Source organism: Ammodytes marinus (assembly GCF_949987685.1).
Source record: "Ammodytes marinus genome assembly, chromosome: 19".
Lineage (NCBI taxonomy): Eukaryota > Metazoa > Chordata > Actinopteri > Uranoscopiformes > Ammodytidae > Ammodytes > Ammodytes marinus.
This window is the reverse complement of record NC_137223.1, coordinates 12,887,335-12,938,463: the sequence shown is the minus strand read 5'-3', so window position 1 is coordinate 12,938,463 and position 51,129 is coordinate 12,887,335. Positions and strand designations below refer to the sequence as shown.

General features: G+C 41.6%; 5 protein-coding genes across 7 annotated transcripts in view; all 5 read right to left on the bottom strand.

Moving 5' to 3' along the window:
• Nucleotides 1-684: 684 nt before the first annotated feature.
• LOC307266282 (tubulin alpha-1B chain-like) lies at nucleotides 685-2,484 on the bottom strand (the record flags this gene model as incomplete). Its single annotated transcript, XM_080048259.1, has 3 exons — nucleotides 2,262-2,484; nucleotides 2,024-2,172; nucleotides 685-1,665 (listed from the first exon to the last, which is right to left on the bottom strand). The coding sequence occupies exons 1-3, from the start codon at nucleotides 2,380-2,382 to the stop codon at nucleotides 685-687; spliced, it is 1,251 nt and encodes a 416-aa protein (XP_079904385.1). The 5' UTR covers nucleotides 2,383-2,484.
• A 3,191-nt stretch (nucleotides 2,485-5,675) lies between these two features.
• LOC307266281 (tubulin alpha-1B chain-like) lies at nucleotides 5,676-7,629 on the bottom strand (the record flags this gene model as incomplete). Its single annotated transcript, XM_080048258.1, has 3 exons — nucleotides 7,407-7,629; nucleotides 7,169-7,317; nucleotides 5,676-6,656 (listed from the first exon to the last, which is right to left on the bottom strand). The coding sequence occupies exons 1-3, from the start codon at nucleotides 7,525-7,527 to the stop codon at nucleotides 5,676-5,678; spliced, it is 1,251 nt and encodes a 416-aa protein (XP_079904384.1). The 5' UTR covers nucleotides 7,528-7,629.
• Nucleotides 7,630-9,362: 1,733 nt separating this feature from the next.
• Nucleotides 9,363-34,074, bottom strand: ppp1r13bb (protein phosphatase 1, regulatory subunit 13Bb). The gene is made up of 18 exons (XM_080047836.1): nucleotides 33,736-34,074; nucleotides 33,319-33,472; nucleotides 27,184-27,331; nucleotides 24,708-24,827; nucleotides 23,967-24,037; nucleotides 21,234-21,335; nucleotides 19,786-19,960; nucleotides 19,280-19,479; nucleotides 19,034-19,198; nucleotides 18,536-18,728; nucleotides 15,339-15,472; nucleotides 14,423-14,882; nucleotides 13,027-13,829; nucleotides 12,797-12,934; nucleotides 12,568-12,701; nucleotides 12,279-12,445; nucleotides 11,919-12,118; nucleotides 9,363-11,427 (listed from the first exon to the last, which is right to left on the bottom strand). Exons 2-18 carry the CDS (start codon nucleotides 33,325-33,327, stop codon nucleotides 11,386-11,388), a joined length of 3,261 nt encoding a protein of 1,086 aa, XP_079903962.1. The 5' UTR covers nucleotides 33,328-33,472; nucleotides 33,736-34,074; the 3' UTR covers nucleotides 9,363-11,385.
• A 1,740-nt stretch (nucleotides 34,075-35,814) lies between these two features.
• On the bottom strand, nucleotides 35,815-42,369 carry LOC307266280 (aprataxin-like protein). Its single transcript, XM_080048257.1, has 10 exons — nucleotides 42,090-42,369; nucleotides 40,963-41,080; nucleotides 40,443-40,512; nucleotides 39,837-39,978; nucleotides 39,473-39,573; nucleotides 38,221-38,401; nucleotides 38,025-38,142; nucleotides 37,093-37,162; nucleotides 36,840-36,966; nucleotides 35,815-36,302 (listed from the first exon to the last, which is right to left on the bottom strand). Exons 1-10 carry the CDS (start codon nucleotides 42,234-42,236, stop codon nucleotides 36,255-36,257), a joined length of 1,122 nt encoding a protein of 373 aa, XP_079904383.1. The 5' UTR covers nucleotides 42,237-42,369; the 3' UTR covers nucleotides 35,815-36,254.
• A 1,519-nt stretch (nucleotides 42,370-43,888) lies between these two features.
• Nucleotides 43,889-51,129, bottom strand: part of ncoa7b (nuclear receptor coactivator 7b) — a 17,166-nt gene continuing 9,925 nt past the window's right edge. For all 3 annotated transcript variants that reach the window (XM_080047605.1, XM_080047604.1, XM_080047606.1), the window contains exons 5-17: nucleotides 50,764-50,871; nucleotides 50,547-50,651; nucleotides 49,804-49,929; nucleotides 49,465-49,649; nucleotides 48,632-48,786; nucleotides 47,527-48,102; nucleotides 47,171-47,342; nucleotides 46,865-47,012; nucleotides 45,902-46,027; nucleotides 45,628-45,780; nucleotides 45,197-45,292; nucleotides 45,039-45,112; nucleotides 43,889-44,624 (exon numbers count right to left, since the gene is read on the bottom strand). In XM_080047605.1, the coding sequence (XP_079903731.1) occupies nucleotides 44,489-44,624; nucleotides 45,039-45,112; nucleotides 45,197-45,292; nucleotides 45,628-45,780; nucleotides 45,902-46,027; nucleotides 46,865-47,012; nucleotides 47,171-47,342; nucleotides 47,527-48,102; nucleotides 48,632-48,786; nucleotides 49,465-49,649; nucleotides 49,804-49,929; nucleotides 50,547-50,651; nucleotides 50,764-50,871 (2,160 nt within the window). In that variant the 3' untranslated portion in view covers nucleotides 43,889-44,488. The remainder of the gene's footprint in view (nucleotides 44,625-45,038; nucleotides 45,113-45,196; nucleotides 45,293-45,627; nucleotides 45,781-45,901; nucleotides 46,028-46,864; nucleotides 47,013-47,170; nucleotides 47,343-47,526; nucleotides 48,103-48,631; nucleotides 48,787-49,464; nucleotides 49,650-49,803; nucleotides 49,930-50,546; nucleotides 50,652-50,763; nucleotides 50,872-51,129) is intronic.

Genomic DNA, 51,129 nt, shown 5'->3' with positions numbered 1-51,129 from the left:
TATGACCAAATGTGCTTGAATCCACCCTTGAAATGTGAAATATGTTCTGCTTTTGTGTGAAATAAAAATATACTAGAAACACATGTTTTCTAACTTTACTATTATAGATCTTTGTATACAGCTAGGTCAATTTAAAGCCAATATCATGTTTTTACATAAAAGATTTATGAAGCATTTATTATTCTCATCTGTTGGCATTAAATCATCATGGATTATTTCCATATCGAAAATTCAGGTTAATGAAGTTATGGGATGAACCATTGCATGATTAATTTATACATTTACTGCTTAGTTTTCTAAAAATGTCAACCACAGCATAATCATTACCGTATAGTAAGTGTGAGTCTGATTTTCATTCACCACCAAAAATTAAAGTAAGAAAAATGGGGAAACAGGTTAATCAAATAAACAGATGCAAAGCTTCATATGCCACAAGAACTTTATTGAGAACATCACCAGGGTTTTGAGTCAGAGCATGTTTGATAGAAATATGTGCATTGTTGGAATACATTCAAGAAGAAATTCATATATATTCAGTTTTACTATTGCTTACTATATTGCTCAAATGACCTTCCCAATGTTTTTTTTTTTTTTTTAACAGCTGCCATATCCTCTCTGGCCCTTACTGTAACAGGAACTTAAACACAAAATTATATTTCAGGAACTTTATTGTGAATGTAACTTCTAATTCTCCTCCCCTTCCTCCTCCCCCTCTCCCTCAACAGACTCAGCTCCAACCTCCTCATAATCCTTCTCCAGAGCTGCCATGTCCTCTCTGGCCTCAGAGAACTCTCCCTCCTCCATACCCTCGCCTACATACCAGTGAACAAAGGCACGCTTAGCGTACATCAGATCAAACTTGTGGTCAAGTCGAGCCCAGGCCTCTGCAATGGCAGTGGTGTTGCTCAGCATACACACAGCCCTCTGGACCTTGGCCAGGTCTCCACCAGGGACTACAGTGGGCGGCTGGTAGTTGATGCCCACCTTGAAACCAGTGGGACACCAGTCCACAAATTGAATAGTGCGCTTGGTCTTAATGGTTGCTATGGCAGCGTTTACATCTTTAGGCACCACATCACCACGGTACAAGAGGCAACAAGCCATGTACTTGCCGTGGCGAGGGTCACATTTTACCATCTGATTGGACGGCTCAAAGCAGGCGTTGGTTATTTCTGCCACTGTTAATTGCTCGTGGTAAGCCTTCTCAGCAGAGATCACAGGGGCATAGGTGGCAAGAGGGAAGTGGATACGGGGATATGGCACCAAATTGGTCTGGAACTCTGTAAGATCAACGTTAAGGGCACCGTCAAAACGAAGAGAAGCAGTAATGGAGGACACAATCTGACTCATCAGCCTGTTCAGGTTGGTGTAAGTAGGACGCTCGATATCCAGGTTCCTGCGACAGATATCGTAGATGGCTTCATTGTCCACCATGAAGGCACAGTCAGAGTGCTCTAGCGTGGTGTGGGTGGTCAGGATAGAGTTGTACGGCTCTACCACAGCAGTGGACACCTGGGGAGCTGGGTAGATAGCAAATTCCAGCTTGGACTTCTTGCCGTAGTCGACCGACAGACGCTCCAACAGCAAGGAGGTGAAACCAGATCCAGTACCACCTCCAAAGCTGTGGAAAACCAGGAAGCCTTGAAGACCTGTGCACTGGTCAGCCTGAGGACAGAGGAACAGACGTTGGCCAAATATAGATAATGCAGTAGTGTAGTTAATTTGGAAACCCATGATATTTATTTAGGACAGGAATCAACTGATTTATCAATCATACCAATAGTAAGTAACTTGTGAGTTTTTCAAAGAAATACATAAATAAATACAAATAAACACACACAAATAATATAATTTAAGGCCCTCTGGTGGCGCAAAGGTAAACTGCATAATGTGAGTCATAAAATTAATAAAAACATGTGTGGTGTTGACACTTTGCTGATGTCAATTCTTTATATTAAAAATTATATTATTTGATATTATTTAACCACAGACCAGAATGAAATCCTGCTCTGAAGGGACTCACCAGTTTTCGGATCCTGTCCAGCACCAGGTCAATGATCTCTTTGCCGATGGTGTAGTGTCCACGGGCGTAGTTGTTGGCAGCATCCTCCTTACCAGTGATCAGCTGCTCAGGGTGGAACAGCTGCCTGTAAGTCCCAGTTCGCACCTCATCTGAAGAAATTGGTTCAATCACAATGACTCCATGGGTCTGACAAACCAACATCAAGCAGCAACTAGTCTTTAATTCATGAGGAGCTTACCAATGACAGTGGGCTCCAGGTCGACAAAAACAGCTCTGGGGACATGCTTTCCAGCTCCAGTCTCACTGAAGAAGGTGTTGAAGGAATCATCTCCTCCTCCAATGGTCTTGTCACTGGGCATCTGACCATCAGGCTGGATCCCGTGCTCCAGGCAGTAAAGCTCCCAGCAGGCATTTCCAATCTGGACACCGGCCTGGCCCACGTGCACTGAGATACATTCACGCTGGAGGATAACAAAGGCAATATAATTTTAAAATTTAATTTAGCAGGTTCATATACAGGTTATCTGATACTGAACACATCTGAAGAGCTAAGACTAGATTGAATGGCTAGGAAAAAAATAGACAAGCCACCTAATATGAATCTTATTTTTTTTTTAAATCTTAATTTAGTCAGACAATATGACAGACATCAATACAGTACGTGGGATGCCGGAAATATTTTAACCTGAAGGGTGTATATTAAGCAAATATGTAATCATTATGTTTAAGGAACAGTATGTCAGGATCAGGAGGAATGTTTTCAAAAATGTCTGATAACTACATAAAAAAAAAAAAAAAAAATCGTAAGACCATTTATGAATTAATCATAATTGTATGGTTATTACAGCATTACAAATACTGAACTAATGTGTCCATTACATACAAATATTAGTTAAAAAACTGTATACAACAAGGCTAATTAAATGTGTATACAGAGGTTGTACAACATTTCCACCGAAGTAATTTAAATAGCAACATGACTTATAATTTTTGGCTCGAGAACCGTTGACAGTTTTAGAATTCTGCTTCGTCCGCCATATTGTCTAACTGTTTAGCCCGCTTCTCCAACAGGCAAAATAAAACGGCGGCAGAATAAAACGTCGACTGAATTTAATAATTACCTTTCCATTGATCAGAATCACATACAATCAAATTATGCTACACAATAACGAAACATTCCTTCAAAAAATAAACGTGTTTATCCGACTGTTATCTCCTCCACACCAGACTTTGTTTCTTGTACAAGCTAACCTAGCTTGATTTTTAGCTATAACATTTAAGATAAAAAAATCTTAAATTAGGCTAATATCACTTATATATTTATTTTTTCACTCGGTTAAATACATTAAACGACTCAGAATATCATATACTCACCATGTTTCTTGAAGTGTTGAGGTATAAAAACTAAGGCTACAACGGTTATGAGAATAGCCAGTTTTCTCTGGATTGTTATCGTCTCTAGGCGATAGCGGAGGTTTTATACTTTATAATGCTCACGCGGGAAAATATCTGCCGAATCCCATTGGCCCAAAGTCACATGAACTATTTTCCTATTGGTCACCACCTTTTTCAAATGGAGTGTTTACTTTTAAACTTTTTTCAGTTTAGGAACCGCGACCTTTTTGATAATAAACCTGTTTATTTGTCGCATACCAAATGCACAAAAATGTATAAACACAGTTACAAAAACAAAGCCTTTCTTATTGTATTTAAAAATACACTTCATTGAGGCAATTTACCCAACTGATTGATAAACTTAATTATTATTTTTCCTCTTTGATTTGATAAGCTTTTAACCCTCCTGTTTTGTTCGTCTCATTTTACGATCCTAGTCATTTACCCCACTAAATCTGATTACAAATCCACAATAATCCATGAATTATCACCATATGTTGTGTTAGATACTTTTACCAATTTCAGTTCATGTGATCAATACACGTTTTGGATTTATGTTCGCCATGGTATTTAGGCCTCATTGATCTGAGCTCTTATAAGATTTTGAATTAAAAAGAAATCATAATATTTTGATTTTTTTTATTACTATAACACATTTTCAGATTAAACATATTTTGATATTGATAACACTCAAAATAAAAAAAAACTCTAACAAGGATATTTGTTTTAAAAACCATTTGACATTTTAAAATAGCCTAGTAGTGGCTCAAAATAACACCAGTTGTTGTCCCAGTAAAGAAAGGATAGGGCTAAGGCCCAAAACTACACATGGAAATTGTTAAACCATATTAAAAATGTAATTATGAACACATAAATAACAATTTTGCATTTTCCCCAGTGTCATGATCAATGATATGAATGATCAAGAGCCTTAAGATCTATCAGATGGATTTATAGAGTAGCCTATGTACGAATTTATTGTATTATTGAATATATTTGTAATGAAAATTCAAAATATTATTGAAACAAGGCTAATATTTGTGAGAATTGCCAACAGATGTGGTTCCCATGGGGTTTGCCAATTTGATGCACTAATTGTAGTTCCACCCATTAATTTCTAATGGTCGGTCAAAACACCAAGGGTGTAGTAACACAGTAAAATTAACCCACCAAAGTTGAATGAATAATTATCAAAATAAATATTGTGTTCGTAGGCTCTATGGGAACAGTCATGGAACCTCATGATAATCCGATTAAATCATATACATATTTCAGAGAGAACACTTTAAAATGGACCTAATTTGACCGGACCACAACAGGACGGTTAAGAGTTTAAATTGTTTCTTGTGTTGCTGCATTTTCGTAGCAGTTTTGCAAGTCAAGTTAACTTTATTACGACCCCTGCATCTTCAAATTGAGACAATAAAAGAGAAACCGGTTAGAAAGGTAGGCAGGGGTCAGAAAGGGTATTGTATCAACCTGAGTTATTTTTTCAGACAACTGCATTCATTTCTTACCTTGTCACTTTGGAAACGTGTCTTGTTATCAGAATCCACTTGGCAATAAAACTAGATTAACAATGTCCACAAGTTCACCAGTTAAGTAGAAAAATATACCAACAGTCCATGCAGCAGAGATGATTTAACAGTAGGTTAAAATACAATATGTATAGAAAGTCTTCTTCTTCTGACTAAACCTGTATACAAAATCAGATAGCTGCAAGCCTATGATTGAGCACAATGTGACAACTATTAGGTTTATATGATACCACAGGGCCTAATCTGTTAAAAAAAAACGTGGTGAGGGAAGCTATAGCTAAAATATACTGACTATAGTTTGTAAACTACTAACTGCACGCTTTACGATTATATTTAAACATTTGTAAAATATAAATACTGTTATACACTGTATAATATATTTTTTTCCACTTAACATCTAATGCAGTGTTTATTGTCATGCAGGTATTGTGACAAATTATCTTGATTTTCATACTCAGTAAAAAAAACGAAAAACAAATTAACGATGAATAACAAACCCAACTTCAAGTCACATAAACTTTATTGTTTGAAAAGTAAAACTGTGAGTTTAAGGATTTTTACTGTGCACATAGGTTTGATATACAAACATCAGCTCTAGAATATTCAAACTCACATTTTCAGAAAGGTTATCAAACTGTTGTTTTATCAGTAGACAAACATGGGAATAGCTTTACGAACAAACAGAATCCATCTATTTCCCACTTGGCTTTATTCCTTTTCTAATTCTCCTCCCCTTCCTCCTCCCCCTCTCCCTCAACAGACTCAGCTCCAACCTCCTCATAATCCTTCTCCAGAGCTGCCATGTCCTCTCTGGCCTCAGAGAACTCTCCCTCCTCCATACCCTCGCCTACATACCAGTGTACAAAGGCACGCTTAGCGTACATCAGATCAAACTTGTGGTCAAGTCGAGCCCAGGCCTCTGCAATAGCAGTAGTGTTGCTCAGCATACACACAGCCCTCTGGACCTTGGCCAGGTCTCCACCAGGGACTACAGTGGGCGGCTGGTAGTTGATGCCCACCTTGAAACCAGTGGGACACCAGTCCACAAATTGAATAGTGCGCTTGGTCTTAATGGTTGCTATGGCAGCATTTACATCTTTAGGCACCACATCACCACGGTACAAGAGGCAACAAGCCATGTACTTGCCGTGGCGAGGGTCACATTTTACCATTTGATTGGACGGCTCAAAGCAGGCGTTGGTTATTTCTGCCACTGTTAATTGCTCGTGGTAAGCCTTCTCAGCAGAGATCACAGGGGCATAGGTGGCAAGAGGGAAGTGGATACGGGGATATGGCACCAAATTGGTCTGGAACTCTGTAAGATCAACGTTAAGGGCACCGTCAAAACGAAGAGAAGCAGTAATGGAGGACACAATCTGACTCATCAGCCTGTTCAGGTTGGTGTAAGTAGGACGCTCGATATCCAGGTTCCTGCGACAGATATCGTAGATGGCTTCATTGTCCACCATGAAGGCACAGTCAGAGTGCTCTAGCGTGGTGTGGGTGGTCAGGATAGAGTTGTACGGCTCTACCACAGCAGTGGACACCTGGGGAGCTGGGTAGATAGCAAATTCCAGCTTGGACTTCTTGCCGTAGTCGACCGACAGACGCTCCAACATCAAGGAGGTGAAACCAGATCCAGTACCACCGCCAAAGCTGTGGAAAACCAGGAAGCCTTGAAGACCTGTGCACTGGTCAGCCTGAGGACAGAGGGACAGACGTTGGCCAAATATAGATAATGGAAAGTCAGCCAGTGGAAATGGACTATGACGCTTTTAATTTCAAATAAAAAAAATGTAGTATTATTTTGCTAATGCAAAAATACAGTTTCCCTTCGGGATGAATAAAGTATCTATCTCTATTTTATCTATGGTGTTATCATAAACTTAAAGGAAACAATTACAAAAAAAAAATTGCCCTTGTTAAGTGCTAAAACTCACTGGGACATCGTTTCTGGAAAGAGATGTTGAGAGATGTGCATAACTGGATTATCACTTACCAGGGGTGGGGGTGCGAGTTGTCATGTCTAATAATGGAAGGCTCTCTGGTGGCGCAAAGGTAAACTGCATAATGTGAGTCATAAAGTTAATAAAAACATACTGTATGTGTGGTGTTGACACTTTGATGATGTCAATTATTTACATTGAAAATTATATTATTTGATTATATTTCACCACAGACAAGAATGAAATCCTGCTCTGAAGGGACTCACCAGTTTTCGGATCCTGTCCAGCACCAGGTCAATGATCTCTTTGCCGATGGTGTAGTGTCCACGGGCGTAGTTGTTGGCTGCATCCTCCTTACCAGTGATCAGCTGCTCAGGGTGGAACAGCTGACGGTAAGTCCCAGTTCGCACCTCATCTGAAGAAATTGGTTCAATCACAATGACTCCATGGGTCTGACAAACCAACATCAAGCAGCAACTAGTCTTTAATTCATGAGGAGCTTACCAATGACAGTGGGCTCCAGGTCGACAAAAACAGTTCTGGGGACATGCTTTCCAGCTCCAGTCTCACTGAAGAAGGTGTTGGAGGAATCATCTCCTCCTCCAATGGTCTTGTCACTGGGCATCTGACCATCGGGCTGGATCCCGTGCTCCAGGCAGTAAAGCTCCCAGCAGGCATTGCCAATCTGGACACCGGCCTGGCCCACGTGCACTGAGATACATTCACGCTGGAGGACAAGGGAAATTTGTAACATTTATTTAGCTAGTTCATAGTATTCATCAGATTCTGATAACAACAGCTGAAGATCAAAGATCAACCCAACAAGATAAGTCAACTGACAGATCATGTTGCATATTCATTTAACTTCTCAATATAGCATGACAACTTGAGAACCAGACAGGATATCGGAAATTATTTGACCACAATGCTCCTATAGGAGGCAAGATTTCATCCTTTATTTTTTTTATTGAACGAGGCAGGTAAAAGTGGTTATAAAGAGCCTGTGTATATACAACATTTAGTCAAAAGTAATACTGTGAACATTAAATTGGTCATTTAAAAAAAACACTTAATTTTACAAATTATTGTTCAATATCGTTTATAAATGATGTGTTATAAGGCTGTAAAAATGTCTGTAAATGTATTTCTTTCTTTTTTTAAATGAGAAGAACCGTTAATCGGTTGAGGATCAGGATTCTGGTTCAAGCTGGTTTGGTAACAGCCAGCATCTTGAACTGGAGGAACAAACTACATTTAAACTGTTATTTAATCCGAAAAACATGACAAAACTTACAAAAAACATTTTAAATAATATAGGCTATGTATATTTTTTTAAAAGACGAAACTTGTTTGCCTAACGGTTAATTAACTGTCCCCCTCAATCTTGGACTGAATTCTGACTTTAGGCTAGGCCAACGACTTTTAGCTAACACAAATGTGGACTTCTGGACCATCACATAATCTTAACCCACAGAGTTTTTAACAAACGAGACACTTAACTTCATTACTCACCATGTTTTCGTAGTTGATAGGTGAAGATTAAAACAAAGACCTGTGAGCAGCAAGTTAGCGTCTCTCCAGAGAATGTCCACGGCACATTCAGTTTGCAGAGGCTGGCTTTATAGTTGCCTACACGGCGAAACAGGCTGTTGATTGGTTCAAAGTCATAAAAAGTCCTCAAAGACAAAAAGTCATCTTCTTCAAACAGGGTGAATTCTTTAAATGCTGCCATCAGTCTGGTCAATGACCACATGTAAATATGTGATCTGTTTGTGTTATTTGTTGTCTTATATGTTTGCCATCTTTTTACTGCTGGCTGTACAACAAATTGCCCCTCGGGGATAATAAAGATACCTTGAACCTTAAATAGTAAACCTTATGTTTGGGGGATCGTGTCATGGAAACATTTGACAGGCTATTTAAAAAAAAAAAAAATAACTTATACAATAATACAAGCCATATTGCTCCATATTCATAGCTCAAGTCATAAAGGTCGACTGCATGATTTTGGAGAACGTTCGTCTAAAATAAACTGTCAAAATCAGTGCATATCTCTTTACGATCTGCAACCTCTCCATACTGTGCGATCTTAAAAAAAAGTCAAGTGCTAATGCCTAGGCTCTGTAAATGGGCTTGTTTCTAGTTACAGTGTGGAGCCCCTGCGTTTACATACCAGTTTACAGAGTTTAGGCTGGCAAATTACGGAGAAATTCACTTATTTTGACATCCAAGCACTTACCTGCCTCATGATCGTGTTATTAGACTGTACAAAAACATAGACTGTAAAACATTTGAAGAAAATAAAAAAAAATTACAGAAAAAGGCATCCAACAGTCAAGCCAGTGGTTCCCAAAATACTTCCACTTAACACTTAATTATTTGGATTAAGACACTGAAAGACATTAGTCATGCCGGAGCTTCTGTTTTAATGTTCACATTTACAGAATTGAATGTGTGAGTACAGCGTTTATACAGAAAGCCCACTTGTCCATACAGCAAACAGACATATTACACATCTCCTCACACTATGTACATGGTAAGCTATGATAAAAGCCTGGGCAACTAGCACACTTGGCATACCACACAGTCACTCAAGGTTCAGAATAAGTTGATGGGGCTCTCGATGCCCGATAACATGAAGGAAAACAGGTGTGTTTGTGTCACTGGAAAGGTATGTACCTGAAAGGGGGGCCGCTGGAGGAAGAGAACTGGGAAAATTCAGGATTGTCTGAAGCGGACTTTAACGTCTGAATCTGAACATTAACATTTCAGACACAAGAACCGCCTCTTCACTGATCTATAACTCATGCCCGTGGTGTTTTTCTTTCTTTAAATTTGGGATTTTGTCTTTGTTTTGGTTCACTTGCTGAAATGAAACTGAGGTTGGTTGAGTGATAAATAGCAATATGATCACTAGTTTAGTGGTGGAACAGTGTCAGCAACAGTATTGTTGGCCCTGAGAGAAAGTGTTTTCAAGTGTTGAGTTTGTGTAGTGGGGTAAACTTTTTTTTTTTTTGGCGTTTGGTGTGGATGCACCATGATAATGTCAGTGTCTGGAATTCATTAAACATTTGAGAGTTCTCCATTTCATGTGGAGAATGATACTGCTTTAATGTAACAGGAGCAAAAATGGTGCATAAAGGAAATACATGCCCAGACTCATTTAAAACATTTCCCATACTTAATCATTATTCACTGAGCCGATCACACCTTCAAGAAGTGACATATTTCTGTTTTTGGAGTTGACCTTTGCTCACCGTTTAACTAAAATGTTTTAAATCTACTTTTTTTCCAGTTCGTGAAACTTTAAATACTTTAGATAGGAGATCTTTTTAGTTTTTAACCATTATACACACCCTACAGATGTTGCACAGATGCAGCTTTTCTCACTTTGGAAAACTTTCTGGTTAAGCAAAAACACTGTTTATGTCTTACACATTTCCATTAAGATATCTTTGGGAAACTGCAGCTTATGAGTTTTTCATTTCAGGGATGTTCAGAGAAAATATTTTTAAAAACCTTGCAAAGGTGGACTCGAAGTGCGATTCATGACAATTTGCGTGCCGTCAATCTATATCCATCTTTGCTTTAATACGCTGGATTTGTTCGGACTGGCCTGTGTCGTTAATACTGAAGACTTATTACATTCTTTTATTTTCTCCTCTTCAATAATTTTTCTATATCCATAAGAGTATCTGAAGGGACTTCAATCAACTCCTTGAGGCGGTTTATCATTATCCATAGTTAAATAACAACTGATTATCTCACTCTTCAACTATTCTGCAAGGTCTTAGGGAGGAATAGAATTAAAATATGTAAATCTGCATTCATCTTTGGTGGCAAGACTACAACAAAATCAAAAGCGCATTTTTCGGGATTATTTTTTTTGCGTGCAAGGGGATCAAATTGTCAATAAATAAAACAACTTTAAGTCTTATAACCCAAATGACAAATTAACATCCTCTCACCCTTAAAGATGATTTTTCTTTCCAGTCACCATTTAGTTTCATGTAAACCAGTTCCACCAGTGAACTCATTAGGGAGATTGCTGAAGAAGTGTGAACACTGCAAGAAATACTGAGACAAGAGGTTAGTGTTTTATTCTTCCAGTTTACGTCTGATACAGAGCTGACACTGAATCGGGATAAAATAAAGTTGGGACAATGACAGAGCAATGAGATTTAGAGGTGGTGATGGTGGGGGGGGGGGGGGGGGGGGTCAGGAGTGAGTGGTTCAAAAGATTTTTCTCATTTGGAGTGCTTGTGTTTCAGTGTGTGTGTGCGTTTAGGTGTGTACAGATGTAAATGTGTGTGTGTATAAGAGTTCGGTGCCCACTGCGTCAGAGAAAAGGGATTTTGTGAGAAGCACAAGGCCGGGTGAGGTTATGGCCACAGGGAGAAGACGGTGCACCAGACTCCTTTGTTCTTTGCTTTCGCTTGTGTCATGAGTCCAGCTGTTTGCCAGAGGTCAGTGGAGTGAGACGCTACGCCAAGGAGCGCTGGCGAGGCTTGATCCTCGGATAGAGCTGCAAAAACGGAGAGAGGAGAAATGGTTAACGTGACGGAAATGACAAGCTAATTTTTGTTATAATGCTGCTTTGTCAATGACATCTTAGGGACTTTCTTTTCAATGTCTTATTTAAAAACTGTTTACACCATGACTATCGAACTGGGCCCAAACAGAATATATTCTTCATTTCCCCCTAAGAAATGTAACGGATAAATAAATAGATAATAGATAAATAATAAGTTAAATCAAAATGTAACAAGCCAATCTGCCCATAGGTCAAGTCATGAATCGGTCAAACTGTCATTGAGAACAGCAAGTAACTTTTCTTTTCTTTAGGGAACAATAGATAACATGCCTTACCATTTCAGCTAATAAATCAAGATACACAAATCAGAAAACCTGAATAGAAATGCCATGCACTGATTATATGTCCTACCCATGGCAATCTAAGTTAAATTTAAAATGTAGCAGTTGGAATCATGGCAGATAATTGTATTCGGTTGTTACCCCCAGCAGGTTGCGGGGCACGTAGCCCTCCTTGTCCTCGAGTCGCGCCCACCACCAGTCCGTTTCGCTCTCGTCCTGTCGTCGCAGAATGGTGATGGCGTCACCCTCGCTAAACGTCAGCTCGTCTGGGCTCTGAGGTTTGTAATCCCACAGACCGTACACCGTCCCCTTGTTCATCACACCCAGCTTCTCCTGAACACCTGCATGATAGAGACCAAAACAGAAAGTCAACATAACAATGTCATTAGATCAAAATCAAAATCTCAACAGAAAAAAATTATTGTGAATTATTAAAACGAAGTTGCCTAACATGTTTTTTCTTGGACTGAGATTTGGACGGATATTGACATCATCTCTCACCGTATAGAAACTGGGAGCACTGGATGAAGCCCTCCTCCATTTCCTCGCATTTATCCGCAGCAGTCTCCACATCGCTGATGGTGCTGGCAAAGATGGCGGCCCCCGACTCAACCAATATCTTGCAGAGATGAACGCTGTTGCAGGAGGCGGCACAGTGAAGCGGAGTCCTATTCGAGCAAAATGATGAAAACACAAATCAGGGAAATATAATGATATATTATATAAATGTGAAAGGATTTAACAACAGATCGTGTCAAATCAAATTTGTGTTGAGAGAGCTTGGACTCACCATCCGTCGCTGTCTGCAGCGTTGACGTTCACACCAAAATCCAACAGGAACTTGACTATGTGGTGATGTCCTGCGCACACTGAATTGTGCAGGGGCGTGATGCCCTCGTCATTGGGAGTGCTGGGATTCTCCACCTGGACCAAAAAAGAAAAGAAAAAAGGACATGGATGAAAATATGAGTCGTGCAAATGAAAATTAATCCAAATGTGCGCACAGAGTCGGGGCATACCTCATAGATGATTCTCTGCACGAGGTCAAACTCTCCCTCCAACGAGGCATCCAGCAGGAGGGCCAGAGGGTTGAACTTCACCCTGAAGCCGTGGCCCGTGCGCTCAGAGCTTGGCTTCTTCAGGTTTGTGCGCTTGTCCTGTAGCGATTAAACAGAGGAAAGATATAAGTTACAACTTTATTACCCTTTAAATGTAATAATAATAGTCTCTGTGTATATGCATTTGTCACCAGGGCCTGTGAGAGTGCAGTGCCGCTCTCTTCTGGGGTTGTGACCTCCAGCACAGGGCTGGGCAGCAACGCCTCAGATCCTCCCACGTTGTTGTTGTGGTCGTCATCATCGTCATCATCGTCCTCCGCTTCAGCAGGATCTCCCAGCAGCCCCTCTGGTGGCGAGGGCAGCGGCTGGTTGTCGTTACTGTCTGTAGAATGAGCCGGGGCCTCAGAGCCGGGTTCCTCTGCTCCCAGTGGTGGAGGTAGTAGCGGTGTCTCAGAGGGCAGGTTGCCATTGTCTGTGTCAGCCATGGAGTCTCCTCCTCCCGGATAACCCGGAGGAGCGGCCGGCTGATAAAACGGCGTCCCGTTACCTGCGCCGTTGCCACCTCCCGATCCACCGACTCCGTTCCCCTCGATGCCTCCCGCTAGTGTGTTGAACCTCTGGTAGAGCAGCTTCTGGATGTTGGGTCCGCTAGGGCCCTCCGGTTCCGTGATGGAGCTGCGCTTCTTGAGCGGCCTCGGAGCGTTGGCCAGCTTTTTTCGGAGCACCTCCAGATCGGCGTCGCTCTGGTAGCGCATGGGGGAGTGCACCATGGGCGTTAGCTTGGTGGGGCTGAGCGGTCTGGGGATGTTCTCCACACTGGGAGGAGGGGCCAGGGGCTCTGCTTGCTGGAAGAAGTCCTGTTCGTCAAACTCTCCATCCAAAGCGTCCTCGCTGCCGGGTTGACTCTGGAGCAGCGGGAAGGCCCCTCCCGCCTGGACGAAAGGCAGGGGCGACGGGGGTGTGGAGCTGGGTGGGAGGACAGGCTTCCCGTATACTACAGACAAACAGACACATTTGATTTAATAATGAAGGGCATTGACATCATTTCATCAATCATTTGATTCTTATGTGTTACTTTGTCCATCTTTCTCAGGGTCGATGAATTGAACAAGTCTTTCTGCACAAGTTCACATAATTCAAGATGAATGGGAAATGTTGAAAATATTTTCTGCTGTACCCTTCATACAAGTCTCATGGGTCATACACAATTTATTCAAGACAACACTGCATTGAAAAAGTGGCAACAATACTGAAGCTTCAGACTGTATTACAATAGGATCATAGGAGTAAGCGATTCCGGAGAATGCTTGTTTTCAATTTTTTTTTGTCAAAATCAGTGAAGATCTCCTCACGATCTGTAACTTGACTGCCTAGGCTGTGTATTAACACTGGATCTTTTCCCAACGCACACGCACAGTACGCACAGCTAGCGTACTGTGAGGAGATATTCACTGATTTTGACAAAAAGTTAGTCAACTAGCATTCTCCAGAATCGCTGATTGCACGTTTAAGTGTGATCTTCTCTAATGTATTTTCACAGTAAGACCTCAGACACTGGGTAATCCTTTTCTAAAGCTAAACGCTTACCTGCTTTGAGAGCAGGCTTGAGGGGCTGGCTCTTTGGCGCTGCCTGCTGGAGGTACATGTGATAGATGGAGCTGGAGTTCATGGTGGTGGGGCCCTTTCGAGGCGACTGAGGCCGTGACCCTCTGTCAGGGATGAAGGGGCGTACGGCCACGGCTGGGGGGGCATCCAGCCGCTCGCTCAGACCGGGAGGGAAGAGCGGGACGTTAGGCTGGAAGGTGGGGCTCGGCGGCACAGAGATGCGCTGCTGGATCTGCTGTGAGGACGAGCCTGTGGTGGGGGGGACGCGGGGCCAGGCGGGAGCCGGCGGGGTGGGGAGAGGGCGAGGGGGGGGAGGAGGAGGCACGTCCTTGCGGCGATCCAAGGTGGTGGCTTGGTTCGCAATGATGAGGTGGGAGCCATAGGGGGGCGGCTGTGGCTTGGATATGGCAGGGGATGACACAGACATTTTAGAGTCTAGCACCTGTGTGAAGAATAATGAATTATTCACTTGCAAACATCCATCGTTAAAAACAATGTTTTATATTTTAAAAAAGTCAAAAAGTTGGAAGTCAGTGATTCTGGAGAGTGCTTGTTGTCAAAATAATTCTTTGTCTAAATCAGTAAGTGTGTGTGTGCTGAAAAAAGGCCGGTGTTAATACACAGCCTAGGCTCACACAAGTATGTACAGGACAGGTAGTGGATTGTGAGGAATTATTAACTGATTTGGAACAAAAGTGATTTTGACAATAAGCCTCCTCTAGAATCGCTGACTCCACATTTAAATGTATGGTTATATTGAATCAATACGCTCTGGAATTTTAGCTTAATGTCGAAAACATTTCTTATTTACGCAGCATTACTTCAGTAGCTTAACAGCTACAAAAACAGTGGACATCTTTGAATACATTAACAGGGGTATAAAGAAATAGGACTAAACCTTTTCTGCACTTGGAGTGATGGGGGAGCCCGAGGCAGGGCTCTTGGCCTGGGTATCAGTCCCTGAGTCTTTTCTCTCAGGAGGCTTTAGAGAAGTGCTGGTCTTGCCTACAGACGGCCAACCAGCGTCATTAGCTAGAGAACAAACAGGACACAGTCAGTGTGTTGCAAAAGAGAGAAAAATACCAAATGTATTACAAATGTATTACAACTCAGGGGTAGTGACCAAGCATGTCCACCAGAACTAGGTCTAAATGGTAAAACTTTTCTTGTTTTCTTTTTGTTTTCTTTTCACAATTTTATACACACAGAAACATGTTTATCTGTACCATTTTGACCTAGGGTTGGTATTAGATGGAGGGTTCAGGATTTTGTGTAGTCTATCCTATTAACCAGACATTCAAACAAACGCTTTGTTAATGTTAATTCAGCATATTTCACACAGAGATAATGCAAACAACAGTTCCTGCAAAAAGCTTAATTTCTTGCAGTATACTCCCACTACTTCTCCAGGTCAAGGAAGTAAAAGGCAATAACAAAAAAAATGGCTTCATGTACAATTGAATTAAAACACTGATAATAAAATAAAACTGATCAAAGGGATATGAAAATTTCCAATACAGTGCTCTTACAAAATACTTATTCTAAGAAATCTTCTAACAGGCATTTCCTCAGAATTTCCTTTCTCTACATGTGGCCAGAAACATCTGGCACATCACAACATTTATCCTTTATTGCACAAAGGATTTGAAACTTTCATTCTGTACCAAGTTTTTGTCAAAAACAATGTAGACTAAATGCTTCCAGACGGGCTGTCGATCAATAGGACAAAAATCCTGAGCCTTCAAAGATGGCAATGAATGCACTTGTATTTAGTTGTGTAGTGATTTCGTTTATTTGATAAATAGCAACTTAATTAGAAGAGTTAGGGATGCAAGTAAGCAATGTAATGTTATGTAAATGTTTGTCTTCCTCAAGATAGGGACAGCAAGCGTAGGCAAAAAAAAAAAAAAAAGAAGAGGATGGAAAAGGGAAGACAACAAAGACAGCAAAGGTTGTTGTACATATAAACATGAATTTGGATGTAAACTATTTGCAATCTTTTGATTTAAAAATGATTTAAATGTAGCATTGGCAGAGATGAAACAGTATTAAAAACATAGTTTTACAAACACTAACCAGAGTCTAAAAAGAAACGGCTTGAAAGACATTAGCTAAGTGAATCCAATGTAATATTAACATGGACAAGTTTCCTTGGACATGTTAAGTGTTGGACAACTGAAAGTGACAGCTGTGAGAAGGTGATGTGAAGGTTGAGGTTAGGCCGGCCGGGTATGTTATGAAAAAATAACATTGGTACTGCATTGCAAATGTAAAATTAATTCAGGCACTCGACTCATTGAACCTTCTCAGAAGTGTGCGAAACACACACACAGGATCCCCAGTGCTTTATCAGTGACACTTGCCTCACATGGGGCGTGATGTCATCTGCGATTAGGGGGACAAAATTTCGGCAATATGGCAACAAAGTGTTTTAAGAAGCCAGCCCACTACATTGACGTCATTAGCCAAAACAACAGAGGAAACACTCCAAATGAAATGTCGACATGTTGCTCAATGCTGCACCACTAGGGGAGCGTTAAGGATGCCAACAAGACGCTTCCTTCAGTCAGTGATTGTTCAAGTTAACAAGGCGCAGATGCTAGGCCACTCCTCAGAATCCCCAGCTGTGCATGTAAGCTTTGGTTTGTCTGGTGGAGGAAATCATTCCCATTACTTTTAAAGCAGAATCTGGTTTGTGGAGTGTGAGACATCAGTCATAAGGGACTTTAAGCAGCAACGTTTTAGAGAGGGCTACAGCGCCCGTGAAATATTCCAATGCCTGGGTTACCGTAGTAGTGAAATCCAATATCACTAATCAACGCTCACAACTGCTACTGTTTGACATGTGCTTTAGTACCCGATTTATTGTAAAATAAGGAGTTTGTATTACTGAACAATAAGAACAGATCCAGCTATTAAGATTTTTCTTTGGCGTAGTGCTGCTCACAACGTCAAAACACTCGTTCCTCCGTTGTAAACAGACGGACTACGGCGAAGGGAGGTGATGACATAAATTCAAGAATGCATAACATTGTTCTCAACCACCCGTAGCCGTCTAAAACCAAACTGCGCTGCTTGAATTCCCTATTTTCAGTGTAGGGGGGCTCAAGGCATGACTGAGAATAGTACAATTATGACCGTCTTTAATTTCCTGGCCAATCATGATTGATGTTTTAAAGATAAGTATGTTATATGGAGTAAAATAACTCCAGCACCGGCTTAAGGATCCTGTTACTACAAAAACAAAGAGAGAAGGTTCAGGGAGCTGCCATCCCTCTGCTTAACACAGCACTGTGCACTCACGGGACAGGCCGTCAGAGCCAGTGGAGGCTCCGGTGCCCGGCAGTGACTCTGGAAGAAGGGACGGGGGAACCGGGTCCACAACAATGTCTAAATCAGACACCTTCCATGGGCCGGCAGGCTTACGCACACCGTCTGCCCCGCAAAGAGTTGAACCCCCCAAAAAAAAAAAAAACACACACACCGAGCGACACACAGACGTGACGAAGACAGGACACGTCATAGAGAAGTGAGAGGGGGAGGAGAGAAGAAAAAAAAGGAAGGGAACCACAGTACACACCACACAGGAAGAAAGCCAGGTTAGAGAGGAAGGAGGAGAAAAAAAAGAAGACAGTGAAATCAAGTTCCGGGCGGAGCGTTAACTGAGAGGTCAGGTAGGCGGGAAAACAAGAGTTATAGTTGAGGCTCAGGGGGGAATTACGATCACAAGCTTTTCATGCAAGATGTGTAGTGGGGTAAGACTTCTGCCTCTGGGACTACATGCGATAAAGCTACTCTCTAACTGCATCCGGGAACTTCTCATATGCTTATTGCCTACTTTATATATATGTGTCCAGGTTCCTTCTTTCTTAAAAAGGTGGAGTCAGTGATTCTGGAGAATGCTAGTTGTCAATGTTTTTTTGTTGTTGTCAGAATCCTGAATCGCTGACTACACCTTTAATGAGGAAAATGAGACGAGCAACTCACTCAAAATGTAATATAAACTTTTATTGATTTGTGGTGGCCTGGTATCATCCAGTATCCACAACTATGTTTCTTAAAAGTAAAATGTCATTTTATGGGTGTTCAACCAACCTGACTTGGTGCGTCCATGGTTGGCTTGGTTATTAACGCCCAGAGTGTGTGGCTTGAGTGGATCGGCTGGTATGGTGTAGCCTCCTTCCTGTCGGCCCGGCACAGGCACCTGGATGTACGGCCCCACGGCGGCCACGCGGCCCAGAGTGCCAGGAGCCGGCTGAGGGGATGGGGGCCCGTTGGATCTGTTCAGCTGGAAGATGAAGAAGGTCGGGGAAAGTATTGTAGGTTAGAAGCTTTGACAGCGAGGGGAAAGACAACCAAGGAGTTTTGAAGTCACAAGAAATTATTTTCTGCACTGCAGATGGTTTCCCCCAAGGGAACGTGAGCGAAAACCTTTAGTCTGCAAGTTTCCTCTTAGAATTTTTCTATTATTAAAAGTGAACATTTGGAGAGGCTGGAGTGACCCATCACTGAGACGGGAGTGTTTTTCGTCAGAAGCATTTTCAACAGAAAAGAGTCTTAAAGAGGAGATGTGTTGAGCGCTCTTAGTCTTACAGGGAGGTTCTCTTTTTGACGTGCCTCAGCTTTTTTCTTGTAGAGGCGATCGCGCAGCTCGCTGATGCGCTTGTCCATGAGCGTCACTTCCATGTTGCGTTTGTTCAGAAGCTCTTTCTGTTGCTGCAGCTTGCTGTTCTGGTCCTGGTTCAACTTGTTCCGGATCTGTGGAGGATTAAATTTGGAAAATGTAGTGGGACCTATTAAAAGCATTCAATGTTTCACAGTTTTTTAACAAGGCAGTACCTGAAGCTCTTGGTAGAGTTTCCGGAGCTCCAGGGCTGCAGTGCCGGTGACTTGGCCGCCCAGGGCCGTCTGTATGCCGTTGAGCTTTCCCCTGCGCAGGTCCTCCAGCTGCACACTGAGCTGCTCCACCCTCAGCACCGCAGACTGGAGCTCCACTTGCTTCTCCTGGAACAGACCACTGACCTGCTCGATCTCTGCAGCTGAAAGTGAGCCAAGTAGAAAAAAAAATACAGCTTATTATACACAATCCACATGGAAGGGTACTTTCTAAAAAGGAAAAAAGTTGCTGCTTGTTGCATGGAAAAAAAATGATTTTACAATGCACATTTTCCATCCCACATATTCAGGTGTGATCAGGCTTTTCTTTCCCTAACTCAAGTTTGCAGCACTGAGAGAATAAAATGCGCTTATAACCGCATTGTAGTTTTTTTCGTTTTGTGGAGGCCTGATCAGAAACAACAGACTGGGGTGTAATGAAACGGCATCCCTATAGAAAGTATACATACACAGGTTGCCATTGATGACCTTGCTGTAGTCCACCTGGCCCCTCATGGCCCGGATCTTCTTGAGCTTTGACTCCTGGTTCTCCACGCGGTCCTTCAGCCTCTGCAGCTTCTCGCTCTCCGAAACCGTTTGCTGCTGGCGCCGCTCCTGCTGCTTCAGGTACCGCAGACGTTGCTCCTTCACGGAATGAGACAGATTGATATTTTAATCCCGCAAACAGGTCAACAAAAGGTACACATTTGACAGTTGTGTTGCTACCTGCACTTGAGACGAAACCTTATTTTATCCATGCAATGCTTTTTTTTTTTTATGAGTAAACGCCGAAACATACACAACCAGAAACACACCACCACAATGCCTATAACCCATTACTGCGGCACATACACCTAATAACTAGGCTGAATCGTATGACTGTGTGCACTCAATGAAATGCCGCACTGTCTGAAGGCTTAAGACAGGGTCAGATGACTTCATCTCTCTACCCAACTGAGAACTGCTCCAGATAAGCTCCTAAAATAGGAAATGACAGGCCCAGGTTTCCAAATGACTGCAGGGCTTCAAGTGGACCTACTTTTCAGATGTCACAACACAAAGCCAATAAAATAGTCTTCTTCCATGTCTGGGTCGACTGCACAACTGATCAGCGCACCACGCGCACAGAGGTCAGACTTGATTAGTGTACTGAAAAGCTCCCAATGACCGACAAGGTGCGCTGGTTATGTAGAGGTTTTATATAGTATTCCTGCCATTATGATCTTTTATCAGTACTGCAGAGCTGTAATTGGTGAAGTCTCCTTAGTGTTTAAATTCATGGATGATTTGCAGGCTCGAGTCAGCATTGCAATGTCTGTGCACGTGTTCGTATAAAGAGCGAACTGTGAAATGTGACAGACTGGACAATACTAGCACAGTGACTCACGCTGCCTCCCATCTCGTTCCTTACATAACTGTCTGTCACTGTTTCGGTTAATTGTGGGACTCTTTGGACGAAAGCAGTTCAACGGTGGTTGATTATCTCTCTAACATAGAAGCTTCCAGGCCTGTTGAGGCCTTGAACCAATGCCTAGTCTGTGCCTGTAGGATCGAACAACATGGAACACCGCACCTTATTTTTTTTAAAGATGTTTTTTGTAATTTTTCATGCTTTATTGATAGAGACAGAGGTGAAATGGGGCAGAGGGAAGTGACATGCACAGAACGACCGCGGGCAGGAATCGAACCCGGGTCTGCTGCTGGGCCCGGCCCGGGGGGGACGCCCTACCAACTGAGCTAAGGGCGCCCCAACACCGCACCTTTTTCCTGTTATCTATGCATGTCATGTGTGAAAAGTGACAAGCTGTGGTGGGTACTTGATAATATATACAATCTGCCATGTTGAATGAAAGACCATTACAATATTCAGGGGTAATAAATCATGGTGAGATTGAGGAATGAAGACAAGACACACTACCTTTGCAACGAGCATCTGCTGCTGAGCCTCGATTTGCTGCTGCTGCCGTGTGGCCATCTCCTGCAGCTCTGACAGCGTGAGCTCAACACGCTGATTCCCCACCTACACACACACACACACACACACACACACACACACGAGTACAAGGATACATGACTTTTCCTCAAGACTAAACAACAGCATTCAGTAAGTGAGTAAAAGTTCAAATGATGAAAATCTTAATTGTTCTCAGTAATACCTTAAAAAAGTAAATAGTGCGGGAGGCCGTGCATTGTCTTGCATCTTTGTGCATCTTTATGCCCTGTAGTTTACCATTCAGGTAAATGTTTATCTTGTTAACACTTTTAAAGACAAGTCAATATCTGGCATAACAGGTTACTACATAAGAACAAAAAACACAAAAACAAAGACACACAAAAGCCATTTGCACAATAAATTCCTAACTTTTCGTCTTTGAAACAAACCCACACTGACTCAAGAGACATTATTTGATGTAAATGATCAGATTGGTAAATGTCTTTTTTTATATTATTTGGTGTTTTCACCTTTATTGGATTGTTTTAAGCACCAAGACGAGATGGGGACAGAGAGGGGGAGGGGGTAGATCAAGTGTATCCACTTTCAGAAAGCCCAAGTACTGTAGAAGCAACAGTAAAATCATCTTTCACGCTTTCAACTCTTTCTTCTGTGTTTATCTGTTGAATTTCCACAAAGCAGTTGCTGCGGTCAAAACACTGCTTTTGGGAAGTGCGTTCTCTTTTTCAATAATAGGCTGAGAAATGTAGAAGAAATATAAAATACTGGTTTCAAATTTGAGGTGCTTGGCAAGAGGCATAGAAAAGGATGACGACATGAAGAACAGGAATATATATTTGATAGCTAAGTGTGTGTGTTTTCCTTTGCAGATTGCATGGCGTTTTCCAAAACATGCATGTAAGCTTTAAACAAGAAATACAACCCAGGTGAGTACAGGAATGAATATTGTATGCACTGCTCTTTGTCTGTTAGAAGAGGCAGACAGCTCTGTGACTCATCTTGTCTGAATGAAACATGATTAACCGAGTTGAGGCTCAACCGAGGACGGGAAGAGGAGAGCGGGGGAAGCCACTGGCACACAGCCACGCTCAAATGCACTCAGGCAACGCGTCATCGGTGACAATTCACCCGCGGTAGACACGGAGACACACACACACACACACACACACACACACACACACACAGTGATGATGAGGGTACAGCAGAAACACCCGACCCAGCAGGAAAAGGAGGGCAGCAGCCTCAATGCAAGCTGATCAGACAAATGTGAAACGGCGAGAGGATCAATGATCACCAGCTAAAATGACCTTTTTTGCTTTTATCTGCCATTTATCAAGAAAATAAATGGCAGATTGATGGATAATGCAAACAATCCTAGTAGCAGCACTCAAGCTTATTGACATGGCCAGATTTGGGGGTGCAACTATTGACTATTTTCATTGTTGATAAATATGTCGATTTTCTCAGTTAATCAATTTGTCGTTGCAAAATGAAAGATTCATTGGTTATCTAAACACCTTTTGGCAAAAGAAATGAAAACTTTCAATACTGCCACAATAAGCTTTCTTCACCAATTATGGAAGCTATAATCGTGATGCTTATAAGAAATTTACAAAATTTAATATGCTTGTGACCGTGGCATTCCCTTGAGGCAACTCCACTCTTTACAGTGTCCATCTTTAGAAGAGGATCGGCTCTGCTTGGTGGAGAAAAAGAGCTACGCAGCCCGTGGAAAAAAAAAACCCCAAAGCAATGATCCTCTTAGGGGCCATTATGTCATCATGCCGGCCGACTGATATAATCCTCTAAATCAGATATTAGAAAGGAACTCAAATGAGCCTCAGCACGGCGCAAAAACCGTGACAATAAAATGGCTGTTTTAGCTCGTCACGCTGTGGGTTTTAATAGGTTAGTAGCGTTTTTCTATATCTGTGAAAGTAAACATCACCTCACAAAACTTCCTCAACACTTACACGAGTCAAAAAGTCAGGATAAAAATAAATGGCTGCTGGGTGCTCTTGTGCTACTCAGCTACAATCTTCTATTTTTTTTGCAAACAGAAAAGCCACAACCGCACCATCATGTCCGGGCTGCACTGGACGCTACCATGCAGCCTCAAGGTGGAATTAGTTACGATTCCTCGACCGCAACACTTTACTATTGTGAAATCTGGGACAGATGGTCAGAGCGAGAGAAAAGGATGCCTCGCCGCAGGAGCTGCTCTTATACGAGTCATTCACTTCTCCAGCGCACACGCGCGCGCGCGCACACACACACACACACACACACTTCCTGAAGCCAGAGCTGGACATGCACAGCAATGGGTTCACCTGATAGGGACACGCTGGTACTGTGTGGGAGTGGGACAGTCCTGTGACCCCAGTTACACCAGTAACCAGACACATAGCTCACTGTTGATCTGACACGCTTTGCTCAGACCTGGAAACCCTTACCAAACAAGATTGGATTTTTGTTTATCTTTTCCCGTTTTCTCTCTCTCCTTATAAATTCTTGTGTAACTGCACTCTCTCCAGGTTTTTCTTATACATATACTTGTCCAAAAGAACACATACATAAACGTATAAAAGTCTTTCACTGTAGGCCTGATATTTCCCTGTAATTGAGGCACCAAAATGACAGTTATTAAAAGCAGATTATTATTTTAAAGTCATTTCGATGACGTTAATTAGCTCTTACCCCATTCTCATTGTGCTTCTCTGCGGTGTTTCCACCCCTGCGACTCGTCTGATCTTGAGACTGTTGACTCCCTGAAAAAGAGAAACAAGTCACAGTCGTAAAAAGTCAGGCAGGACGAAGACACTCAGAGTGTGCCCGAGCGAAAGCCGTGCTCTCACACACACACACATGCACACACACACAACTGCAGATTCAGAGGCTACAACCATTGTCAGGAGCAGTTTGAAAATTCACCGACATGATTGCACATGACAGAGGCAGAGGAGAACTGGGACATGCACTGCTGACTAAAGCCACATAACTCAAATCTTTTTTTGTATGTATATAGAAGAAAGGCTTGATGGGAAGATGGGAGTGCATGATTTAAAACATTCACAGGAAGAGATGGATAAGTGGCCACTTCTGCTATACTCCTATAAAAAAAACACCAGGTATTCTTGATGGTACTTTCTCTGCAAAGATCAAGTCAGTTAAGTTCTGAATATGAAAAAGTTAATCAGATCAGAATCCCATCTCTGGCCAACTTTAAACTTGGTGTGTGTCCATCCTTTATGTGTCCACACACACATAGACACTGACCTCAAATCCATCAGCAGAATCTTTTGTGTGCGTGATGCATGAGTAAAAGGTGTAATGCATTGTGCACATGCTCGAGGGTTTGAAGAAAGCAAAAACTCAAAAGACTTGGTACAAGGGTGAGAAAGGGAGAGAAACATTGACAGACAGCGGCGGCCATTGCACCTTGATCACTGCTCTCAGTGGGCGAGTCTTCGTGCCGGAGGAAGAACTTGACTTCTTGTTTCCGAGGCCCCCACTTCTGTAGATGTTCGTACATCATGTGTTCGAAGGGGATGGCTCGCTCTACAGAGTGAAGAAAAGTTCAGGAAATGGGAAAAAGATAGATTATTTCAAATGTCATAGTTTTCTAGTACATGTCCAAAAAGTTTTAAAAAAGGCAACATTCCAGTAGTGCCTGTAGGTTGTTCAAAGAAGAAGTTTGACACTTGGATAACTAGGTCACATTCACGCTGAAAGTTAGATTTGAAAACCTCTCATGTTAGTCTTTTAAATATGATGAAGCAACAGCTAGCTGCCGGTTAGCTTAGCACAGCACAAATACTGGAAACAGCTAGACTGGCTCTAACAAAAGTAACAAATCCCCTCTACCATCAACTCTCAAGCTCTTTAATGTACTTATTAACTATTTTGTTTGTTTAATCTGTAAAAAAGAAAAGAAAAAAAAATATGCTGTCATCGGTTGATGTGATTTGTTGAGCATAGATTGAAGAACAATGCTAAAAAAAATTGTTCACATTTTAAGGGACGGCCCTTTGTGTGCAAAGAGACAGAGAGACACAGAGAGGTTTTAGGAGGTTTGGGGGGGGCAGACGGCTGGATTGTCAGGCACCAGCCGAACATGATTGCATAACGTGGGCTAATAAAGCCCTTGGCTGGGACGTTGTTTTCAACGGGAGTGGCCCTCAGCCAAAAATGCTGATAACATCAATCTCAGCTGTATGTCAGCACGACTGTGGTGATGGGAGCAACTCGCTTGGACTGAGTGGAATCTGCTGTGACAGTGCTGTGGACTGTACTGGCATGTAACCCTTCTCTGACCCATAATTACTTCATTTATTAAGTCAATTATTTGCCAGTGGGGATGGTAGAGTGTATTTTTGTTAGAACTTTAGTGCGTACCTTTTCATTTAAATGAATGTCCTTTACAGTCAAGCCATTGTAGAATGAGTTGAAACTAAATGGATTTACCCCTATCAGCTCCATAAAAATGTATTTATTAGGGCTGTCAGCGATTAAAAAAATGAATCTAATTAATTACAGGCTCTGTGATTAATTAATCTAAATTAATCGCACACTTATATGACACTTTGATGCCTGTTTATAAACAACTGTAGGCCTATTCTCTCTCTCTCTCTCTCTCTCTCTCTCTCTCTCTCTCTCTCTCTCTCTCTCTCTCTCTCTCTCTCTCTCTCTCTCTCTCTCTCTCTCTCTCTCTCTCTCTCTCTCTCTCTCCTCTCTCATCTCTCTCTCTCTCTCATCTCTCTCTCTCTCTCTCTCTCTCTCTCCTCTCTCTCTCTCTCTCTCTCTCTCTCTCTCTCTCTCTCTCTCTCTCTCTCTCTCTCTCTCTCTCTCCTCTCTCTCTCTCTCTCTCTCATCTCTCTCTCTCTCTCTCTCTCATCTCTCTCTCTCTCTCATTAAATATATTTAGGGACTACTAGCGCCGAAAGCAAGAAGACACAAAAAAAAACAAGCAGGCTAAATGACGCACACGCACAACGGAGGAAAAAAGACAGGCATATGCTAGGAAGAGTGAGAGGGGGCGGGTGTCCGTTGAGACGATCGCAACTAGCAAACAAAAGTGAGACACGAGGAAGATTGAGAGATAGGCCTACTGTTTTGAACCTACATTGTTAATTAGGCACCCACTAAATCAATAATGCACAGACACTGCGAGACACTACCTTCATGCTTATTTGCCCGGAGCAGCCCATAACATCGAGCCCTCGGCCCCTTTCCCCTGCTTATTTCTTTACTCTTTAATCCCGTGCAGGCCGTGTCCGCAAGATACAGGTGCAGCTCCGCTATCGTCTCACCTCTTTAGCACCGGGTCAAAGGGCAATATAGAAGTGCGATTAATCTGCATTAATCTTTTTTAATCGCGTTAATTTTTTCTGCGATTAATTAATCGAAATTAACGCTTTAATTTGACAGCCCTAGTATTTATCAGTTTGGCAGCGTTTCCATACTGGTGTCGCCCCCCAACACTGGTGCAGGAGCTTCCAAGAAGTGAACACAAAATGTTTGAGTTGTTGATTGAAATGCTTAGTAAAAACCTGGACGTACAGCAGAAGGTATAAAATCCATGTGCGATCACCGAAGGCTTACCTCATGTAGAAGCGCTAAAAGTATTATTGTAATTACTCAGAATTCCTCATGGGGCAACATAAGCTATAACACTATAGCTTTAATACAGGCCTTTCTTCTCTTTGACGGTGTGAAACTTTATTTATGGCCTCTCCACTCACTTTCCGCCTTTTTTTCTTTAAGGAAGTGCTCGTTTTTTGGGGAAGGCCTCATAAAATATCTATCTCGTGTGTGAAAAGTGGACATGCATTCCGTGACACCTGCCATTCTTCCTGTTGAACAGAGGAGAGCACTGAACGAAATAACACCATGTTCTCCGAGCCGCCCTTCTTACCGTTGCCTCTCCAGACCTCGGCCAGGTGGCAGCCGCTCTCGCCGGGCTCTTTGCAGAACTCCACCACGTCACGACACGTGGTCTCCGGGGTGATGGGCACCTCAGTCACGGCCTGCTCCCCGTCGCTGAGGTACACCGTCAATATCATCTGAAAAAGGGATGCAAAAAAAAACTGTCAGGACGAGGCTTTCATAATCCCAATGGCAGTGAATAAAATATGTCAAAGAGATAATATAAGTAACTTTAAATAATAAAAGATTTCAATAATGGTGTTAGTTTAAGGACAAAGCTTAAACCACTGTGTGCTGACGTGCTACATTTTCGCTCGTGTCCGTGCCTGCCACATTTCTGTTTTGCTGTGATTAGGGCCTGCTGTAGCGAGGGAGATACACAGTTTGGGCTGAGAGATGTGACAAAGCCAAACAAGCCCACACATGCTTCTGTCTTGAATTCACAGTAAAAGAACAAGTAGAAAAAAAAAGAAAAGTAGAAAGACCACAAACATTACGTCTTTCTAAAAGTTCTCAAGAAAAGACTTTCAGGACACGTTCTAATCTAAACCCTCTGCAATGCCAGTTAGGTAATCTCTTGAGTGTGTTTGGGAAGTATTTGACCGATGTTAGGACAAGGGCAAGGCTTTAAATGAACTTCACCCTAAATGCGGCGTCTTGGAGCAATCACTTCAGAGTTCAGAGGGCTGCGAAAGCTCCTTTGTACCCATAGCTATCAAGAGTCTGTCCAAACATCCTCAGCCAACCAGTGAAGGAGGCTGACGAGGCAAAGAGGCTGCAATGTGGATACGACCTTTGGACGAATGCATACAACGCTGCCTGCTGCATAGTTTGTGTCTTCAGCTTGAACACAAGGGCTGAAAGGGTTAGGTGGTTAACAAGCCCGTTGACTGATAGATAATCAACAAACAGCTCAGTCTGACTGATTTTCTTTTTTTTGGGGGGGGCGGATATTAACTTGTGATTTTATTTTTAAACCAATATTGGATTTTGATTTTAAGTGAATTTTTTTTAGCTGAAATCTTATGAACCAGACAATAGGCTAGAGATCCTTACAGAGGGAATAATATTATCATAAAAAGTTAATTCATTATTGATAAATCATTCTGTACATAAAGACCTATGTGGATTACTTTGACTTCTTGGCTCTCTTGGAATCCACATTTTGAGGAGATGAAGAACAAGCCAAACAGATTACCATGAGCTCTTCTATATTCAGCGTTATAAGTAGCGACCCAATGCGTTTTTCATCCTCGCGATGGCAGGCAGATTTTCATCTTTTCTCTTTGGCACAAAAGCACTTTAGGGGGTCGAGGTGTGCCTTCCTGTTTCATGTGACAGGCCGCACTTTTAGTGTCACAGAAAAACAGGAGTGTGGAGACATCATGATACAAACATTGAATATATATAAATATTTCAAATAAAGCCAAGAGTTTGGAGGGAAGTTTAAGTTCAAAGGTTCTCTGTTTCAAAAGACAAGACTTTATTTCAGGTGCGAGTTCAGCTAGTTGCCAGTAAAGAGAACAGTTAAGAGTGGTTTGCCTTTAACCTGTTTAACTCTAGGGTTATTTGTACACACCTCAGTGGTTGATTTGTGGACATTTCCACTGCAAGGAAAAAACTTCAAAAGTACAATGTAAAGAACACAAAATAAATCCCAAAATATACTGTTCAAGTAAAGAATATTTTAGGTATCAGCTAAACTGCAGGTATTGTACAAATGCAGAAATAGTAGTAGATATTCCAATGCACATTGCAATAAAGTCTCAATGATGCATAACAACTTTACAGTATGTGTGGCGTCAGGGGGCATTTTGTAGTGCTACAATAATTGCCAGTCTACACAAACGTCACGTAATATGTGAGTACAGTCGCTGAGGCTGAGCTACCTATAGATTATTGCTTCTGCAAGACAAAGTGACTCACCCTGTGTAACGATGCAGCTGTGTTATTCATTGACATTTTCTGCAGCCGCCTATCCGACACAATATTACAGCTTGTGGTATAGCCTCTGCAGATTCACCCAGCTCAATTATGAGCCTAAAAACTCAGATTTTTTGGGGGATTCAGACGCTGTGTCTGATGAAATGATGCCGGAGCAGAGGCAAGTGTTTTGAGCCGATGTGGTCTCCTTCGCAAAACCCCAAAATCCATCCATCTATGATTACATATCGCTCCTTACAGCGATATGAGGAGATAGACTAGTAATACAAAAATAAATGGCAAATAAAACTGAAGAAAGAAATTGTAAGTAAGAGTGGACACTTGTTATGTTATGTCCACTGATAGATAATTACTTTGCTAATCCTCTGGGGATTTTGGAGTGCTAGCAGTTGCAAAATAAGACACAAAATATGACAGAGAGAAAAATAAGCAAACACAAAAACACAGAGGACAGCAAAAACACGTCAGTTTGAATACAGTTAAGACTGATGCAATTATTTGCATTTGTTCCAGTGGAAATTCTTATTTCAATACATTTTTTACTATAGGGTTCAATAAGTTAGAAAAACCTAATGATATATTGCAGCAATAAAGTAAATAGAAAAATAAAACCACTATAATCTGCACTCAAATAATTAAATTGGTAAAAAAAATGTCATAACAAATCTTCAATTATTCACGATGCAATTACCCAATCAGACAATAGATCAAAAGGTGCAAATTTGGGTGTAATTTTAATGTATTAAAAAAAATACCTTCGCACCAATACCAAAACTACCAAACCATTTGAAAACACAAGAAAAAGTCAGCTGACTGACCGCTGAAGCAATACGAACCGCCCTCACTAAGCTGCGTCTGCCCATGTTCTTGGCTCTTCTGACCTCCCTCCGTTTCCTCCTGATCTCCTTCTTTGGTGGCCGGTGGTGGTGCTCCTTTGCCCAAATGGGGCTTTCCTTGGAGAGGCTAACGAGACCGCGCAGCACTAGAGTCACAAACCTCTTCATCATAGCATGAGACTAAATTGTTATGCCATCCCTGAGCGGACCGCCGAAAACCGACAGCAGCGTGTGCATCGGAGAAGTGCTGCGGAGGAGACTTGGGGAGGAAAAAAAAACACTTGCTATGCGTGTAGTTCAGAGAGGGAGGAGGAGGAGAGGAATAGAGACAGAGAGAGAGAGAGGGAGAGAGGGAGAGCGGGAGTCACAGGGTGGTGGGTGTGGGTGAGGCAGGGTGCAGTGTCCTTCTGTTGGACATTTGTCCCTAGGTCGTGCCAGTGGCTGTAACACGAACGACTTCATGCCTGCTAATGAGAATACTTTGGCCACAGTTGTGACTGGCAAGCGGGTGGGATCATCCTTATACTTTATGTTGGCTGTACATGACTAGAGAACATATACAGTATCCTTCTTGCCTGGGGCATAATGCTACAGTGGGCATCATCTGGAGATAGGGGCATTTATCATTTAACTTTTGAGAGGGATAACGGAGGACGCTCAGCTTGGCCTGATCTCCAGCAGGAAGATTTGAGAAATGATTTCCTCTTGCAAACACTGTCACTGATTTACACACAAAGAGGTAACCACAGTGAAGAAGGTAGGTAAACCAAGTCAACAAAACACTCCACGATCAGTGTTGATTTATCATTTAGTTAAACACACACGCACACACACAAAAAGAGCTTAATCCGGGACAACTATTCACTAGGATGCGAGAAACATGCCTTTGACATTCTTGAATGTAGACTAGACATTTCATCAGCCAAGCACTGCCCTTTGGGCTCAAATGGCACTGAACCAGATGGAGGAAAGAGGAGGTAAAGACATGACAAATGATGTGAAATAAACTGGAACGAGCCAAAGGACAGGGTTTTGTGGGAAACAAAAAAAAAATTATATGCATTGTGTGTTTGTAAAATTAGAAAGTTCTTTGTAAAAAAAAAAAGGGGGGGGGGAATATTTATATATATTAGGTTCAAATAAAAATAATAAATAAATGTTGCGTTATTAAGCTGGATAAACCAAGTTATAACTACACTGGCTTAGCTTTTACTATATTTTTAACTGGAATTTTTGCTTTTGTATTGAAAAAACTGAGACAAAACATGAACTTGGACAGAGGGGGACATGTCAGGTCCCCACAAGATTTAATCCGCAGTTGAAGAAGGGAGTTTGACTGAAAGCTGACTAATGTGCATTAGAGCAAGGCATTAAAAGGAGACTATTTAATAATACAAACTTCCTTCAGCGAAAGGAAGAGAGATGAAGTCTTAAACAGGTGGAGGTTGTTAAATAAATCAATAACTATGACTATTTTCATCTTTTCAGAGTCCCTTTGGAGAAAAGGGACTACCTGCGATAGTCATATCCATTAAATGTTTTACTTTTCTATTGCAAGTGCTTCATGAATTAAGTGTGATGGGCTCGGCTGATGTTATTCTAAACCAGCATCATAGCAGCAAAAAATGTTAGCAGTGACAATAGGACGCAACGTTTACATTTCCTGTAAATCACGCTCTGCCCAGCTCCACTGTCTGAGATTAATGCCACATGACAAATCTACTCAGCTCAAAAGTTCCCCCCTTAACAACAGAGCATTAGTGGACACCGCCACACAGCCCCAGATGAGCTACGGTCCCATTGGCTGCAGCAATCACGCGAGACCAAAATGCAGGCCTGCCTCTCTGCTCCACTGGCTCATTGACTCCGATGGACTGTCGGTGCCACAGGCTACAAACGTCAACAGAGGAGCTAACAGTCACACTGTGGCGAATATAGGAATGGGTTACAATACCCATACTTCCCTGCTATTTAATATGGTAGACAAAAGATCTAAGATGTCCCAATACATGTGGTCTGATGCAGCATGCTCAAAAATACCTGGATGACCTTACACATCCGGTAGTGATTTTTAGTGTGGAAACCAGCATGCTTTTTTTTTAGCCGATTTTGGGCCACAATCCATTTGCGCACCAGAAGTTACATCACATCGTCTGAGCCTCAGAGTGAAAAATAACCAGTGGTGCGACGGATATGCAAGCAAGAGGCAAGTTCAAGTATAGATGTTATGAAGAAATAAATAAGGACACGTATGTCCTAATTTCCTCATGAATACTGCATGCAAACTACATGATCAATTGTAGACTAGAAAAAAGAAAGAGTATGTGATTTGGAATGCAGTTTCGATCCACCCCCCCTCTCTGTCACTGTGTCCTCCTGGGAACTTCCAACCCTTTTGGTAGTTTGTAATGAGAAGTTGATGTTTTTTCTTCATGGTGCCAAACAAAATGTTACTGAACCTACTGTAAACCTATACTGCGTCTAAGTTCACATTACTGTCCCTGAAGGCCAAAAAAGGGGCAGCAATCACGTCTCCCACAGCCCATCTGTGCATTCTCAGCACAAAAGATAACAAAAGAAGCCCCGACAAAGCGTGACTCCAACGGGGTCGCCATTCAGGTATTCTATTCTCTACAACACAGAGCGTCTTGAACAATAACAGTTAAAACACACCAGGACAAAAATAGTTCATGTAATGCATGCCAAAGCCTATACCTGGTGCTTTAAAACAGCTATATTTAAACACAATTTCACTATTATTACAGAGTAAATATTGGTAGAGAGCAACATGTCTTATTAATATTATCTACATCTAAAGTCTTAGGAGGGGAAACACATTTAGTTAATTGTACTAAAAAAAGCAAACGGCTAAGCCACAACAATGCCTGTTCATCAAGTTATGACTAGCACTGATGTATAGTCATAACTTATATGTAACTATAATGTAAGTCCTGTCGGTATGGATAGGATACCTTATCAATAATAGAAGATAAAGGTTTATTACTGTAGTTCTCTTATCACACGTATATATTAGTTGAGGAGCAGTCAATGTGGACAGATTGTGTGTGCATTGATAGTTTCTCAATTTCTAAAACACATCCTCATATGTTACTTTGATGTTTTGGGGGGACTGAGGAACCACATGGCTAACCCATGTGAATGAAGAAGCCCAAACTCAACAAAGCAAGATTAAAAAGGTGTGACCATTTCCACCTTGCACACAGGTTGGATTCTGTGCAAGAGCGAGCAGTCCAATCATTAGTTAAGAATGCATTGATCTTCCGAGAAAATAAATGGGAGAAATCAATCAATCAATTTCTTATTATTTTGGTAGGAGAACTTACCGGCATCATATTTGCAGCTGTGGCAGGTCAAAACCAGGGGTGCATCGGCAAGTCGGTCTCGCTGCTCACACTTCTATCTCCGACGGCCCCACCAAGACCCACCTCTGCTAGTGTATGGGCTCCTGTTTCTCCAAAGTGACAACCAAGGTCCTGTCTGTGAAACAAAAACAGTTGGTCAGCTTTAGATAATGTCAAGCTGAACATTGTAAGGTAGTTGACGGCCCAAAAATAAACAAGGTAAATGTTATCAACGTGAATTTAAATGGCCCAGGCGTGGCTCTGTGCAGCTGCTGCTACAAACAAGCAGAGGGGCTTAGCCAGACCCTGATAGCTCTCGAAGCAACGCAGAAGCGACTCAAAACAAACGACATGCAGTGAAACGAAATTACGAAGTCATGACACACGAGTTATACTCACCAATGTCAGAGACTATTCATTGTTTCGGGGAGTGAATCCCGGCTACGTTACTGTTAAAGGCACGCAGCTAACCCGCACCAGCTGTCAACCAGCCAGCTAACGTAATGTGTTAGCCGAGTTAGCTGCTCACAGAAGCGGCTAATAGACGGTTTGCACGGTGGTCTCTCCTCTCTCGTCGGCCCTTCCGTCTGCTTTGGTTGAACATGGGCACAAGCTCTCGACGGTGGTGTCTCTCAGGCGAACAAAAACGTGTTATTCTCCATCCGAGTCGGTTACGTGTTTTTTTTTTACGATGGCTATGAATAATCGCTAGCAGTGCTAGTTGACGAAAATACAAAATATCTGGATCCAGTTGTTGACGCTGTGAGGGGCGGGGCTACACCGCAGCAGCCGCAGCGTCACGTTAACGTAGAATGTGAGGAATGTAACGTCACCAGCCAGGAGATTGGACCAGTTTGACTACCGCCCGTCTGATTTCAGCTCGCTCCAACAGGCACGACTGGTCCCAAAATCAAACGGACCGCTTTTTATGTTGAAATAAATTTAACAATTGATCCCTCAATTGTTTTAAGATACAACTCGCGGCGTTTAAGTGTGATAGACTATGAGACGGTCTTGCCAATGTGCTGGACCTGGCCTGGACTTTTCATTTATCCGCCCTGTCAGCGCGGCTTTGAGCTTTTATTTATTCATATTTATGTAGACTAGCCCTACGATGATTCTCTGAGAAAATAAGCCCACCAATTTAACTGTAGCGAACAAATTACTTAATAATTGTTGCAGTAGGCCTATTACATAGCCTAGCCTATATTTAACAGGCTTTATTCTTATTTTCAGTGCTTAGATTGTGTTAATATGGTAGAACCGTAGAATGTAGGCTAGGTCTTGGTTGGTACATTTTTTTTTTTGTAATATGCACGACAAAAGCACAATATCAACTGACAAGTTAGAAGTCCCAATTCTATATTATTTCATCAGTAGCCTACTTTCCCAGATGTTTTATGACAGAGCTTGGTGGCTCAACAGCGGACTATTCTATCAAATTTGTATGAATATTTATACCCAGATAATGTTAGAGGAGATGTTGTAAAGTTGAGCTCTGGAGGCTAAAGGGCTTGTGGTCACATTCATTGTATTACAACCAGATAAACCCTTTGACTTTGAGGTTTGGTGTTCAGATAAGATCCTAAAGCTGGATTATGGAGATCAAATTTGAAAAAATAAATAATAATAATTAAAAAGTAATCTGTGCCTGTACTGCCCCTAGTGTTCCACCATGAACCCATTGCTGCAGTTACAAGATGCTGAACATGAAATAGCATCATTACAGCAAGATGATGTCAGACTGAAATAAGGACCATCTCAAACATGAGCAAAGTATGAAGCACAAATTATGCATTAGGCCTAGTTGTTTTCATTTATACGTTAGATAAAATGTTCAACATTAACACCGGCTTTAAAGCTACTGTATATTCTGAAAAACCTACAGGACTTGTTTCTGATACAGCTTTTAAACCACATACATAAATGAATCACTACAGTAGTTAAGGTTTCAAAACAAATGCAAAACAACACATAGTGCTGTATAGAGCTATGGTTGAATGGAACTCCCTCCCAGGGCATATCTCTAAAAATCTGAATAAAACTGGGTTCAAAAAACATGTGAAACAGCACCTAATTGCTGTCCGCACCATAGTCTGGTCTCATACAAAAAAGAATTAGGCACCATTCAAGACAATGCATTATTTAAAAGATAGAAAAAAAAATATTCTCATGGTGTATTTCCTGTATAGACTCTATACAGTGTTGTTCAGACATTTGTGTTGGTGCTGGCAGAGAAACATAGATGTGCATTAGGAGCCATTATCCCCCGTTATTATTAAATTTAAAATGTTTATAGAACAAAAGTACTGAAAGAGTATCATACACAGCTGCACACACTCGAGCCTGTATTTGTGAACTTTTATTCATATTATATATGATATAATATTAATATTAAAAGTGAGGCTCTACCCAAGAGCATTTTCCAAAAATATCATAGGTATAAGCAGCTTCCAATGAGCTACCTCATATACACAAAACAAATAATTAAATATACAAACAAAGGATTAGAGAGTAAACTTGTTCCTGCATTAATGTTGACTATCCTTACTTATAAATACTGACATAATACAGTAACAGAAGTACAACGTAATTCTATTTCTTATATGCAATTTTTGAACTGCATAAAGATTTGAAAGTTGTACGTTTTCAAGTATCCTGTATGCTGTAATTCTCCTTTATAAAAAAAGGATGACTGTTGACATCTTCCCTCCAGAAAAGTGTGTGTTTTTACCCCCCGAACTGAATCAGCAAGCATCACACAGGAATATATACCATTCCAACATGACAAAGTCAAGTTGGATTAAAAAACAAACTGGTTCAAATGATTTAAAATTGCACTTGATGAGGCAGCATGACAATAAATAACCCATTGATTCGACATCAAAGATGACTGTTGCACCTTCACGCTCTTCACTTCATTTGACCCTGCCGTGAGTCCTCAGCTGAGAGAGCACTTTGTCCACCTGTAGCACAGTAAAATGAAGAACTTTAATCGCATTTGCAATATTTTAGTTAGGCGAATTGGTGATTAAAATGGCTTATAAATGTAATATACATAGAAAAATACATTCATAACATTTTAGGAGTGTACACAACAGATATAGGGGACAACATAAAACATATGAGAACATTTGGCTAATTTCTGATTTTGTCTGATTTGAGCAGTCACACTATGGAGGAATATGGATTTTTTCATTGGTCAATTATAATCACTATCGATGATAACTATTTGTATTTATTAACTGACTCGGGCAATTTGTAAAAAACATATGATTTTAATAACCTTATTAATGCAATGTTCTTTAGCAGCAGGTCTTTAATTAAAAAAGTTGACGCTTTAAAACATTTGGCATCCATTACAACAATGAAACTCTAAAGTTGAAATATATTGATAATCTACATTTTTGTAATTTTTCTTTTGCAGTGTTCATTGTAGTTAAATAAATTATGAATAATTGATGGTGTAAATACCATACTCCAAGGCTGTTATTGGCACTCACTGTAATGAACCAGTGGGACTGCGGCCCGTAGTGAAGCTGCGACCTGAAGTTCATCTGACTGGATGGAGCCAGAGCGTGGAGGTGGAGGTGGGGGACGGATGCAAATGGAGGTATGTGAAACCCCATCCTGCACACATTCAATGAAACACACAAAATCATTTTTTAAACTAAATCATTCAAAAGAACGACCTGTGAAGCTACTCATCCATCTTACTTCAAAAAGGCCACGACCAGCTGTGGTGATGTCACTCACCTGACGTCATCTAGGTCCAGGACTTTGTTCTTCTCCAGTACACTCATTCCCATTTCAACCATCCGCTCCACTGTTAACAAACACATTACATCAAGTCAACATGGCACCATCACACAGCCTGAAATTAACAGGTCATTAGCATATATTAACAGTATATGTATAATTGATTCTTATTCACAGAAGCACAGATAGGTGCACCTTTGGTTTTCATAAAAATATATAGAGCTATTACAAAATAATAAGTGGGGAGTTTATTTATCTCTGAGTTTAAAGAGAATAAGAGTTTTGTCAGAGTTAGGGTGATTCCTGTTCCCCATGACAGTTAACTTATCTCAGAGAGGATGATTTTTCTTTGCGTGGTCATGACCTCTTCAGAGACAGTGAGAGCCTTTATGATGCTGTTATTATAACACCAAAAACATGGACAAAGTCTGACTCTGGTGACAGCTGTGAACCAGATAATAAGGAATGGGGTGCAAGCACTTACTCCTAAAGGTAAATAAAACATATTCAGCCATTGCCAAAAGAGTTGACACAAAGATGATTAAACCTATCAGCTCCACAACACTCTCTCTGTATTTCTCAGTTGGGGAGCGTTTACAAACAGGGGTCTCCCAAGAGGCTCTTAAGAAATGTTTAGGTTGTTGTTTCTACTGCTATAAGAAAAAAAACTGGACATACAGAAGGTATTACAATCCATGCGTGATAACCTCATGTGTAACCTACATGCAACAACAGTGTTGTAATTCCTCAGAATTCCTCATGGGGGCAACAGATGTTAAGCAATATAGCTTTAACTATCCAGGCACTCACAATCTCATCATAAATCCTGAAATCAATCAAAGGCTGCTGACTCATCTCCCTCTCTCTGTTGAACTACTACAGACACTGTAGGCTATTACTACCTAAGGCCTGCTTTGAGTCCCTCTCACCTAGAAGTATGTGGTCCCCCTGGAGAGTTTTACAGGAGTCGATGTGCGTCCTGGGAACGACGAGGTAATGATGTGTGGCGCCGGGTTTAACGTCACGAAAGCAAAGCAGCTCATCATCCTGTACAAAGCGAGAGAATATGTCAGGAATGTCCTTGTAAACTTCCTCCTCAACATGATTTAGCGGTCGGTTTCTTACGCTGAGCAGGATTTCTGTTTCAGTCTTGTTGTTCGCTATTTGACAGAAAGGACAATCTCCGTATCCAGAAGAGTCCCGAGTCCCCATCTGTGTGTGTTTTGTGAAGTTGTGTGTGCGGTAAACTATGAGCGCGTCACTGTATGAGTAATGTATGGGCGTGTCGGTGGTCGGGAATCCTATGCTGCGTTCACGGAGACCACGTAAACTTGAAAGACCTACTGAAGCCTACTCAGTGCAGTGGCAGGGCTGTAAGATATAGGCTACATTTACTCAAGTATGTAAATCCAATTTTTGGATAGCCTACTTGTACTTGTAGTAATTCCAATCTTTGCCACGTCCGCTCCTATAGCCTACATTACAGAGGGAATTATTGTAGGCTTTCTCTTTTTAGGCCTACTCCTATAGCCTTGGTAGCCTTTCGTTAGGCCTACTAGTTATATTCACATTAATAATACAAAATGTGATCAACAAATACATGAAATATTATAAAGATAAGACTTAACGGATATTAAATCATAAATTCAATTAATAGTTTGAGGCATTTTGGAAAATATAGCCTAATGCCAGATGATAATGCTAGGAATGCTAAGACTGATACACGCTTAGGCCTATCTGTCTTTTTTTGCTGTTTCTACATGTTTCCCATCTTTGTGCTAAGCTGTCTGCTGGCTCCAACTGTAGTGGTATCCCTCTTGTATGCAACTCTTGGAAGAAATGTGAATATGATATGCCTGCCTGTTTCCTAAAAGACTAGCCTGTAGCCTATTCCTTTCTACTCACAGTTAATGATGCAACTGATCACAAAGTCAAGTTACACGCTCTGCTTTTGTTAACACCAAAAGACCCAGAAACCCCTAAATGGTACCTATAAGGAAAACTGACGTCAGTCAGGGAAAGGCCAAGCTATAGCCATGCACACAAATAGCCTATACAAAATTCTGCAGAAAAATAATTTTATTTAAGAAATATCTCAAAATCAGTCAGGTAGGTTATGTAACCATTGTTTCCAGTGGAGTCACTTAATTGTATTCATATGACTCACATTGGCCACTTAAACAAACAATTCCTTTCACACTTACATACTGTACATTCATACACACTAACATTAAAGTAGTAGGCCTACAGTAGGCTACATCCCCACTCATACATACAGTAATGTGAACAGCATAACACCACTGAATTGTTGTGTATCTCATTCATCGGACTTTCCTTTAAAAATTACTGAATTTATCTGCTTCATTATCTCATTTACAAAATGTGTATAAGGCTGTCATCATTGCTGTTGAAACAGCTTTTCAAACAACTGATGCCAGGTGAAGCTTCATCCTTTAGACACTTCCTTAGATGCTCCTCCTGCAAACAGAAATACATTCATTTAAATAGGGGCATGGAAAGGACAATTGTGGAGACCAAAGGAGGAAGTCACTTTATCTGCTTCAGTATACGGTATACAGTACACCTGACTTTCCGCCATTTGTCTTATGGTTTTATTCGCAGTAAGTCCACGGTTGCTACATGAATAACACAGCAATGACCGTAATATTTTCTATATAAAAGAGATTTAATTAGTAAAAAAAATCTCCGGAATAAAGAGTAAGGGCCTCAGAAGAACTTACAGTTACGAACCGCTCCGTCCCGGGAATGAATTTATAACTCAGGTACTCTGAGATTTGGCTGGTGGGCGCGATCACATGGAGGTGGAGATGGTCGACTGAAGTTTTAGGAGGCCGATGGAACCCCAGCCTGCGGAGGTAAAACCTTTTATATACTATCTATGAGTAAAACACATCAGCCATGTGATCAGCACACTGACAAGTAAACTTTTAGATAGTTTTGTAAAGGAGAAAAACACTTTGACCATTTCATTTTTGTCGAACTCTCAGTCCATTTTAAGCCACACCATACAGTTATTTAGTTCTGTTAATATTAATGTAAGGTGCATCTAACATTTTCAACGATTATTTACTTTTTTTATTTACTTCAAAACAAGTTTGACTACTTTAAAGTTTAAAGCAGCAGCTGTTATACTATATTTAAGGTACTGATACGAAAAGGATATCAGTGTTCCCACAATATTCCAACTATTCCCTTAAACATAGTGTGTATTAGAAGAAGATATGTCAAGAAACACACACACACACACACACACACACACACACACACACACACACACACACACACACACACACACACACACACACACACGCACACGCATCATCTACCTCATGTCCTTCACATCAGTGATCCCTTGGTCGTATAATACAGATTTCCCCATTTCAGCCATCCTTTCAACTGTTGGAGACACAAATCGGTCATCTATTAACAATAAACATTGTTCAAACATTTTTCACCTCATTACTGTAAACTGAAGCAGCTGAAAAGACGTAAAGCAAATAAAGGTGCAGAATGTAATAGTGACATACGAACTAGCAGAGGGTTTTAGTGAGAGTATTACATGTAGAAGTAGCATGGCTGTGATAGTTTTAAAAGTATTTTCAGCAGACCTACTACTGGTCCCACCCAGTAGTAGCCTATAGATTGGCATACCGTAAGTAATTCTGAAAGATGAAGTTAAGAGTAAAAGAGCATCAGCAGAAGTATGCTATTGTAGGGGCGATACGATAGTAATATTTCTTCAAGCAGGCGTGTTTAAGTATAGCCATAGTAGGTCAGAAATAGAGATAGTGGATCAGCTGTACTTGCAGTAACAGTATAGGGCTAATTTAATCCATTATAACTGACCGAGGCCGACGTGTCCCCCGTGCAGTGAGAGGCAGCTGTGTATGTGCTCTATGGGCACAACCAGGTAATGGTGTGGAGCAGCCGGGTAAATGTCCCTGAAACACACCAGTTCCTTGTTCTGTTTGGAGGGGAAATACAACAGTTTAACATCTACCTGAGTGAACCATAGATAGTATTTAAAAGTGAACGCAGCATGGCTCCAACTGATGTGTATTGATGAGGAAATCGTGTGTGCTGCTATGCAGTGCCAGTTCTATGTATGTGGTCATTGGATTACTTCCTGAACTCTTTACATTGGAGGAAGAAAAAGCCAATCAATGCAGGACTCCAGTAGGCTTACCTGATATTGTGCATAATAAAAAGAATGAAAGAACATTACTTGCTTATCAGACAGACCACACCATTATAACAGAGCATCCTTTAAAGGGGCACTGTGTAACATTTTAAGTAATGTATTAGCTAAAATCAATATCCTCATTCATAAATATGTCCTCATTGGTGTAAAATCACCTCTGCCAATAATCTGAATGATCTTCCTGAGCGGAGAATTACAAATATTAATATTACATTTTGTACATTGAGCAGGCAAGTCTTATGGAGGCATCCATGTTTTTGGAATGTCATCAGGTGCATTGTTTAAGATTTAGAATTGTTCTTGTCCTTGAAGGCCACTGTAGCTTCTGTTATTATTCGAAAGGGGAGGGGTTACCCAGGGAGCGTTGCATTCTAGAACTTTCGAGATGATGTCATATTACACAGTGCCCCTTTAAAATCACATCCTTCAGTAGGCAAGCCTGCTGTCCTACTCTTGATGTAGCCTAGTATTTGAAAAAGTAGGCCGGAAGTAAACCAAATGATTAGGCTATAGCCTATCACTAAATAAGCTTAGGGCTATATTAAAATGTAAAACATTCAATGAAAAATTATAGCATATTCTTTATGTTGATAAAGGACGCAGAGAAACGAGTCAAATGTTAGCCTAGCCTATAGTAGCATTTGTTAGTTTAATAGTAGGCTAAAGTTTAAACTCCTAAACGAAGACCTGGCTTGAACGAACTTCCGGACTGATACAAAGCTGTAACAAACTGTGTCATGACAGCTCTACTAGTGTTGTAAAACGATCTCACCTTCTTAATGATTTCCGTATCTTTGTCCTGACCGTTGGCTATCAAACAGAAAATACAAGTTTCGTCTTCACTTGTTGTGTCTGATGTGTCGCTCAACATTCCTCCCATGTTATCATCGGTTATCATCATGGACATATAGGTTATCATAAGTGTTTGGGTTGACTCTCTTCCTCATTGCCGGTGAAGCACCGAAAGTTGCAAGTACCACCGGCCCCCTCAATGTCTCCTCCCCCTCAACGTGGGCTCTGCGAGCCGCAGTCATGGCCTTCTCGAAAGTTGTGACCCATCAGACTGTGTGACCCCCTAGAGGGCGCTGTTCTGATGTTCACCTCCGACAACCATTAGTGAGATAAACTATTTGCAGTTGTGGTTTCAGCCTGATGGTATGCAAATCCTTCATTATTCATGTGAACAAATTGAAAAGAAATGCAATCTAAAAACAGAAACTTCTTGTGCCATTTAACATCTGTGATAAAACATTTACTTCAAAGTCACACAAAAAACCCTGCTAGTCAGCTTTTTTAATTCGGTCAGACCTGAAGGGACTCATTGCTAAAAAGAAATGATCACATTGAGCGTTTCATCTTACCAATATCTGATCCTCGAGGGGGACAACTTCCCCTTCATCAGTTCCTCACAGTAAACTTAATTACACATTTCACAGAAGCTAATAGAAAAAAAAGGAGAAATGTATGTGGCAATAAAACGTGGACACAAACAACACAACACGTGATGCTATATGTATTTAATATTTATTAAGGTTTAAATGTGGTTGCAATAACAACACAATAAATAGATCCTTAGTGATATATCACAGACCACAGCAGATTTTGATTCACAGGAAATAATACTCGGAGCATTCACAGTTACAACACCAGCTGAAGACGACAAAGAGCTCATTTTCACAAGATGCGATAAGAGCAATAGTGGAAAGATTATTGGTCGATTATTTCTGAACAACAGTGGTGCCAGACATGTGCAGTATTGCATATTCATGCACTACAAAGCCTGTGGCAGATATTCGTTTTCTGTTAGTAGATCTGAATGTTTAGTTAGTGGCATACCAGAGTGCAAAAACTGTTTATCCCTTTTTTAACTCCCATTTCTAAGTAAAGCACTGGCCGACTAACCAGTGGTTGGACAGTTAGATTCCCTCATGTAGTGGTGATCAATAGTCACCGACAATTATAAATTGATGGAACGCTAACCCCACTGAGACAGGCCAGAATACAGCATCAAATGATTGCTCAAGTGGCATCATGATAAACTTCTAGTGGCGTTGACTCTCAGCCACAAAGGAAAGATAAAGAGTTGAATGAAAAATGACCTGCCGTGATATGAATACAATACTGACAATAGTCATTTCTAGTGCTGGGTCCTCCAAACAGATAGAGAAATAATTAACGCAACTTTCTATAAAAGTACAACCTTTAAAAAATAATAAGAAAATAAGAAAAACAAAATTGAGCATTCTTTGTAAAAAATAAACTTTACAAATAAAATATCTAAAATATCTTATAAAATATAATTAACTCACAACATATATGAAATTAAAAATACAACATGTTCAGTCATTGCAAACACTTCCTGGCTTTAAAAACCGTATTCTGGATTATACAGGGAAAAATGAAAACCTTATGATGAGGAAATTCAATGGAACGTGCTCATTCAGTTCACGGCCATTCGGGGGAAGTGCAACTCTTCCATTGTAAACAATTAAAAAATATTTATTTGAAACTTAATTCAACAGTGGAGGATACAAAAAGGTCCCCCTGGCTATTCCGTCCTTCCTTCTTGAAGTTTGAAATTCATTGAGTCATATATAAAAAAAAAATTAAATAAAAAAAGGAAAAGACCATTACGAAATCTCTTCAATCCATAATCCTTGCACATTCCTAAACATACTAATATCAACCATGAACTCTGGACAAACACATTTATGGCATTATGGGATACCTTGTTCTTTCATACACAGTTCAAAATCCGCTCTTTTATGGGTGTTTTAGCTCAACAGTTACACCAGGGGCCTTCCTCTTCACTCTCTCCACATATGCTTAAGGTGGTTAGGCAGTCTGCATGCTGGGGAAGCTGGAGGCGTTGACAGGTGTCTTAAGCAGCCAATGAACTGAGAGAAACAACATTTTCTTCACACTCCCCACCTTTTAAGGAACGATGACCCAGACATAAACTGGCCAACCTTACCTGCGGGTCAAACCCACCTCTAAGAACGGGCTACAGAAGACTTCACGTTCTGTTTTGAGGCAACGTAACAACGCGCTCTCCGTCCTCTCTCGCACACCATTAAGTTTCATTGTGGGGTAGTTTGCCCTCCCAGGGGTGCGTATTAGGACTTGGGAAGGGGGAGGGTGTGAATGTAGAAGTAGCTGGAGCAGGGGAGGCTACTCGAAGCTCCACACCTCCAAACTGTGGATCCTGAAGTCTTGCTGGGCAGAAAGTGGCTGGTTGTTGAAGGTGGAGCATTTAGTGGTGGTGCCCCGGTACAACTCGGCGTCCAGCCACAGACCCAGCTGACCTCTGTGGAGGAAGGGGATGAAAAGGTTAGAAGACTGGTGTACTTAAACGCATTAAAAAAGGTGGAGTCAGCAATTCTGGAAAACCGATGTTGTCCAAATCAGTGAATATCTCCTCACTATCCGTTACCTGTACATACTGTGTAAGCGGTGGGAAAAAAAATTCAGTGTTTATACACAGCCTAGGCTCCATAAACAGGCCTGTTGCTAGCCAAGATGACCCCCCTTTGTTTGCATACCCATTTACAGAGCCTAGGCTGAGTATTAGCACTGGATTTTTTTCCCAGCACACATAACAGACAGGTTGCAGATTGTGGGGAGATATTCACCTATTTTGAAAAAAAGGCATTCTCCAAATTGCTGACAGCCCCTTTAAACTCACTAGGAATTTTACAGTGCAGCTGGTTGATCTACTCACCCTCCTCCTCCCATCTGCAGAGAATCTGTATTGCCCTTCACAAAGTAGGAATTCTCCCCCGTCCAGCGGTACACCTGAAAATACAGCGCAAACAATGCTTGGTATTGTTGTTTGTGGAATAAAGCCAATCACCCAAACTAAAGTGCCTCAGTACGAACCTTGATCTCGGGACAGAAGCTGTAGAGGAATGTCTCTCCTGTGCCGTAGCAGTATTCACTCACTCGGAACGGATCAGTCGAGAACGCCCCAAATATCTGCAACAAGAAGAGGCAAAGTACATTAAAAGAAAAAAAATAGTCATAGACAGGCTGAAATGGTTTTAACTTGTTGGTAAAAGCCCCATGTGAATTTTCACAGCTATAGTAAATCTGAGGTCGTATTGTCTATCAGAGTATTTTTTCATATTACCACAAGGAGTCGGAAAGTACGATTTTTTTTTTTAGATAATACACAGGGCTGTAACTCCATGAACATCCAAAACCCCATGGGCTGCTCTCGGGAGGTGTGACTTAGCTAATAAAATAAGTATCCAGCCCCTGAGTATTTTAACCATACCATTTACGAATAGAAATCAGACCCTAAAATCTACCTGGTTATCCATGTCTTTGATGACCAGCAGTACAGGACTGTCCACATTTGCCAGGCTCCTGTACAGAGTCTTCAGGCTGGTCCCGTGCTTCTCAGTGCTGTAGGCCAGTCTCCAGAGGTAACCCTGCACACGGGCTGGCAGGCGACAGCCAAGCTGGGGGGCAAACACAACATCAGAATATAAAAGGCATGATGATTTCTTCCCCAAATTTCAAATCACTTTCTTGTCACAATGTGGGTAAGCTTCAAGAATCTGGTTTAAATGTAAAAGTTACCTTCTCGGTGTGTGTGTCCTGCAGCAGGTCACTGCCGTCACCGAGAACGGGCAGCGCATCCGTAGACAATTCTCCGTCACAGCTGCTGAAACTCTGCCTACGTTTAGCCTCATCTATGGTGATGATCTAGGAGCAAAACAAGCATTAAAGCAAGTCAAATAGGAATCAAAGACAGAGAGGCCATCGTCTGTTCAAAATTTGGCATCCGGCATATATTCTTGAGAACGCTTGTTGTCAAAAGCACTTTATGTCAAAATCAGTGAATATCTATAGTCATGATCTGCTACCTGTCCGTACTAGTGTGCACTGAAAATAAAATCTGGTTTTAATACACAGCCTAGACTCTGTAAAAAGGCATGTTGCTACCTACAGTGGGCCACTTTTGTTTAAAATGGTAAATGGATTCCACTTATATAGCGCTTTTCCCTGGTTTTTCACAGACTCAAAGCGCTTTACATTGTTTTGTACACATTCACCTAATCACACACACATTCATACACCGATAGCAGCAGCTACCACGCAGGGTGCAAGCTAACTATCGGGAGCAATTTGGGGTTCAATGTCTTGCCCAGGGACACTTCGACATGTGGCAGGTAGGCGGGGGATCGAACCTCCGACCCTGCACACCAGAGGCAAACTCCCTACCCACTTTGCCACTGCCGCCCCAAACCCTTTACAAACCCTTTGTTTAAATACCAGTTTACAGAGCCCATGCTTTGTATTAACACCAGATTTTTTTCTCAGCGGATACAGTACGGACAGGTAGTAGTGGATTATTATTATTATTATTATTAGGAAATGTTCACCGATTTTTAAAAGAAATTACTTTGACAACAAGCATTCTCCAGAATCGACTGACTCCACCTTTAAATAAAAATCTACTGAAGGTCTCAAACCAAAGTAACTGTTGCAATAGGTTTTATTCTGTGATGCAAACAGAGGGGAGGTGACGACTGAGCTTACCTCCCAGCTGCAGGACGCAGGCTCACTGAAGAAGTTATCTATCATGTCCAGCTCATCTTTCTCCACCACTACAAAGCCCTGCTCTCTGGCCTCCTTCCCGTACACATCTGGAGACCACTGGACAAAAAATGCATACAGATGGTCCACCCTGGAAAACGCACACACAAACAAACACAAAATATATAGTGGATTAGAAAAACAAAAAAAAGCACTTTGCTTGCCGACACCCATTGCAGTTCTCTCTTTTTCAAATCCCCATGACAAAGCACTGAGTGTTCTTAATGTAAGAGCTCGTCATCCTCTCACCGTTCTTGTGGCACAGCAAACCAGTACTCCGGCTGTTTCCCCCGACCTCCAAACGAGTGGGCGGGACTAGGGCTCAACCCGGAGGCGAAGGACTTCCTCATTGGCTTTCCCACTTTGAAGCACAGGAACATTGGTGGGTTTTTACTCCTCTCCTCTGTTGGCAAAAGCATGTCTGCAGAGAGACAGAGAAAAAGGGAGCCTGGTCGGTTTAATGCTAAAGTTTCATTCTAGGACCTGGGGACACGTCAGGGAGAGAAAAAAATTTCTGACATTTACCATGTAAAATGTCCAATAAGTACAACAGTAAAAACAATACAATGTGCCAATAGGTTTATTATGTAGGTCATAGTTCCTACCTTCTATTGGAGCCTGCATCTTCTCAAGCAGCCACGACTTCACCTCTGCCTGGTAGCTTTTCCTGTGTCTCTCCTCCTCACTGAGTTCAGCGCCGCCCGCTGGTGCGACTGGGCTTCGCCTTATAGGAGTAGAGTTACCACGAACCTCCACAACCTCCCTCAGGCTCAGGAATTTTTGGTCCACTTGTGCGCCGATTATTTTATCATGTGCACCATTTAGCAGCTCCTCTGTCCCTTTAGGTTTCATGTCTTTGGTTTCAGTGACCTCTTGGCATGCAGATTTATCCCCACGTTTGTCAGTCTCAGAGGAGGATTGTATGGACTCCCCGTCCTCGATGGAGCTGTTCTGAGCTAAGCCCTCGTCCTCCTCCTCGTCCAGCTTCCCTTTAGTCGGACCGGGCAGCGACTTGTCCTGGAAGGCTCCCACCTCCAGGCAGCCCGGCTCCTGTTCCCGTGGGTCGACGCCGGCAACACTTGGGGTTTTGGCGGACGTGCCCTCAGCCTCTTCGGAGGTCATGTTGACGGTGGGCTCCAGTTCTGTGAATCCTTCGTCCGACGGAGACTTCTCTGTGCTCCCTGGTATTCAGAAGATGTTCAATATCAACACAGTTTCAATATATCAATCTTCAGATTTAAAAAAAACACAGTTACCCTACCAACAGTCCAAAATCCAAAAAGGGAACCAAATTTACCAAGAAATATTCACATATATGAGAAGCAGGAACCAGTGAAGCATTTTTCTCACAAAATTACCTTAACAATTAAATCATGATCAAGATTGTCTGTCAAAAGACACAATTTTTTTTAAATAAATAATGGTTTCACCTATATTTCATACTCAATTCTCATTAACAGTAATTAAAATGAAACTTCAATTTTAGAGCTGAATTTGATCATTCATGAGGCACTTTCCTTCAATATGCAGCCGCTTAACCCACCCCCCATTTAAACAGATATACATAGTTGTTAAATCAACAACAACAAAAAGGTGTAACCAAGAAATCAAACCATTTGGAATTAAATTAATAAATTGCTGGAGATCACTTTGGGGCTTTGGCTCTGCATGGTTCACAACACTTGTGGACACTAGATGACAGGACGTTACCGGTCTCTGAGAGGGTTGATTCGATGTCGTCCAAGATGATTGGCCGCTTGGGATCGAGAGCTTCATAGCGGCTGAAGGGGTTGAGATCTCGCTCGGACGGCAGCTGCTCCCACTCGCCGGGCCTGTACACAGGACACAAATCCTCGGGTAGGTCTCTGTGGGGTCACCGGAGCGAGCCACATATACCACACCGCAAACCAGGATTGAAAAAGAAAAAGGGGAAAAAAGAACAAAAGAAAAAAAGAAAGTCCAACAGAAATTATAAATGATACAAAACTTAAAGAACAAAATGAAACGTGATGTAAAAACAGCAAATTAATCAAAAATATTAAATTGAGGCTTTTAAAAGTTGGAGTCAGCGATTCTAGAGAACGCTCGTTGTCAAAATCACTTTTTTTTAATCAAAATCAGTGAATATCTCCTGTGATCCGCTACCTGTCCGTGCTGTGTGTGTGCTGAAAAAAACCCTAGACTCTATAAACTGTTATGTTGACAAAGGGTATGTAAACAAAAGGGGCCCACCGTAGCTAGCTACATGCTGGATCATGAGTAGATATTCAGTGATTTTGACGCGTTTTCTCTAGAATCGTTGACTCCGCCTTTAACCCAGAACTAAACAAAAGTGCTTCGTAGATCAAACAAAGGGATGTGGTAAAGAGGCAAATGTGAAAAGTCCTGACAATCGAAAGTGCTTTGTACAAAGTACAAACGGCTTTATTCTTGACAAGAACCAAGTAAACAGAAACAGAAAAGAGGAACCAGAGCTGAGGAGTGGAAGGAGTTCAGTTACTAAAGAGGGACGTAAGGAAAGCGCGGCGGTTGGCGGCTCTTACGAGGGCGGGGCATCTTTGAGCTTCATGCGCGACACGTCGTCATACAGTGCCACAGAGACCACCTCCTCCATGGGACAGATCAGGCCATACTCCTCACAGCCATTCTCGATCACCAGCGGGTCAGACTTATGGGGGTCGAACATGATGTTGTTGGGGGTCACGATCAGCACGCCTCCCACCACTCCCTACAGCAACAAAAATAACACACATAGACACATGGCATCCAGGTCAAGTTGGATACAACTTGAATGAACTAACATGAGACACACACACACACACGCTTAACAATGTGGATTTGTAGAAAGATTAAGGATATAAAATGTGGACCAGGTTTCTCACCATGCCGTCAGTAAAGTATTTGCAGCTCATCTTGATGAACTTGACCGTTGCCGGGCTGTCGTCCTCAGAGTTTGGGGAGAGCTCGCGACGGATGGAATTTGCTGACGTGCGGTTTGAAAAGCCATCCTGCAGGAAGTTCAGAGAACTGAATATTACCCTGGCATTGAATACAGCTTGTTATAAAGATTGTAATGACCAGGTGGCCCCCAGAATAAGACATCTGTTAACACTTTATAAAATAATTGCCCAATGCTGGTACATTAAAGCTATAGTGTGTAATGTTTTTCTACAAATGAATGTCGGTTACATTCACGCCATCGCCAAACGAGTTGACACTAAGTTCATTAAGCCTATCAGCTCCACAAAACTCTGTTTTTCTCAGTGTGGCAGCTTTTACAAACTGGTGTCACCACACAACACTGGCGCAGAGCTCAGAAAAATCCATTGAAGCGTCCAAGAAATGTTTCAGTTGTTGATTGTTGAAAAACCTGGATATATTGCAGAAGGCATACAATCCATGCATAATCGCTTGGCTTACCTAATGTAGAAGCACAGACAGTGCTGTTGTAATTCCTTGCAATTCCTCATGGGGGCAACAGAAGTTATGCACCATAGCTTTAAATACCCTTCTATTGTAAAAACTATTCTAGTCTACAATGTTACACACATAGACAATGCAATTGGTAATACTGTGTAACACACCACACACTCTAAGACAACATAATACATCCTATTATACTCACATGGGAGGCGTTCTCTGACACACCATTTGTGAAGGAGGGATCTGATGAACAGGTAGAAGACTTTGGCTCTTCTTCTGTCTGGCTCACGTCAGGGACAAACAGCTTCTGTAATAATAATAATAATGATGATGATGATGATGATGATGATGATGATGATGATGATGATGATGGACAGCAAATGGTCAGCAGGTCAGACGCGGTGGCTGGAGTGACTCACCTGACCAGGGTAGACGCTGCGAGAGTAAAGCTTGTTGAGCTGGACCAGTTTGTTTGGGGTGACATTGAACTTTAGTGCGATGCTGTTGAGTGAATCATTTGGTCCCACCTGTAACCAAGACATGAAACGTGACGCAAACTGAAACCTCTCTGCTCACAGGTCCGTGTGTTAAAGGTGTAGTCAGCGATTCTGGAGAACGCGTGTTGTCAAAGTCCCTTTTTGTCAAAATAATTTAATATCTCCTCTTGACTCACTACCTGTCCGTATGAAAAAAAATCCAGTGTTATTATGGTCTTACCACCCCCTCCGCCGGGGGTGGTAAGATGGCCTAGAGGAAAGGTGGCCGACCAGTAACCGTGAGGTCGC

Bases quoted from the DNA above. Each gene is read 5' to 3' on its own strand.
- ppp1r13bb (XM_080047836.1), bottom strand. The intron at 12,935-13,026 runs GTGACAAATGCA...TAATCGCTACAG, and splicing joins CTGCACTCTCACAGGCCCTG to GACAAGCGCACAAACCTGAA. The intron at 12,119-12,278 runs GTGAGAGATGAT...TCTATCATGCAG, and splicing joins GTGCTCCCAGTTTCTATACG to GTGTTCAGGAGAAGCTGGGT.
- LOC307266280 (XM_080048257.1), bottom strand. From the start codon at position 42,236: ATGATAACCTATATGTCCATGATGATAACCGATGATAACATGGGAGGA. The intron at 41,081-42,089 runs GTGAGATCGTTT...CCCTCCAAACAG, and splicing joins ATACGGAAATCATTAAGAAG to AACAAGGAACTGGTGTGTTT. The intron at 37,163-38,024 runs GTGAGAGGGACT...GTTTGTTAACAG, and splicing joins GGGGGACCACATACTTCTAG to TGGAGCGGATGGTTGAAATG.